The following is a 52222-nucleotide window of genomic DNA, read 5'->3' on the forward strand; positions in this document are numbered from 1 at the left end:
ATATCATGAAATATCGAAACGGTCCACATGGTGGGTGAATAGGACCACATATATCTCCTTGGATCCTTTCAAGAAATTTAGGAGATTCGATATGAACTTTTGTATGAGACGGTCTTACAATTAATTTTCCCAATGAGCAAGGTGTACAAGTAAAATCCTTGCTTATTAGAATCTTTTGATTCTGTAGTGGGTGTCCTTGAGAATTTTGAATTATTCTATTCATCATGGTAGATCCTGGGTGTCCCAAACGATCATGCCAAAGTGTCGTCACACTTGGATCATAAAACTTCTGGTTTATGACAACATAAGATTCAGCCGTTTTTATCCTTGTAATATATAATCCTGATGAGAGAGTTGCCAATCTCTCGAGATCATGCTTCTGGCCTGAAGCAGTTGAAGTAATATATAAATATTCTTCATTATTTTCATCTCTAGTCTCAAGGTGATAACCATTTCGACGTATGTCTTTAAAACTTAACAGATTCTTCAAAGATTTGTTTGAATACAATGCGTCATCAATGGTTAACTTCGTACCACTTGGTAATATTATGATTGCTCTGCCAGAGCCGTCAATGAGACTAGATGAACCAGCGATAGTAATCGCATTAGCCTTAAATAATTTCAGAATCAAGAAGTACTTTTTACTTCGAAAGATGGAATTTGTGGTTCCACTGTCTGCCAGACAAATATCTTCATCATCTCTCAAAATTGTACTTCTAGAATTCATACCTTAATGAACATAAAAGAAAAATAAACATAAGATATTGATAGAAAACATGTAAATTTTTTTTTTTTTTATATATTACATTGCTATATAATAGTCAAAAAGTAAAACATTACAAAATTTACAACAGCTGAAAATATTATAAAAACACTTCTAAGGTGAGTTACGAATTCGATTAATCATTTCGTCAAACTCATCATCGAGTAATTGATCGAACTCATTACTAGTAAGATTTTCATATCCATTACCATAGATATCCTTTTCTTCGATGGGGTACTGCAACAACGATGCAGCTCCATTCAGATTAATCCCATAATCTGTGACCTTTGACTCGGTCCTGACTTCAGTAAGATATATTTCAACATCGTCAGTTAAATAGTCAGATACATCCATTCTGGTGTTACATGAAGAATCATTGATTTCCATATGATTTGTTTCTATATTGGCAATACGTTTCTTTAAGGATGCCTGATAAAGATCTACTAGATGTTTAGCAGTCCTACACGTTCTTTGCCAGTGCCCTGTCATACCACATTTAAAACAGGGTTGGTTCTTCATTTCAGAAGGTTCATTTACCACCTTCTTTCCTTTATTTTTCCGATCATACGGCTTGTATCTGTTAGCCGAATTATTTGTCCATCGGCCTCGACCGTAGCCACGACCGCGACCTCTAGAACGGTAACCACCGCTTCTGTTATCATTATTTTGATCGTCATCACGATCATTTTTCTCCGAATTTTTATTGTGGTAGTTGCCACGACCACGACCACGACCCTTTTGGTTACATTCCCGTCTTTCAGTAGAGACGGATGTGGAATATGTTTCGGAAAAGTTAGTGTATCCGGTTGGACGGACTTCTGTATTTTTCATAATTACTTCCCTATTTTGTTCCGCAACCAAAAGACATGAAATTAAATCCGAATGACATTTAAAATTCATGTTTCTATATTGTTCTTGCAAATTCCAATTAGAAGCATGAAAAGTTGAAAATGTTTTCTCCAACATTTGTTCTTCACTAACAGGAAAACCACAATGTGCTAGTTTTGTCGTTATTTTAAACAGAATAGAACTATATTCAGAAACAGTTTTATAATCCTGTAGTCTTAGGTGTAGCCAGTCATTTAGGGCCTTAGGAAGGATAACTCTTTTTAAATGATCGAAACGTTTCTTTAAACCAATCCATAGTAATAGAGGGTCTCTCGTATTTAAATATTCCGACTGTAAGTCTTCACATAGATGATGTCGGATAAAATTCAGTGCAGCCGCACGATTCTGAGAAGTTTCATTATTTCCCTCCGCTATGGTTTTCTTTAGGTTTCTTTCCTCTAAATAAGATTCAACATCAAGAGCCCAATTGATATAGTTCCTTCCTGTTAGGTCAAGAACTGCAAAATTTATATTGGTTAGATTCGACATTTGAAATGTAATAACACAACTTACTTTTATCTTCAGATGGTTTTCAAGATAATCCCTCGTTTATAGCTGAAACTCTTTACCTCCTTGAAGAAGCAATCGTGCTGATAACGTCTTAGATTATAATAGAAAATTAGAGTGGAAGAGAGGGTATAAAACAAAGATGATAAAGATTTAACCAAAAGACATATGTATTTCCAAGGCTTTTTTAACTCTCTGTTAAATTTCTACATCCCAAATTACCAACTAGAAGGGTCTATTTATACTCACATTTAGAAGCTTTAGGAGCAACTAAGAGGATAAGACACATGGGAAGAGGTGGAGTCCTCAAAACATGTCATCTCTACTATCTTACACATCAAGCCTTAGTCTATAAGGAATGATACACCTCCTCCTTACTTTCCACCTCTTATTAGTCAAAGAAGATGACTAATTTGGTCAGCCATTTTATATAACAAGAGGCTATATATTGTAATACTTTTTGACTCGAAGGGAAATTTTGTTTACGGATACTTTATATATATTATATATATAATTCTTTTTCTTAGGAAAGAAAATTTATTTTAAACTAACACAAATCTTTAAACTCTCAGATAATTCTACTTTTCGCACATATTAAAGGCAATGTACATGAGGTTTTATTTACACTAAAAATGAGGTTTTTTTTTAAAAAATAACTTTATTTCTAAACAAGAATTATTTATTTCGATTTTTCTTACACCAAATTCAAAAAATTCTCTCGCTATAGATTTATTTCGTTGGAATTTATGACCGTACGTGTCAATTTTCAATTACTGTCAAAAAAACATTTCAATTTTCGTTTTTCTTAAAATAATAGATGATTTTTCTAGACAACGACTTTCAATCCGTTCTTACTCCAAATCCAGGCTCCGCCTCTGTCCATACCCATCAATTTGAACATCATGCATAAGCTTTCCGGCCATAATCAACGCAAAGAAAAATTTATGTAAGTGTTTGTTGATGTAAACTTTGCACATTCAGTTCTTCCATCATATATGATGGTTAAGGTTATTAATGGAATTAGACTTTTTTTTTTTTTGAGGAAGGCCTAATTACACTTAAGTTAGGAATGGGATTCCCCTAATTGGAGTAATCCGATTCTAATGGGAGTCGGCTAAACTAGTTTAAGTTAGGGTAAATCTTGCCTGATTATCTCTATCTAAATCTACATTCCATAAACTCTCAAAAAATTCCAATTTTTTAGTTTTGATTCTAATTAGGGTAAATCTTTCCGGATTCTGTGATCTTTCTGATTCCCTAATTAGGGTTGGGTGAACTAGTTTAAAAGGGGCTGGTTGGTTGGTTGGTCAGAAAACAAATTAGTACTACAATGAAGAAAAGTTGCCTAGATGGAGTCCACATTAATGATGAATTAATGTTAGAAATATTGAGCAGACTTCCAGCAAAGTCATTGATGCGATTTAAGCGTGTAAGTAAGAGTTGGTTGTATTTGATCGAAGAAGATAAATACTTACACAGTTCTCAATCATCAAAATCACAAAAAAAACTCCTCATAACTTCTTCACTTAAATCAGATCAAATATAGGAGAAGTTCGGAGGAAACTTTTTTATTCCAAAAGTCCTATTTGTGGATTTGGATTTGATCCAATTACTCAAAAACATAAAGTAGTATTCATGTGGGTTAGATCGGAGAAATATCGGGAGTTTGAGGAAGTGCCTGTTTGTGAGGTATTGACCGTTGGTGAAAATAGTTGGAGAACTATTGAAACTGACACACTGATAAAAAAGGTTAGAAAGAGAGACCGAGACCCAATTTATGCAAATGGTGTTTTATATTGGTTGGAAAAGCAATTTCGTGTAACGAAAAATTTTGTTAGCATACTGGCATTTGATGTTGGAAAGGAGAAGCTTAGAGTGATAAAGTACTCTAAGAACATTTTCAACAGTCGTTTTCCTCAAGCTTTTCGTATTGGAAATTTATTGGAAGTTGATGGACATTTAGCATTAATAGACAAAAGTAATCAAAATTGGACTCGGTCCAAAATAGAGATGAAGTTGTGGATTTTTATTGAGGATGGGAAGGAGAATAGGTGGATTGAAGAACCAATTGAATTGCCTAGTCATATGGAGGACGATTATGATCATGCTTATTCTTTTAAATCAATTGCAGGAGCAAACAAATTAATAATAACAAGAAGACCACAAGACTACCCAGATTCAGATTCAGATTCAGATTCAGAAGGAGACGGCGATAAAGTTTTCGAATTATATATTTATGACAGGAAAAAGAAGAAGTTGAAAGAATATGATAGTCTCACCAACCCAAGGTATAAAGCTCAAGAAAAGTTTTTCATGCATCCTTATTGGTGTGAGTCTTCAATTATCGTGGAGAGCATTTATCCAGTTCAGACACGAAACAAGCACTGACCACCATCCTTTAACATCCATTTTGGCGTATAAATTGTCAACCTGTCTAGAACACTTGATCTAAGGTAGAAGACTAATTCTAACTATAATATCTCTCCTTCTCCCTCTCTCAAAACAAAGCATAAAATGATTCAAAAAAGTTGCCCATAATCAGTTTATACAGTAGTAGGTTGAAAGCTTATAAGCCTAGTATATCATACTATTTTGTTGACAAAAATGGCTTAGTTGACATTCATAGCACAATTCTCTCTTTAAACATTATATTTTTTTTTTGTTGAAGACTTTAAACATTAGATTGATGACTCAAAGGTGGTGTTATATTTTGAGATTAAATATTTTCGTACAATCCTTTAATGCAAAGTTTACTTTATATATTTTATTATGTATAATGATAATTTGACCATATGGAATAAGATGACTGAAGCATGGACCTAATAGGGATTTCATAAAGATTGTTCCCATCCCAAACTCTCCCTCCCCTTTCTATAAAAATAATTCACCACTAACATTAGTCTCTTAATGTATCACTAATAATCAATGGAATACCAATCACCGGTTGGATTACACTTTCAAACACACATTAGCAATTTAATTAAGATTCAAGTTACATGTCAGGATATTCTGCGTCAGACTCTCATCAAATCATATAAACATACTGTGAAGCTCTATACATAAAGATTTATCTCTAATACCACGCCAACCTATAATTTAGTGGAAGTTCCTTGCACCTTCATATGGAATACTACAAAATAACAACGATCTTGATGCTAAAACTAACGATCACATGACATATATTTCCAGGAAGTTAAGAATATGGCGAAGAACTTTAGCAAAAAAAAAAAATTAAGATGGTTTTACGTTAATAGAAACCTGGACCAAGTTCATTTTTATGTACATATTTGAAGACATTTTCAATAGAAGAGACTTATCAGACATAAGCCTAAGACACAATTTCTTTTCCATTGTCTTTATCTTATATCAAATCTTTAGGCCCAGATTTACCTTATTGCTCGTGTAAAGATGACGGTAGATTTCAAGAGGACATATCAAATATTAACCCATAGATCATTGCATCTGAAGATCATTATGAACTCTTAACCCTAGAATTAGTCCTTAAAGCACAATCTTTAACCACTTTATTTTTTCCTTTAATTAGTTACTACAAATATTTGACATGATTAGAATTTGCACATCAAATAATCAAAACCATCATATATATTTATACATACGGTCGACAATCAAACTATAAACACTCGTAAAACAATAGTAGAATCAAATAAAAAAAAAGTTAAATTTACAAGCACACAAAGTTGTAGTGACAACATTCAAGGCTCCACGATAATCTTTCCGGTGGCATGACCATCCATAAGCTTCACCCAAGCATCCTCAACTTTGCTCATCGAATATTTCGAATCTATTACTGTTTTAAGTTTTCCTTCATTCACCAACCCAACCAAATATTCCAAGTTTTCAGTGTTTATACTCACAAGTAATGGCTCGAGTCTCTTCTTCGAAAACGTTAACTTCTTTAGGAGGAATGTGAAGAATGCACTGATACCTGGAGTTAGGTCTATCACTTTTCCTTTCTCACTTAAATTAGGTTCGAAAGTGGACCAAGGAATACCCGTTGCACAATGTACTACAACATCATATTTACGGCCCGATGGGCTTTTAAGAGCAGCCCCTTCCGGAGTTTTATAGTCAAGTACCTCATCTGCTCCGAGGCTCGTGACAAGATCAATATTACGGGCACCACACGTTGCCGTAATGTGTACATTTCCAAGTTTTGCTAGTTGGACTGCATAGACGCCACCTGAGGCAGCGGTGATAAGAATGTTCTTTTGATTTCCAGTGCCATCGAGCTTCACCTTGGCAGGAATTGTGAGGCTTTGAAGGGCGGTAACGCCTGCCATGGGTAAACTTGCTCCTTCAGCTGCAGATACTTCAGGTGGTCTCTTAGTTGTTGATCTCGTTGAAGCCACAACATATTCGGCTAACCCACCTCCAGTCTGATGACATTTGATTTCATAAATGAGCTCTTAAGTGAGAATTTATATTATCAGAAGCATAACATATAAACATAATATACAAACATTTCTACAGGGAAACACTCACACCGACGTCAAGAGAAGCAACAACTTTGTCACCAACTTTAAAATTATTGACTTTAGAACCAACTTCTACCACTTCTCCTGCAACATCAACACCTATTCCAAGATGTTCAAAATGTTAGAGAAGAATATAGATTAAACATCTTAACAAACTCAACAATTTCATATATAAGAGAATTGAAATGAAAGGGTGATGCAGGGGCACCCGGCGTGGAGACTATTTCCATGACCGGACCCGGCCATGGACCAACCGGCCAGAGAGAGTAGAATTAGGAAGTCCTTATTTTAGTATGATTATTAATTAATTTAGGTTTAGGAATTATGCTATTTTAATATTTCCAATAATTGGAAAGGTTCATATTTGAGTCCAAGTTATTTAGGCAGTTGCAGTATTTAAGTATTTAGAAAGTCTAATTCAAGTCTATCTAGGAAAGTCCAGAATCCTATAAAAGGATATCTAGTTTGTCTATTATTCTCAGATTGAGAGAAAAACCCCATTGAAGTTTTAATAAATTTGAGTATTTAGAGTTATTTGATCTTTATTTTCATTGTTCTTATTTAATTATTCGTATCTTTTAATTCCGCTGCGTTTCTACATCAAGTGGTATCTAGAGCCATAATTTTTTTTTCTTTTTCTTCATCACTTTTATCATCATGGTTAATACTACTATCTCTACTACACCAACTAAGGAGAAAACACCAACTTTCTCTTCTGAATGGACAACATTAAAGAAGGGCTATCTGCAGGAAGAAAATTGGAAGAAGGGTTCAATGAGTACAAGAAGGAAACAACAGAAAAATTCGACAAAATCGATAAAAGATTCGATCAACTCAATGACTCCATCACCATCATCTCCAAACAACTAGAAGGTATGTGTAAAAACCAAACTCCACCTCCCACCACTATCACACATCAACAACCCTCTCAACTACCGGGCACCACCAACACCACTCGATTTCCTCCTCTCGGTTTCTCCACCGAGCCCACGACACCACTCTTCGGCCACACCATTAGCCACCCTCCACCGGTTATCACACCACCCTTCATCACCTCCTATTCACCAAACACACCTATTCAAACACCTACCTATCCCCCCTATACCCACACGTCCACACCACCCTCATTCTCCTTCCCCGAGCCGACTACAACACCACACCAACCACCACCCGAGAGCCACTTCTCGGCCGACCACAACCTCCTCACCAACCCACAAACCAACAACCGAAACATCACCAACCAAACCCAACCAATTGGCCCTTTAGGAACCATTACAACCTATCAAGACCCACGTCCCCTTTACCCGTATACCCGGTATCCTTCATTCACTACCAACCCAATCGAAACCAACTCACCATACTATCAACATCACAACCAACCCAAACCCCATACCGAAATACGGTCCACCACCATAGCTATTGATCCGGTTACACCACCTCCACGACACCGTCGTCCACATGAAACCGAACCAAACATCAACCTCCAACCCGACAACACCACAAACCCACGTCACCAAACCCACCCGTTCAACCGAACCCGAGACCACATCTCCACCCATTCACAAAACCGTGACCTTACCACTCCTATCACCCGTCCCACCAACATACCACAACGACAACCATTGGGAGTCCAATGCACCCAAACCGAACGTGATCATTACACTCCACCCACCGACATCGAATCTCCGAATCCTAGTTCATCATACCGTATTCGAATGGAAGTACCTTCGTATGATGGTTCGATAAATATTGAAGATTTCTTGGATTACGTCTCTAGACTTGAGATTTTTTTTGATGTTATGCAAGTTGAAGGCCCTGAACAGGTACGTTGTATAACTGGTTATTTATCTAAAACTGCTCTTACTTGGTGAAAACAGGAATCTGAGAATCGTCGTTTATTACACCTTCCTCCTATTTCTTCATGGTTAGAATTGAAACCATTAATGTTCTCCCGTTTCCTCCCTCCGGATTATGAGAACCAATTATGTGTTGATTATTTACGTTGCCGCCAAGGAAGACGTTCCGTTGAGGAATATGCTTCGGAATTCCAAAGATTAATTACAAGACTTAATCTCCCAGATTCAGAGTCAATGAAAGTAGAAAAATTCAAGGACGGACTTCGTAATGATATTAAAGATTTGGTTAATTTGAGAGCTTTTAATTCAGTTTCTGAATGTATTAGTGTAGCTCGGTCTTTTGAATCAGATTCACGTTCTATTTTTCGGGGACATAGTACGAGAAGTCAAGCAGTCAGAACTTTACCAGATGAATTAGATCAATCAAAGCAGGCGGAGGACGGTACTAAATTACTAACAGAAAATCCTTATAAAAAACCTCCACCGGTTAAGTGTTATCGTTGTTTTGAAACAGGCCACTATTCTAATGCTTGCCCCTCTCGCGGTAAAGCTAATTTGGTAGAAAAGAAAGCTGATTCGGATACAGATGAAGATCAATTGGAACGAATTAATACTATTCCCGACAACGGTGATCGGGTTATGTTACTCACTCGACGAGTTCTTTTCACACCCTTCAAGAGGAATTTATCTCAACGAAAGAATTTATTCGTTACAAGGGGAACAGTACTGAATAAAGTTTGTACTATTGTGCTTGACAATGGTTGTGTAGAGAATTTAATTTCTACAAAACTGGTCAATTTTTTGGGTATTCCTACAATGATTAAATCAAACCCATATAAAACCGCTTGGATTCAGTCAGGAACTACTACACGGGTTGATCACATGTGTACTATTAATCTTTCTATTGGTTCTTCTTATGTGTCTACAGTTAATTGTGATGTCACCGATATGGATTTATGCCACATCATTTTAGGACGACCATGGCAATCTGATGTGGATGCCACTTACCGTGGTCGTTTGAATGTTTATGAATTTCCGTGGAAGAAGAAGATTGTGACGTTATTGCCAATTGAAGATGGATCGGAAGAACTACATTCTCTTCACAAACGGTTCGGGACGAACCTCTTGAGGGAAGGGGATGCTGATGCAGGGGCACCCGGCGTGGAGACTATTTCCATGACCGGACCCGGCCATGGACCAACCGGCCAGAGAGAGTAGAATTAGGAAGTCCTTATTTTAGTATGATTATTAATTAATTTAGGTTTAGGAATTAGGCTATTTTAATATTTCCAATAATTGGAAAGGTTCATATTTGAGTCCAAGTTATTTAGGCAGTTGCAGTATTTAAGTATTTAGAAAGTCTAATTCAAGTCTATCTAGGAAAGTCCAGAATCCTATAAAAGGATATCTAGTTTGTCTATTATTCTCAGATTGAGAGAAAAACCCCATTGAAGTTTTAATAAAGTTGAGTATTTAGAGTTATTTGATCTTTATTTTCATTGTTCTTATTTAATTATTCGTATCTTTTAATTCCGCTGCGTTTCTACATCAAAGGGTCAAAGAGAACTGACGCCGGAAATAAAAATAAAGAACTCTTTCTATAAAGACTAGCATCTGACCCAATCGGCTCGAAATCTTAGTACCCAGACCGACCTAATTTCCATCCCAAGTTGCTACCACATGTCTACATCAATAACACTAGCCCCATTCGAGTATTCGACCAATTACACAAACCCACTAAACTTTCACTACGATTGAATTCAGATTTCAGAATTGGACTATTAATAAGCAAACAACATTCTACCTGGTATATAAGGGAATCGACAAGGTAGAAAAGGTCGGGCAAGCCCTTTCTGAATTTTCCAGTCAAGTGGATTTAAACTTGCAGCTTCCACTTTTAGCAAAATCTCATCTTTCTTAGGAGAAGGAATTGGAATCTCCACGTGCTGAGAAACATGCGAAAAACACAAGTTATAAACAACAAAAAGGAGAATTGTTCTTAACCTTCCAAGATTTCAGAATTGAACTTTCAACTCTATTACCGAAAATTTAAGAAGACAACTAACAAAAGTAAACGAAATGAGACATTTAAAAAGAGTAGCAAAAAAGGTCAAAATGTTTTAAAAAATGAAAGTTTTAGTGGAAAATAAGGACTATGATATAAATATTAGGGAGATTTTATAGGGCCCCCTCATTTTTGTTAAAAGGCCTCCCCTCAGTGATAATTTAGCAAGTAAAATGGTTCATGGGGAGGCATTTTAACAAAATTGGGGAGGCCTTATAAAACTTCCCTAAATATTATTGCTAGATTTGTTATTCTTTTTGAAAATTTTATCCGAGTAATTTTTTTTGCCTTTATTGTGGGGTTTTCGACTTTTTTAAACTTTGTTTGGTCCATTTCGTCACAGCCTCCTACGAATAGACACGTGAAATTTTGTCAAGTACATGTTGGATAAGTATACACTCATTTGATCATTTGAATAACCATCACAAAGTGCATAAATTAGATGTTAAGTAGAAAATTGGTTGGTTAAGAATCTCTTATTTACTCACTCAAGAAAAATAAGAGAATAGTTTTACAATAGTATCAAATTTATCATCTATATCTTCGACAAAAATACAACAAAAAACTATAAGATTGAATCTAGATCTCCAGAAAAGAACAAAAGATCATGTTTTTGCAAATATTTATTTCTCATTTATCTTGTAATGATATGGAGGCGCCTCAGTCCGTTGACTAAAATCTTGAGCTCACTGAAACTGAACAAGTTACGATTTTGGGCAATTAGCCTCACTCTACTTCCATTTTGTCTCGCTCCGCCAGGTTTTCTAACATAAGATTAATTTCCCACTTGCCAAGCATAACTTAAAAGTCTCATACCCCAATTCAATATATGGAAATTAAAACTACATATACTCAAAAAGGTTATTGGCTTTCAACAAAAAAAAATAAGTTATTGGCAGAAATACACCTTCAAAGCCCCAACTCCACCTCCATACCCATCAATTTGAACAGCATGCATAAGCTTTCCGGCCATAATCAACAGTTCAACACAAAGAAGAAACCAAGTATTCAACACAAGGGTACACCTGTAATTATTATATATATTTTTATAATTGTTAGTTTGCCTCGAACCCTTGATCCGACTAATTGTAGCTATTATATCTCTCCTTCTCCCTCTCTAGAAAAAAGAGCATAAAATCATTCAGAGAAGCTGCTGATTGTCAGTTTATATAATAGTAGGTTGAAGCATCAATTTGGTTGTATTTTAGAAAGATCAAAATACCTAGCTAGGTTAAATATCATTCTATTTTGTTGACCAAAAATGGCTTAGTTCACATTTCATAGCAAACTTCTCTCTTTAACATTAGATTGATGAATCAAAGGTGGTGTCATATTTTTTAGATTAATAAATATTTTATATGTACAATCATTTAATGCAAAGTTTACTTTATATATTTTATTATTTAATTATAATAATTTGACCATATGAAATAATATGACTGAAACATGGACCTAATCTGGATAGTAGGAAATTTGGCAATAAAGATTGTTATGATCTATTTCATCAAAAACAATAAAAAGATTGTTATGATCTACTAAGGAAACTAAAACTAGTGCTTGCAAGATGAAAAATATATTTTTAAAATAGGAGTACAAATATATTATTTTATATGGTTAGACAATAACGATAATACTAAAATATTAAATGTCTGCCAATTGTCCTTCAATGATGAGATAACAATAATAATAATATTCAATACACATTTTGTCCATGGATTCAATATGTTGAAATATCCCCAAAATATTTTGTCCATGAACCAATGTCTTGAAATGTCTCCAAGACATTTTGTCTATGAATCAAATGTCTTGAAATGTCCATAAAGGCATTTTGTCTACACACAAATGTCCTAATGTCTATGAAATATTTTGTCTCTGAATGTCCCCCAATGTCTTGATCCCCCCCCCCCCTCCCCCCCCCCCCCCCTCCCCCCCCCAGTACTGTTAAGTTTTAGTAGTTTTCAGAAGAAAAAAAAATTGGGAGCGTGTAATGGCACCTCGTGAAACTGCTGTAGGGCCCTCCTGTCTGTAAATGCCTCCAAAAATTGGTAAGTGGCCTTCCGAGCTTCTTCTTAAAAAAATTCGTTTGTTCTTTTTTCTCTTTGTACTTTCTCTCTCTTCGAAGATCATGAAGATCCGAGCTTGCTGATGGATAAGACAAAGACTTGTAATGGTTTTTCGTTTAAGAGTTAAGCTTCAGACCCTCTTTCTCTCTTATTAATCTCCTTTTAGGGCTCACCAGGGTTGTCAATCCCCTTACGGTTTATCTTAATCCCCGACAAGTTAAGTTTCAGACCACCTCTCTCACTAATCTTGCTATTAACATGATTTGTCACACGTTTGACGATACCCACAATCATTTTTTTATAACACACTACCCATAATCACTTTTCATTGAAACAAGTTTAAGTTTCATACTCTCGGATTTGACCTATCAGACTAGACAATCAGACTTCTTTTGTGTTATTTTCTTTAATATGGGTAGTGTGTGATAAAAAGAATCTCACGCATGAAGAGGCGTAAGGGTGAGTGAGAGTAGTTCCACATGTTTTGTATTTTAAGGTGACGCGGAGAACGTTTGACTTTTTCTGCTTACCACTGTATACTTAGTTCTGATACCATATTAAGTTTGTAGTCATCTGCTTAGATAGTATATATGTATATACATATAATATATAAATCAAATACCACAATTATACGGTGGAAGTGTTACTTCACCACAAGATTTTCAATTTAAGATCCGATTTGATGATAAAGTAAGCTTGGTGTAAGTAGGTCAGTTTTTTTTTTAGTTAATTCCTATATGGCCCCATATTTTGTGACCAGCTTCCTTTATGGCCCACTTTTTTTCGTAAATCCAAATATGGCCCCCTTTTCTTAATACCGTCAGTCAACTTTTACAGTTAATCTTTTTGTTTCCTTATTTACCCTTCTTATAACAATGATTTCAAAATTCAAAATTGACCCCCTTCTAAATTTGGGTCAATTTCCAACAAATTATAACTACTTTAGAAGAAAGTAGGGGGCCAAAATAGAATACATGTAAAAAAAATTTAAAAAACAACTCATCTCTCCCTCCATCTCATAGCCTCTCTCCTCCACACCATGTATCTCGCCACCTCATCATCTTCTCCGATGAAGGTCGCCGGCCGGCCAAATTTTCCGGCGACCTTCAAATTTTTTTTATCTCTCTAATCTCTTTCTCTTTAATCTCTCTCTCTAATTTCTCTCTCTCTCTAATTTCTCCCCCTCTTATCTCACTATAATTTCGGCGAAGGGGAAGAGCCCCTTCGCCGGAATAACCAGACCTTGAAGGTCTGGTTTCAAGGTGAAACCAGACCTTTTAATAACCAGACCAAGATCTGGCTTCAACCAGATCTCGGTCTGGTTTGAAAGAGAGAAATGAGAGAGATGGGAGAGAGAGAAAGAGAGAAATGAGAGAGAGATGAGAGAGAGAGAGATTAGTTAGAGAAAGATAAAAAAAATATATATTGAAGGTCGCCGGAAAATTTGGTCGGCCGGCGACTTTCATCGGAGAAGATGACGAGGTAGCGAGATACATGATGTGGAGGAGAGAGGCGATGAGATGGAGGAGAGAGATGGAGAGATGAGGTGTTTTAAATTTTTTTTATATGTATTCTATTTTGGCCCCCTAGTTTTTTCTAAAGTAGTTATAAGTTTTTGGAAATTGACCCAAATTTAAAAGGGGGGTCAATTTTGACTTTTGAAATCATTCTTATAAGAAGGGTAAATATGGAAACAAAGAGATTAACCATAAAAGTTGACTGACGGTGTCAAGAAAAGAGGACCATATTTGAATTTACGAAAAAAAAGGGGCCATAAAGGAAGCTGGTCACAAAGTAGGGGGCCATATAGGAATTAACTCTTTTTTTTTGTTGAGAAAAGTAGGTCAGTTATAGTTCAGATCAAAAAACATCTGTAACTACTTTTATGTAAGCTCATGTGTGTTAAAAACGGCAAATGCTTATTTTCCTTAAGAATTTTTAACTCCCTAATCCACACATAACAACCAATCTAGGGCTTATTTTAATTTCTAAGGTAAGAGAGATTCCTAACTGAAATGGTAAAAACAAAAAACTGAATCATTTTTAAGTTAGGATTATTTCTCAAATGGCCCCCAACTTTGTGACCAGCTTCTTGCCTACCCTCTACTTTATCAATAATTTTCATATGGCCTCCTTTTTCAGTTACCGTTAACTTTCCGTTAGCTAGTCATATTCTCTCTCTCCTCCATCTTATCTCTTCTGTCTGCCACCTCATCATCTTTTCCGGTGAAGGTCGCCGGCCGGCCAATTTTCCGGTCGGCAACCTTCAAACATGAATTTTTTTTTTTTTTAATTTTTTCTCTCTTCAATTTTTTTTCTTTCCTCTCTCTCTCTCTAGATCTGTTCTAGAGAGAGAGGTAAGAAAAAAAAAATTGGAGAGAGAGAGGAGAGAGAAAATAAAAAAAGGTTTTTTTTATTTTTGAAGGTCGACGGCCGACGACCTTTGCCGGAGAAGATGATGAGGTGGCGAGAAGATGAGGTGGCAGAGAGAGGAGATGAGATGGAGGAGAGAGATTATGAATAGCAATCGGAAAGTTACCGGTAACTGAAAAGGGGGCCATATGAAAATTATTGATAAAGTAGAGGGCTAGGCAGGAAGTTGGTCACAAAGTTGGGGCCATTTGGGAAATAACCCTATACCACTGTTTGTTTCCTTTGTGGATTTAGTTTTCTGTTGTTATCTCTTAAGTTCTATGTTTGGTATGTTTCACATGGTTATCTTTTATTGAATTAAATTCCTGTTATATCCTTTTTCTTTTTGGAGTTTTTCCTCACAGTGTTCAAAAGAAGCTCAGATACACTATTAAGACCCGGTCGCTTTATTTTGGAGGTGTATATGATACTCGACTCCAAAGGGCGAAGGCTTGATCCTAAGCTAGAAAGTTATAACTTGTTATTTACTAAGATAGCCCTCCGCATCATCTATAGGTAAAGGTAAATAGTAAATGTTTCCTTTCTTAACTGCAGTTCGTAATAAAATATAATTCGCTACAATTGAAGAGGCTGTGTCAATAAATTTGTTCCTTTATATATTAAGTAAACATAGCAAAACAACAAAATAAAAATAAAACTAAAACTAAGGACTAGGTGTTATTACACGATCAAGATGAGATAGGCTCAATCAACTCCCCAATATAAAACATTACATATTTAAAGAATATACTAACAAGATTCAAACAAGTTTGGGTAAACAACTTGTCTTAACTAAGACCTAAATAATAAGATCATATTTGTAAGTTTGAAGAGTTCCACACTTCATTCTTCTTCTTCTTTCCTAAGTTTTCTCTTCCTCTACACAATCGTAGTACAAATGGCTTTCGTTATAATTAAAATTCTTTATTTTTCTATTACTTCGTCAATAGACCTCATATCTCTATTACTCTTTCGCAGTATAGCCCATCTAATAGTATTGGTGCTTAGTGGGCTTAAGGGATCGGGCGAAGGCTTAAACAATTTATTTCATCTTCTAGCAAATTTCATAAGGTCAATGTGTGAGTATATAGTTGGGTTCATATTTGAGCTTATATCTAGTATCGTCTCTCAAATTTTAGATCTTCTAACAAGTGTTTTGTTTGATTCAATCGGGTCAATTGGAGGATCAATTATTGGGCTAATTGAAAAATCTAAAGAAGCATTTGGTGGGTTATCGGAAAATTTCCCCAACATTTCCGATGGTTTATCTGATATGTTTTGGACGATTATTACAAGTTTATGGGAAAATTCAATTGGTGCTATAAGTTATGTTAAGGATAACATTTAAGTTCTTTTTCCTTCCTTGTTTTGCCTATTTTCTTTTTAGGTTTTACGGATGAACTTTGTATATTAAACAATAGTTTGTATCTCTTTGTATTAAGTACTAATTTTTCGATCTTAATTAGGATGGATTGACCTTTGAGTTCATGATAGTGGTTTATCTTGATGAAATTTTGATAGAAATTGGTGCATTAATGTTGATATGATCTCACTCTTACAACTAAACAATTTTTAATCTTGACTAGCTAGTCATATGGATGAGATTTATTAGGGAAGTAATCGACTTTCGCTAAACTAATCCATATTACAAAGTACTATAAAACAGAATTCTTAATAAAATATCAAACTACCAAACAAAAGACTTTATTTCAAATGAAATTAAATAACATAACAATGAATAATTTCAAAGTATTTTACAAACAACTTGCTGGTTCAACTAAACCGTAAGCAGATCCGTCGGCATTTGTACATGAAGAAAGGGCCGGTTGATTTTGATAAGTAAGTTTAATATTCTCCAAGTGAATACCTTCACACGGATTTGTATTGCTGCAGTCAAATTTTATTGCAACTTGCGTTGCTGACGTTCCCCGAATATCTTTATACATTATGTTGTTGACTTTTATTCCAGATACCTGCACATTTTAAAACGAAAAAATAAATTAAAATAATGCCCGTCGTTAAATTATTTTCCACAAAGATTTAGAGAAAATGATATAAATTTTATGTGGTGCTTTAAAGACAATACCTGATTAGGACAACCTTCATTGTTAGGGCAATAATTTTGATCAATAACAATAGGATTTTGGACATTTCTCATCAATGAATGCTCACAGAAAACACCATCAACAAAACCAGTACTTGGTCTTCCCCAAGCTTTTATCCTTAATCCATTTTGGGTACCAGTAAAAACAGTTGTTTTAACTGTCACATTTCTCACACCTAGTTCATCGTAGGCTTTTGCTAGACTCCCAATACTACAAAAAGAATAACAAATTAGTGTTATTTGTAGGTACGAATGATATGTCTAATAAAATTATCAGGCATCGGGTTGAGATTGAACATTTTTTACCTGATACCATGACCAGGTCCGCACGAAACACGTTCAATCCATAGGTTTTCAGTGCCTGGACCAATCGAGATACAATCATCTCCAGTTTTAATACTAGTGTTCGCAACTTTAACATTGGTGGATAGCTGTACGTGGATACCGTCTGTGTTAGGGCTATTTTCGGGTGCGAGAATTTTGACACCTTTTATATCAACATTCTTGCAACCATTAATAACTATGTGAAACATCTGACTGTTTATCGAAGTTAGTCCACGGATATTTATGTCGTTTGAGCCTGTAAATGACAATGACTGCATTCCATAAAGGAAAAAGGTTAAATTATTTGTTTTTGTACAATTGTACTTTATATGTGCTTTTTTGTATCATAATATAGCTAGAAAGTTCATTTGACCTACCGTTGCACCGCCCGGGCATATCTTATTTCCGGCAAGCTTACATTCCCAAAGAGCCGAACCTCGACCATCAAGGACCCCACCGCGAATAGTAACTCCGGTGACCCACTCAAACGAGAGCCAAATATGGGTGCTATCGAGAGCCCAATAATCCGATGGAGCTACAAGAGACCCATCAATCCAAATTGTAGTATTTGTATTTTTGCATTGTCCCCCTCCAAACACAATGCGGTTAACCAAATACCGCCCTCGTGGTACATAAATTAGAGCCGGTTTTACAGAAGCACAAGCACCGTCCCACGCACTAACAAAGGCCTTAGTTGAATCGGTTTGACCGTCGGGTTTAGCTCCCAAGTTTATTACATTAAATGCTGCATTAGCTAAAGATTGATTCATAATCCATAAAGTAATCACAAATGGGAGAAAAATAAACCTTATGAGTTCAGCCATTTTCACTAATTTAGAGATAGAAATATGTAAATGTGTAGAGAGAGAGAGAGAGAGAGGGAGTTGATAATGAAAGATAAGGGTGGTTTGGGTGGGGATAGTATTTATAGGGAGTTAATTTGGATATTTAGTGGGTTTGAGTGACTGAAAAAGTAAGGGAGAGGCGCCGGTATCTTCTATATGATTAGTTACTTAGAAAAATACCCTTTCTTTCTGGGTGTCTTAAAGTAAGGCCGCGGCTTTGGGGAATAAAGAAAATTCTCCGGGGAATAAATTCTCGAGGGAATCCAGATTTTTTTGAAAATTCTCCGGGGAATAAATTTTTTTGGGGAATACAGGATACACTTTTTTGAAAGTTCTCCTCCATCTCATTTGTTCTCTCTGCCACTTCATCTTCTCGACACCTCATCATCTCCTCCGGCGAAAGTCGCCGGCAGGCCAATTTTCCGGCGGCAACCTTCAAACATAAATTTTTTTTTATTTTCTCTCTCCTCTCTCTCTAATTTTTTTTTTTCTTTTCTCTCTCTCTCTCTAGATCTGATCTAGAGAGAGAGAACGAACAGATCTTCAACGGTAAAAGAGAAATCAGGCAAATCTTTTTTCTCTCATCGCACAAGAGACTGGTCTCACAAACGTTTACGTTGCCCAACTCTTCAAAAGACAAGCTCAATTGAAGCCTGATACTGTTCCTAAACTAAAAGCTTCTCTTCCTGGTTTGCCTGATGAAATTATTTAAGAAATGATGAAACCACCCAATGAGATCTTACGACCCTAATCTCATTCAAGAACCTACTGTTTACAGGTTTTGTTATCTTCTCTAATTGGTATTTGAATTTGGGGTTTGGATTGAATTTTGGGTTTTGGGTCTTATTTCTGTAATTGAATGTTTGAGATGAAATTGTAATCATGGGTGTGGTGTTTTGTAAATTGAATGAAGCAATTATGCATTTTGGAGAGAGTATTAAGGAAATTATCAATGAAGATTTTGGTGATGGCATGTAAGTTATCAAATTTACTTATGTTGTTAGTTTACTCTGAAATCATTAAGTATAGAGTTATGTTTATAGCTTGTTTGGTAGATACTTTGAAGGAGTTGTTTAGTGAAGTTAAATACAGATGGATATTCTAAAGACAGGGACAATTTCGAGTCACTTTTAAGTGGCAATAGAGAAGCTACTTTTTGACGTTTCTTATTAGAAAATCAAGAAGTAGTTTATTCAGAAGTTTTAGCAATACCGTGCTCGTCGCTAGAAATGAAAAAAATTGGTACAAGAAGATGAAGGTATGGAGGCTTAATGTGCTTCTTCTGTGGTTATGTAAACTCGTGTGTAACCAGGATTAATAGGATTGATTAAACTTCTAAGTAGAAATGAAGTAACCACTCCACGCTATCGTAGAGACTCGGCCAAGCCATGAACTCATAGGAGGGGACATTCCATTGTACTACCTTGAAGTTGAAGGTATGTTCCCCTCTCTCTCTCTAGATCTGTTCTAGAGAGAGAGAGAAAAGAAAAAAATAGTTAGAGAGAGAGAGAGGAGAGAGAAAAGAAAAAAATAGTTAGAGAGAGAGAGGAGAGAGAAAATAAATTTTTTTTTTTTTATGTTTGAAGGTCGCCGGCCGGCGACTTTCGCCGGAGAAGATGATGAGGTGTCGAGAAGATGAAGTGGTAGAGAGAGGTGATGAGATGGGGGAGCCTTTTTTATATGATCTTCTAAAATTAGAAGCCCCTTAACAATAAAAAGAAACATAAAAAGTCAATCTTATTTGACTAGTTTTAAGAAAAGTCTTTATTCCCCAGAGAATTTTCTTTATTCCCCAAAGTCGCGGCCTAAAGTAATTACAAAGAAATTAAGAATATATTCCATTCTGTTTGAATTAATTACAAGTAAATTACTTATCTAATATAGTATGATAAGTTATAAAGAACATATATATAAATAATAAATCTTTCAAAAAATGTCTGCACTAAAAAATGGGTAAGCAGCAACGGGACGTCTAACATGATAGACGTAGATTAGCGGAGCATTTCCGTTCAAAATCTTTTGCCAAATAGATGATGATATTTTAGGATATCCATTGTACTCTCCTATAGGAATTTGTTTATAACTCCGTCTGGTTTCGACATTCCACTCTAGGTTACAATCAAAACGAAAAAATATCTACTCCCACACTGTTTTAGTTTTTTCTGTCTTAATGCAAATATACTTGAAAAAGATAACATTTGATTGGCCTTTACATAAATCTTTGATATTTTATTCTCTAAATAAGATTATGTATATAATATATAGTTGTGAAATTTTGGGTGTATGAATCTAGGTTGTTGTTGCTTGAAATAAAGAACTCCAAAAACAATTACCATTGAATAAGGTGAGATCAACGTCATATCTTTTTTATGCTCGTATCACATATTAATATGTCCCTTTGCAACAAAAATACACGGAACATGACTATTCCATCCTACGATTCCCACCCGGCTATGGTTGGAAGTTGGAACCTGTACAACTCAGATAATGATAGATATTTGACTCACTAGTTATACAAATCACTGTTACAGATCGGTATTATTGGGCCGTTACGACCCATATAAATGGTATATATGCAACCCACTAGTTAATTGTTTACTTATTTTAATTTCTTTTCTCTTTGTTAACTCATATCGATTTCAATTGTAAAGAGAACCCAATTAGATCTAAACGTTCATCTCATTAGCCAATTTTTTTTTCTCATAATCGTAAATCGAAAATATGCAAATTTTATTGGAAAAAAAAGTCTTTCTTTCTCTCTTTTTTGCAATACATTTAACTGATGTCAAAAGATTTTTGTTTAAGTAGGTATAACGAATTAAATGGCTAGCGGGAACAACTAAAGGGTGCTCCTAAAGGCACCGGGCCAAAAGCTGTTAGCATCCATCTCTGTTAGCACCATGCCCAACCGCTCTTTTCTCTAATAGCACCAACCAACTATGTAGGCACCGGTCTTTTCTCTCTTAACCCTAACCCTATCTATTACCTTCTTGAGAACAAACCCAATGTTATCACCATTTTCTTCAAACCTCTCACCAAAATTATCCTTTACTACCTTTTTTCTAGGGTAAGGAGATTCAACTTGATGATCCACCACAATACTCAACCATTTTTTACCCCCAATAAAACTTTTCTTAGAACCAGCTTCCTTCTCTTCCTCTATAAAACTCCCATCGGTCTTATCTCCTTCTTTCTCTCATCAACTGCTTTTGCCCTCTCCCTCCCTCACACAAAGAGAAAAATCAATCTTGGAAAAAGAAAGAATGGCATCAAGTTAGATTAATGGGATGTTTCAGTTGGATGGTGGGGTTGCTGTATTAGACTTTTTTTTTTCATCAACTTCATCAGATGATACCTAAACAGAGAAACAACTCTAGAATGTCTGACTACTGTGAAGAAGTTGCCATTTTTTATGATGTCTCTACTAATTTTCAAGATCATCAATCCCAAATTCATCATAGGCCTAGAGAGAGAAACTTCAACTCTTACTCAAGAAGGTACTTTATAATGAAGATGTTGCTATTATTGAAGGATTTAGGAATTTCCAACATCATCAACCCCAAATCCATCATCAGCAAAATCTTCAGAGAATCAATGGAAGAAGATGGGTATAAACCATCAACATTAAGAAAATTATATGGCAGGGAATGTGTTTCAAGTTTCAGGTCATATCACTTCAATTATATTGGTTGGTGATGATATCAATGTATAGTGCAAGAACTAGTTCCTATTGGTCGGTGATGATATCGATTTCAGTAGTAAAATCGATTTTGGAAGGAGCGAGTAGGATATGAATCACTGAAGGAGAAGGATGTCTAGTTGTAGAAGTCAAATCTCAAGAATAGATGAGATGCGTTTTGATTTGGTACAATATCCAAATCAATATGTCTGATTTTGAAGTTGGACGAACTGGTAATGCCGGTGGTATATCCTTTGGTTTCTCATCTCTCTGTCTTAATGAATCCAACACCTCTTCCAGTGAACTAGGAGCAACAGTACTGGTAGTTATCGACGGAGCCATCGTCATAATCCAAAATCAAGCTGTTCTTTCTTTACAATCTTTCATTTTTCTCACTCTAAAACCTCAAAATCGTGAACTCAAACATCTTTTAGAGTTCTTCCTTGAATTCAGTTACTGGAACCTAAAAATCTTAATTTATGAAATCTTCAAACTAGCCGAAGGCATAAACTAGAGAGGGAAAGAGAGATGGAAGAAGGAAACGAAGGTGAACACCACCCACATTAAAACGAGGTGCTTATAGAGACCTCGGGTCAATGGCCATTGACCCAAGTCAATAAAATTTCCGGATGCTAACAGCCTTTTGGCCCGGTGCCTTTAGAAGCACCCACAACTAAATGATGACAATCAAAAAATGACATTGAAAAAAGTTAGCCATTATTTTATTTGACTACTTTGTTCTTACTTTTTACGATCCGCAAGTAACATCTGAAAGTTTAGCGTATAATCCATCGTAAACGATTTTAGAGATTTGAAGGAGCGGCGAGTTCCGGTTTGATGCGTTATAGAAAAAACACTATTCGGCGTAGTAGCTCCAACTTTTTTTTATTTGTGTTCTTTACTCTTATAACGTAATGATATGTTTAGGTGGCCATTTTTAGGAATTGCTTCTCAAACTAATCTATGACTAGAACAGTTCGGCCCCCCTCTAACAGAAATTCTGGTTCCGTCCCTGCCTATGGCGGTTGTGGTTTGAAAGTTTAACTAAATCTAAGCCGTTGAGAAACGAATGTCACAACCGCCACATCAGTTAGGTAACTTCTTTTGTCAAAATCTTTTGTGATTCTACCACTTCCCAATATATGGAAATTAAAACTACGTATACTCAAAAAGGTTATGGGCCTTCAACAAAAAAAAACAAATAAGTTATTGGCAGAAATACACCTTCCAAGTGCCAACTCCACCTCCATACCCATCAATTTGAACAGCATGCATAAGCTTTCCGGCCATAATCAACACAAAGAGAACCCAAGTATTCAACGCAAGGATACAACTGTAATTATTATATATATTATTATATAATTATTAGTTTGCCACTTTGCCTCGAGCCCTTGATCTAACTTGGATGACTAATTGTAACTATTATATCTCTCCTACACCGTCTCTCTCTCCCTCTCTAGAAAAAAGGAGCATAAAATGATTCAGAGAAGCTGTTGATTGTCAGTTTATATAGTAGTAGGTTGAAGGCTTGAAGCATCAATTTGGTTGTATTTTAGAAAGATCAAAATACCTAGGTTAAATATCATACTATTTTGTTGACCAAAAATGGCTTCTTTGTTCACACTTCATAGCAAAATTCTCTCTTTAACATTAGATTGATGAATCAAAGGTGGTGTCATATTTTTTGGATTAAATATTTTATATGTACAATCCTTTGATGCAAAGTTTACTTTTATATATTTTATTATTTAATAATAATAATTTGACCATATTAAATAATATGACTGAAACATGGACCTAATCTGGATTGTAGGAAATTTGGCAATAAAGATTGTTATGATCTGCTATGGAAACTAGTGCTTGCAAGATGAAATGGCAAAATAATTTTTGATCCCCTTCACAATTGGAATCATCTTACACATTTTTGTTTTTTTTATGGTTTACCAAAAAATGAGTACAAATATAAAATTTGGGATTGACTTTTAGTACTATTAAGTTTTAGGAGTTTTCAAAAAAAAAATAAATAAATTGGGAGCGTCTATTGGCACCTCCTGAAACTGTTGTAGGGCCCTCCTGTCTGTAGATGCCTCCCAAAATTGCTACAGTGGCCTTCCGGCGTCTTCTTATGTTTTTCGTTTGCTTTTTTTTTTTCTCTCTGTACTTTCTCTCTCTTCGAAGATCTTGAAGAACCGAGCTTGCTGATGGATAAGACAAAGACTTGTAATGGTTTTTCGTTTAAGAGTTAAGCTTTAGACCCTCTCTTTCTCACTGGGGTTGTCAATCCCCTCAAAGTTTATTTTAATCGCAGACAAGTTTAAGTTTCAGACCCCCTCTCTCTCACTCATTAATCTCCTTTTAGGGCTCACTGGGGTTGTCAATCCCCTCAAAGTTTATTTTAATCGCAGACAAGTTTAAGTTTCAGACCCCCTCTCTCTCACTAATCTTGATAATAACATGATTTGGTCACCCGCTTGACGCTACCCACATTCATTTTTTACCGCACACTACCCATAATCACTTTTCTTTGAAACAAGTTTAAGTTCCAGACTCTCGGATTTGACCTATCACACTAAACAATCTCACTCCTCTTGTGTTCAGGGGCGGAACCAGAATTTTTAACTAGCCGGGGCAAGCTTAAATATGATGTATTAAAGAAAAAATATCAAAAAAGTTATTTTTAGGGTCTATTGCAGAAGCTGGTAAAATTTGGAGGTCATTTTTGTGAATTATTCATATTACAAGGACAAAACGAGAATTAGTCTTAAAAAGACCCCAAAAAACTTTAAGGACAGCTCTTTCGTACACAAACTTTGACTTAATAGAGGTGCCTTTCATAGTTATTGGGAGTGTCTTTAACCCTTACCAAAAGAGGAGCCAAAAATACAAAAGTATTTGTAGATCATGGGAGTTAAACTCATGACCTCTGGGGCCTGGCTAGAGTACTAACCACCGAGCTACTTGCCCAACTCTGTTATGTCTTTAACAGGATACTATACATTCCAACCTAGGCCACACTGCCTAGACTGGTCTTCACATAGGTCCGCCTCTGCTTGTGTTATTTTCTTTAATATGGGTCGTGTGTGATAAAAAGAATCCCACACATGAGGAGGCGTCAGGGTGAGTGAGAGTAGTTGCACATGTTTTGTATTTTAAGGTGACGCGGAGAACGTTTGACTTTTTCTATTTACCACGTGTATACTTAGTTCTGATACCATATTAAGTTTGTGGTCATCTGCTTGGATAGTAATTATGTATATACATATAATATATACATCAAATACCACAATTATATGGTGGAAGTGTTACTTCACCACAAGATTTTCAATTTAAGATCCGATTTGATGATCAAGTAAGCTTGGTGTAAGTAGGTCAGTTTTTTTTTTTTTTTTTTTTGTTGAGAAAAGTAGGTCAGTTATAGTTGAGATCAAAAAACATCTATAACTACTTTTATAAGCTCATATTTGTTTAAAACCAAAAATGCTTATTTTCCTTAGGAATTTCTAACTCCCTACTCCACATATAAGTTATAATGCTTATTTTCCTTAGGAATTTCTAACTCCCTACTCCACATATAAGTTATAACAACCAATCTAGGGCTTATTTTAATTTTGAAGGTAAGAGAGATTCCTAACTGAAATGGTAAAAACAAAAAACTGAATCATTTTGAAGTTAGGATTATTTCTAAAATGGCCCCCAACTTTGTGACCAACTTCTTGCCTAGCTCTCTACTTTATCAATAATTTTCATATAGCCCCCTTTTTCAGTTACCGTTAACTTTCCGTTAGCTAGTCATATTCTCTCTCCTCCATCTTATCTCTTCTCTCTGCCACCTCATCTTCTCGCCACCTCATCATCTTCTTCGGCGAAGGTTGTCGGCCGGCCAATTTTTCGGCCGACAACCTTCAAACATAAAAAAAAACTTCTTTTATTTTCTCTCTCTTCAATTTTTTTTCTTTCCTCTCTCTCTAGATCTGTTCTAGAGAGAGAGGTAAGAAAAAAAAATTGGAGAGAGAGAGGAGAGAGAAAATATATATATTTTTTTTTTATGTTTGAAGGTCGATGGCCAACGACCTTCGCCGGAGAAGATGATGAGGTGGCGAGAAGATGAGGTGGCGATAAGATGAGGTGACAGAGAGAAAAGATGAGATGGAGGAGAGAGAGAATATGAATAGCTATCGGAAAGTTACCGATAATTGAAAAGGGGGTCATATGAGAATTATTGATAAAGTAGGGGGCTAGGCAGGAAGCTAGTCACAAAGTTGGGGGCCATTTGGGAAATAACCCTATACCACTGTTTGTTTCCTTTGTGGATTTAGTTTTCTGTGGTTATCTCTTAAGTTCTATGTTTGGTATGTTTCCCATGGCTATCTTTTATTGAATTAAATTCGTGTTGTATCCTTTTTTTTGGAGTGTTTCCTCACAGTGTTCTAAAGAAGCTCAGATACACTATTAAAGACCCGGTCGCTTTATTTTGGAGGTGTATATGATACTCGGCTCCAAAGGGCGAAGGCTTGATCCTAGTTAAGCTAGAAAGTTATAACTTGTTATTTGCGAAGATAGCCCTCCGCATCATCTATAGGTAAAGGTAAATAGTAAATGTTTCCTTTCTTAACTGCAGTTCGTAATAAAATATAATTCGCTACAATTGAAGAGGCTGTATCAATAAATTTGTTCCTTTATATATTAAGTAAACATAGAAAAACAACAAAATAAAAATAAAACCAAGGACTAGGTGTTATTATACTATCAAAATGGGATAGGCTCATCAACTCCCCAATATAAAACAATACATATTTAAAGAATATACTAACAAGATTCAAACAAGTTTGGGTAAACAACTGATCTTAATTAAGACCTAAATAATAAGATCATATTTGAAGTTTGAAGAGTTCCACACTTCATTCTTCTTCTTCTTTCCTAAGTTTTCTCTTCCTCTACACAATCGTAGTACAAATGGCTTTCGTTCTAATTAAAATTCTTTATTTTTCTATTACTTCGTCAATAGACCTTATATCTCTATTACTCTTTCGCAGTATAGCCCATCTAATAGTATTGGTGCTTAGTGGGCTTAAAGAATCGGGCGAAGGCTTAAACAATTTATTTCATCTTCTAGCAAACTTCATAAGGTCAATATGTGAGTATACAGTTGGGTTCATATTTGAGCTTATATCTAATATCGTCTCTCTGACATTAGATCTTCTAACAAGTGTTTTGTTTGATTCGGTCGGGTCAATTGGAGGATCAATTATTGGGCTAATTGAAAAATCTAAAGAAGCATTTGGTGGGTTATCGGAAAATTTCCCCAACATTTCCGATGGTTTATCAGATATGTTTTGGACGATTATCACAAGTTTATGGGAAAATTCAATTGGTGCTATAAGTTATGTTAAGGATAACATTTAAGTTCTCTTTTCTCTCTTATTTTGTCTATTTTCTTTTTTAGGTTTTATGGAAGAACTTTGTATATTAAACAATAGTTTGTATCTCTTTGTATTAAGAACTAATTTTTCGATCTTAATTAGGATGGATTGACCTTTGAGTTCATGATAGTGGTTTATCTTGATGAAATTTTGATAGAAATTGGTGCATTAATGTTGATATGATCTCACTCTTACAACTAAACAATTTTAATCTTGACTAGCTAGTCATATGGATGAGATTTATTAGGGAAGTAATCGACTTTTGCTAAACTAATCCATATTACAAAGTACTATAAAACAGAATTCTTAATAAAATATCAAACGACCAAACAAAAGACTTTATTTCAAATGAAATTAAATAACATAACAATGAATAATTTCAAAGTATTTTACAAACAACTTGCTGGTTCAACTAAACCGTAAGCAGATCCGTCGGCATTTGTACATGAAGAAAGGGCCGGTTGATTTTGATAAGTAAGTTTAATATTCTCCAAGTGAATCCCTTCACACGGATTTGTATTGCTGCAGTCAAATTTTATTGCAACTTGCGTTGCTGACGTTCCTCGAATATCTTTATACATTATGTTGTTGACTTTTATTCCAGATACCTGCACATTTTAAAATGAAAAAATAAATTAAAATAATGCCCGTCGCTAATTTATTTTCCACAAAGAAGTAGAGAAAATGATATACATTTTATTTTTAATGTGGTGCCTTTAAACACAATACCTGATTAGGACAACCTTCATTGTTAGGGCAATAATTTTGATCAATAACAATAGGATTTTGGACATTTCTCATCAATGAATGTTCACAGAAAACACCATCAACAAAACCAGTACTTGGTCTTCCCCAAGCTTTTATCCTTAATCCATTTTGGGTACCAGTAAAAACAGTTGTTTTAACTGTCACATTTCTCACACCTAGTTCATCATAAGCTTTTGCTAGACTCCCAATGCTACAAATAGAATAGTAAATTAGTGTTATTTGTATGTACGAATGATATGTCTAATAAAATTATCAGGGTTAAGATTGAACATTTTTTACCTGATACCATGACCAGGTCCGCACGAAACACGTTCAATCCATAAGTTTTCAGTGCCTGGACCAATCGAGATACAATCATCTCCAGTTTTAATACTAGTGTTCGCAACTTTAACGTTGGTGGATAGTTGTATGTGGATACCGTCTGTGTTAGGGCTATTTTCGGGTGCGAGAATTTTGACACCTTTTATATCAACATTCTTGCAACCATTGATAACTATGTGAAACATCTGACTGTTTATCGAAGTTAGTCCACGGATATTTATGTCGTTTGAGCCTGTAAATGACAATGACTGCATTCCATAAAGGAAAAAGGTTAAATTATTTGTTTTTGTACAATTGTACTTTATATGTGCTTTTTTGTATCATAATATAGCTAAAAAGTTCATTTGACCTACCGTTGCACCGCCCGGGCATATCTTATTTCCAGCAAGCTTACATGCCCAAAGAGCCGAACCTCGACCATCAAGGACCCCACCGCGGATAGTAACTCCGGTGACCCACTCAAACGAGAGCCAAATATGGGTGCTATCGAGAGCCCAATAATCCGATGGAGCTACAAGAGACCCATCAATCCAAATTGTAGTATTTGTATTTTTGCATTGTCCCCCTCCAAACACAATGCGGTTAACCAAATACCGCCCTCGTGGTACATAAATTAGAGCCGGTTTTACAGAAGCACAAGCACCGTCCCACGCACTAACAAAGGCCTTAGTTGAATCGGTTTGACCGTCGGGCTTAGCTCCCAAGTTTATTACATTAAATGCTGCATTAGCTAAAGATTGGTTCATAATCCATAAAGTAATCACAAATGGGAGAAAAATAAACCTTATGAGTTCAGCCATTTTCACTAATTTAGAGATAGAAATATGTAAATGTGTAGAGAGACATAGAGAGAGAGAGAGAGATGGAGTTGATAATGAAAGATAAGGGTGGTTTGGGTGGGGATAGTATTTATAGGGAGTTAATTTGGATATTTAGTGGGTTTGAGTGACTGAAAAAGTAAGGGAGAGGCGCCGGTATCTTCCATATGATTAGTTACTTAGAAAAATACCCTTTCTTTCTGGGTGTCTTAAAGTAATTACAAAGAAATTAAGAATATTCCATTCTGTTTGAATTAATTACAAGTAAATTGCTTATCTAATTTAGTATGATAAGTTATAAAGAACATATATATAAATAATAAATCTTTCAAAAAATGTCTGCACTGAAAAATGGGTAAGCAGCAACGGGACGTCTAACATGATAGACGTAGATTAGCGGAGCATTTCCGTTCAAAATCTTTTGCCAAATAGACGATGATATTTTAGGATATCCATTGTACTCTCCTAGAGGAATTTGTTTATAACTCCGTCTGGCTTCGACATTCCACTCTAGGTTACAATCAAAACGAAAAAAAAATCCACTCCCACATTGTTTTCGTTTTCTTTCTTAATGCAAATATATTTTAAAAAGATAACATTTGATTGGCCTTTACAGAAACCTTTGATATTTTATTCTCTAAATAAGATTATGTAAATAATATATAGTTGTGAAATTTTGGGTGTATGAATCTAGGTTGTTGTTGCTTGAAATAAAGAACTCAAAAAACAATTACCATTGAATAAGGTGAAATCAACGTCATATCTTTTTTATGCTCATATCACATATTAATATGTCCCTTTGCAACAAAAATACACGGAACGTGATGATTCTATCCTACGATTCCTACCCGGCTACGGTTGGAAGTTGGAACCTGTACAACTCACGTAATGAGAGATATTTGACCCACTAGTTATACCAATCAGTGTTACAGATCGGTATTATTGGGCCGTTACGACCCATATAAATGGTACATATGCGACCCACTAGTTATTACAAATCACTATTACTGAACCATTAGAGCAACTCTAGCGTGGGGCGGATTGAGGGCAAAATTTCTAAATTTTGGCCTTAGTCCATTGTTCCAAGCACAGTCGGTTCCGCCCCAACTGACTACTTCAGTCGCCCCTAACATTAAGGGCGACTGAACAGTCCCCAAAATGACTGTTGAGGACTCCCAACGGTCATGTTGGGATGATCTTGGCCGTTGGATTATCCAACTGCCAGATCTTCCTTCATTTTTTTTCTGTAAATTAAAAATAACTTAAAAATTAAATAAAAAACATTAATAATAAAAATTAATAATTAAAAAAAACTTAAATATTAATAATTAAAATACATCCCACCAAAATGTCGGTTCCCGAATAATTTTTCAACCTTAGAAAAAAATATTATTTCCAAAATAGTTCAAACACGTGTTTTGTATATACACAAAACCGCACGCGTTTTTCGCACACCAACAAAAAGACCGCACACGCATTTCCCACATGACCAAATTTTCGGCGTCAAAAGAGGCTGGGGTTGGAACTGAATTTTGAGGATGAACTGAGGCTGAAAATTTTGGGTGAAAAAGCGGTTTTTTCGGCCTATATAGACTGAGACTGGATTTGCTCTTACAACCCAAATAATGGCAGATATTGCACCCACCATTTATACAAATCACTCTTTAAGAATCCAATTATCTCTGAAAAGAATATCACAGAGTAAGGTGCTGTTTGTTTTTTTATTTGTGTCTGAATCTGAATTAGCTGAATCTGAATTGGCTGAACTGAATAGGCTGAATCTGAATTCGCCGAATTAGATGTTTGTTTTTTAAATCTGAATTGCTAAATCTGAATTAAAACATTGACACTTATACCCCTAATTATATTTTTGGAAAAAAAGGAAAGGAAAAGCAACCTAATTTCACTTCTCATGGGTGAAGAATAAAAGCCAAAAAACCCTAACCCATTCAGATTAGGGTTTTGTTTATTTCTCTCTCTTCCCTCTCTCTCACTCTCTTCTCTCCCTCTCTCTCTCTCTTTAAGAACCGAAAGTCAGCAAAGGTGAGGATCCATCCAACCCACAGTTTGAGTCGGCGAGACAGAAGCAAGCCATGAACTGACCTAACCCTCGCCAGATCCGTCTTATGTAGGTGGTGGTGCTTGTTTATCTGATAGAATGAACCAAGTTTTAATGTGGCAGGTAAAAGTGGTGGTGCACGTTTTATGTGGTGGTGGTGCTCGTTTTATGTGGTGGCGGTGGTGCTCGTTTTATGTGGTGGTGGTGCTCGTGGTGTGTGATGATGGTCTGATTTGTTTAGGTTGTGGTCTGATTTATTTAGGTCATGGTTGTGGTGGTGATTTGATTTACGGTGGTGGTGTTGGGTTGGTGGTGGTGGTGGTCTGACTTTGTGATGGTGGAATGGTCTAACTTTTTTTTGATGGTGTGGTTTGTGATAGTGGCGGTGGTTGTGTCTCTGGTGGTGGTTTGTGGTGGTGGTTTGTGGCTGCCTGAACTTTGTGATGGTGGTGTGGTCTGTGATAGTGGTGGTGGTGGCGATGGCTGCCTGAATATGAGACTTAGAGATTTTTCCAAATCACGAGGGGTATAAGTGTCATTTGACGCATTTCAGAAACTGGTTGAACATTTCAAACTTGTTTTGAAGTCTGAAAATATGTTAGATCTTTTCAGCCAATTCAGACAAGATTTTCAGATTTATGTAAATTAAAAAACAAACATCTGAAATCTAAATTGGGTGCCAATTCAGATTTCAGATCTGAAAAAATAAAAAAACAAACAGCACCTAAGTAAGAAATATATTTCAAACCTCACTGTTTTATATGCAATGATTAAACAAAGAACTAACAATTGAATTCAAACTGAAACCTTTTAAATTATTCAGAATTCATACAACACAATAACTCTTAATTTCCTTCACTTAGAGGAACAAAAAACATAACAAGAAAAGAGTAACAAAAGCAAAAGTAACACAGAATAGTAAAATAGTTCTTTTTTTTCATTCATCTAGTTTTTGAATTTCATCTCTGACATAAGGAATCCGGGCATCTCGAAAGAGGATGAGAACTTCTCGACTTCTACTTTCAGAGCTTCAATGTCCTTGTTGTTGACAAGTCCCTTGTTGAAATCCTTCAATAGTTTACCGTTCTCTTTCTGGATTTTCAGAGTAATGACAACAGCTTGGTGGAGGAACTCGGCGATTTGTTCGAAGTCTTTCTCGACCAAACCTCTGGAAGTCATGGCCGGAGTACCTGCAAACCAAAATGATTTTCGTTCAAGAAAAGGATAACAAAGCCTACTCACAAGATGATAAGTGGATGAGTTATGTCAAAAAGTAAACCAAGATCTTGCTAAAATTGTTCCTACCGATTCGAACACCTCCGGGAGCTAATGCGCTGCTATCACCAAAGACTGCATTCTTGTTCACGGTAATGTTGCACAAATCGCAAAGCTTTTCAACTTTGTTGCCTGCAATATCATGCCCAAAGAACAAATATGTAAATATGAAAGGCTCGTAATTGACATGTAAACCATCTAGAGCTCTTTTAAGATGTCAAAGTGGGGGAGATGGGATAAAATTATCAGTGACTCAGTTATGAGAAGGAAAGGGCAATGCTCCAGCATGTAGAGTTTTACACAGAATCTTACTCAACTGAAAGTATATGGTCAGGACGATGTCACATCAGTTTTTGAGTGAAACTTGAGTAAATTTGCTTAGCTTGAGTATTACCACAAACATCAATTCAAGAACAATGTACCATCAAATCCAAAATTACCTGTCAACCCGAGAGGACGAAGGTCCCATAGAACAAGGTGGTTCTCAGTCCCGTTGGTAACAAGCTTGTAGCCCAGGTTCATCAAGTAATTTCCAAGTGCCACAGCATTAGCCTTTACTTGCTTGGCATAAGCTTTAAATCCTGGGCTCGAAGCTTGTTTCAAGGCAACAGCCAAAGCGCCGATCTGGTGATTGTGTGGACCACCTTGAAGAGCAGGGAAAACGGAGAAGTTGATCTTGTCTTCAAAATCGTAAACAGCACCCTCAGGCTGACCCTTCTTGGCTGGCTTAGGTCCCCTCCTAAAGAAAATCATACCAGCCCTAGGTCCTCTCAAGCTCTTGTGGGTTGTGGTTGTGACTACGTCACAATATTCAAATGGGTTGGCAGCTTCCTACAAAACAAAGCACGAAAACAAAGACTTATAAGCAAACGGTATCAAAACCAAAGTACGACTAATTTAGCGATGAAGCTAGATTTTGATATGCGAAGAACGTTAGGACATGTTAAGAACACTAGAATTGAACTCGAAACAAACTAAAATTGATGGGTTTTACCACCCGTAACAAATAACTACAAAGCTACAACTTTTAGTTAAAATTCAAGACAATTCAAAACACAAGCAACCTGAATATTAATATGTTTATATATGCAGGACTAGATGCAGATTACAAAATGCAGACTCAGATTCAGATTTTGAGTTAACTTGTACGATAAATTAAAACACTATAATACTATATGCTGTTTCGTATAGATAAGAAACCCAAACCAAGGTAGTGTTTATTTTCTCCTAGGTCCGACATGAAATCTGTCTCGAGGTCTGAATTGACTTAAATCAGATTTTAGAATGTTAGGTTTTGTCTGACTCATGATGTCTGACCCAGCTGGATGGCTGATTTGGGTCAATTTCAGATCTATTTAATACAAATACACCACCCTAACTCATAAATCCTACAAAACCCAAATCTAGATCTAACAAAAACAACAAAACATCTATTATATAAAACAGAAGGGAAAACGATGACTGGGACAAACATCCTTTTTTAATAAAGGATATTGTTCAGAAGCCCTTCTCAAAATTTAAAATATAGTCCTTCGTAGAAATAAAGTTACCTATTTAAAAAACAATAATCATTTCCTTCTTAAAAATAAAAATTCTAATTTAAGAAAAAAAGAAACAAAATAAATTTCAAGGATTAAAAGAAGAAATTAAAATCTCTCTCAATAAAATAATAACTAATTTAAGAGAAAATAAACAAAAAAATAATAACTAATAAAAATCTTTCTCTCATAAAATAATAACTAATTAAAATCTCTCTCTCAAGTGTCCGTGCCTTATGGCACGGGATATAACCTAGTAATCATATAAAAGAAAAAAACCCAGATCCAGATCTGCATAAAACATTTGAACCAGATCTAATATGATACAAGGATAGAGAGAGATTACCTGAGCAGCAACAAGTCCACTGATGTGAGCCATATCACAAAGCAAAAGAGCACCACACTTATCAGCAACAGCCCTAAATCTAGCATAATCCCAATCTCTTGGGTAAGCACTTCCACCACAAATAATCAATTTAGGTCTAAAATCCAAAGCTTTCTCTTCCAACTTATCATAATCAATAAACCCAGTAGTTGAATTAACCTTATAAGGTAAACTCTCAAAGTAAATTGAAGTTGCTGAAATCTTTTTACCACCAGATGTATAATACCCATGAGTTAAATGGCCACCAGAAGGAAGATCAAGACCCATAATTCTATCATGAGGGTTTAAAAGTGCTGTATACGCAGCAAAATTAGCAGGACTACCAGAATAAGGTTGAACATTAACACCCCATTTTGCTGAATCAAGATGAAATACTTCTAAAGCTCTTGATCTACATAAATTTTCAATTTCATCAATAAATTCATTACCTCCATAGTATCTATTACCAGGGATTCCTTCTGAGTATTTGTTTGTTAAAGCACTTCCAAGAGCTTCAATAACTGCAAATGAAGTGAAATTTTCAGATGCAATTAGTTCAATACCTGTACATTGTCTTCTCTTTTCTTTTTCAATTAGATCGAAGATTTCTTCATCTACTGTTTGTAGATTTGAGTTACCCCAAACATTGACTGGATCCATTGATGAAAAGAGAAGTGGGTATTAACCAAATCTAAGAACAGTGGAAGATCAATGTTTGGCTTTCCTTTAGGAGAGGGAGATGCAGGGCTTTAGGGAGAGAGGAATAAGAGGTTTTAAAGGGATCTTGTGAAGTTTTAATGACGAAAATACCCCTGACTGTGTACACTACCTATTGTTATTTGATTGGTTAAATATGTAATTTTGAATGGGTTTGGTGGTAGGTGAGATTGTAAAAGGGTTCATTCTAATTTCGCCCCAAATTTGTGATCAACTTGAAAATTTAGCCCTAGTATTTGTCTAGCGTGACAATTTCGACCCAAAGGTGGAAAGGCCATCATTATGTTAGTCCTACTTGCGAGTGAAAAAATGTCTTTCGTTTTACGATATATTTCATTCTCTCTCCTTTTGCTTTCTTATTGCCAATAATGTCATCGGTGACTACCAAACTGTCGTTGTTAGCGTGCAATTCTTTAAATTATAACGTGAAAGAAGTTGTAAAGGTTAAAATCTATGTCATCTTCTGATACTTTTTTACTAACAGAATTTGTCCTTTCTTGAATGCTTACCCATCAAATTTTCAAACAGCCTTTGTATCATACTAGCACAAGAAGTTTTTCATTTAATGGAGTAATCTATTGGTGGTACTAGATCTTTTGTGCTTAAGTTGGATAGGACTTAGGTATATGTTAGTGTTGATTAAAATTTCCTTAAATTAACCCTCGAGGTTGTCGATTTTCATGGAGCTTCTACAAATTTGATCACAGAATGTGTCTTTATGGTTTTCTTTTAGGTTTTGCTAAATGGATCTCCTTAACCTTTGTTCATTCTTTCTCGTGATATTCGTCAAGGATGTTCTCTATCCTCTTATCTATTTATTATCGCGTCGCAATAGTTATTTATCGTCATGTCAAATGATGGACAATCGAGATTGTATGAAAGAATCATATTGAAGCGACATGTCTCAATCATCTCTCATATGTTATATACAGGTCGCTATTTTAATTATATTCAAAATATTTTTTTTTTTTTTTTTTTGGAAGTCGACTACGATCTACGTATGTCGTTACATTTGGCACTTGATACATCATAGATGTGATAAGCTCGATAACTGCCCACTCAAACACTAACAGAACCGGGCCTATAGCCCAACAAGACATGGCCTAAAGCCCAACAACATTATTTACACCCTAATAACCCCAACTCAAATAACCAAAGATTCCACCTTCTCTGGGATTCGAACTTGGGACCTCCAAGGATTTCTGGAGTTTATGTCAACACCTAGGAACCACTTGGGCTACCAACTGTTGACAATTGTATTCAAAATATTAGTTGAGGAGAATATCTCTCATTTGCAGACGAGGAATTTTTGTGGTTTCTCTCGACAATCTATGAATTACCAAAAGTCATTTGTTAATTGAAGCAAAGATGTTGTACCAAATAGACAATTCTCTGTGGCAACGTTGTTGAGCTTCTAACCCATAGAATTTTTCTTTTTTTGAGTTAAACCAGAATTTTCATTCATATGTAGGAATCAAATCCATCTTCTGACTCCTTTGAATACAACATGAAACATACAAAAATATGTTACAACCTGAGACTTACAAAAGTAAATAACAACAGGAAGCTAAAGGAGCACAACATTACAATAACAAAATGAAAAGACCTTAAAGGTCACAAAACGAATGAAAATCATAAATGAGAAGACCCTAAAGGTCATAAACTTTATCGTACCTGGTTACATCTAAGGGTCTACCTAAGCAATTGTTTGGAATAAAGAGTGAAGATAATTTTTCAAGACTGAAATTATTTTGGCGAATAGACTAATTGCATTTGTTTTGTACTTGAACCTTCATGATGGCAGTCTTCTGTTCTGGTCACAACCTTGTCTTCAACGTTGTTCTGGCTAAAATCCAATTGCTCGAATTTTCTTAGGGGTGAGACTTATGTGTTTATGTAACGGGTTATGGAGAGAAACAATCCCTCTTCAATTTCAAATTCTCCTCTGAAACAATGACGACTAAGAGAAGTAATTTCACTATATACCCTTTACCATCTTTACAATCAATTAGAGAGAAAATATTTTTTTATGCATGGTAATGATGATTTCGTACTATTACACCTGACCATCAGAAGAATTTTGTTTTTAGATTCATTAATTTGGGATTTTGGGTACTCCAATTTAGAGATTTAATACATAAATATAGGATTTGGTAGATTAATTTAGGGTTTAAGTATTTTATGAATTTGGTACTCAAATGACTATTACTTTTTACAAATGATTATTGGGAAAATTTCTCCAAATCCTTTGATGTATTAGAAATTTTAATTGGGGACACATTACAAATCAAATCTAAGAGTTCATGGAGAAAGAAGATAGATGATTGAGAAGAATTTGGTGTATGCGAGTCCAGCGGAGAGGAAAGAGCGCGCTCATGGGGGGGGGGGGGGGGGGGGTGGATGGGAAAAGGGTTTTACCACATTTTTTTTGGTAAAATAAATCATCATTTTTTTCACATTTATTTCAATGGGTAATCAATTTTACACTTCTATGGTTGAACCAAACAGTGGAAAATTCGACTTTCCTAGCACATTTTTTCTGTGTAACAAACGGACGCCAAGGAAAAGATAGATCAACCAAGAAAAAAGTAGATAGTTGTTTTAGGGAAACAAACAAATTTTCTTATGTACAAATTTTTGAGTGGAAACAAAAAAGAATTTTTATTCTTTTTCTCGTCCAAACACCACCCACCCTTAATGTGTTTTTTTTTTTTTTCAGTTTCTTCTTCCTCCATCTAAGTCCACCACCTCCGCCCATCAAAACCATTGTGTTTCCCTATCTCTAATCTGTCCTTTGATTTCTCTCTTGTACTCTCTGATCTCTCTCTCACTCTCTCCTGAATGAACTTTTTCTCATTTACCATTTGAAGGTGTTTCTAATCGAAAATATAAACTTGTGTTGAAATTTTTGGGAAATTATGACATAATAAATAGTTTTAAATTTTTTATTCAGAAAATTGAGATTGAGTTATAGGATTTCGATAGAGTTAACTTTCAGAGTTAAGTTTGAGATTAGGCATAATCAACTTGATGTCCGATTTCATAAGATATTTTGTTGTGGAATATCATGGCTTTTTATGGTTCCACAACTATCGATGAAATCACAGGTCAAAACCAAGTCTAGCAGCAGTTGTATGATGGCGTTCTTCCTCAGAGTATGCTTCCTTTGTCTTTCAATGGGTTGTCTCTGGATAAATATCACTACTGCTCACACTACAATGAAAAGATAAACATTAATCTGTCTCTTTGTTTAGGGTTGCAATCGAGAAAGGAGAGAGAAAAAAATAAAGATCGAGGAGAAAGATTCGAGGGGGAACAAGAGAGATCGGAGAAAATGTTTGTTTGGAAGAAAATTTTAGTTTTTTCACTCTATGAAATTTTGTACTTCGAAAACTTTTCTTACTTTCCCAAAACATCAATGGCGAAAAAGTAATTACAATTTCCTATAACATGTTCAAAATTGTTGTTGGCATTCAAAATAATCATAGGCTATACTTGGGACAACCCAACAAACCTAGACACATCTTCATCAGAAAAAAAAAAAACAAACCTAGACACATTGTTGCATGTTGGGACGGTTGGGTATCCAAGTAGACACCCATCAATTGGGTTAGATCTCAAAAGTGACAAGAGATCATACATTTTAGAATCATGTCAATGCTGGTAGGTGGACTCCTTGGTACACCGTGCACTCCATGGTGTACTCCCTCTGATAAGACAATGGGTAATTTGTTCTTTTAACATCTTTGTAAGATTGTAAAAAGATTAAAATACCACTTTTCTTGTTAGCCAACTCAGCTATGGAGTATCCCCGGAGTACACTAGGGGGTCCCCAATCATATTTGTTTTGGAATACCAAAAGATGTGGTTATCCATGATATAAAACGAATGAGAAAATGTTTTTTTTTCACATGACATGTACTTGAGAGTTGTGTGTACCAACTCTAAACTTCTTTGTGCATTACTTACCACTTGTGGTTAGGTGGAGTTTGAAGTTGAAATTACTGACTCGAAGTACCTAAAAATAAACTTCTTTACAAAAATGGTAAGATTCAAATTCTAGTATCTTAGTATCATGACATATATGTTACCAACTATTAAAGTGGAGAAAAGAATAAAAAGAAATATCTTCATAAAACATATATATAGTTGGAAAGATTACATGATTAGTTCAGCATGAGACGTCTTGCTAAAAATTGTCCAACATCTTCTAGTAGTTAGAAAAAACATATTATAGGCTATGGCTTCGCCATTTCTAAACACACTAGGAAAAGTTTTGATTAGTGGTCCCATGAGATTACAATCATCTTCCACATGAAAAAAAGGATCTCCCTAGCTAGGTGGCAGCATTAACTCTATCTCAAAATCACCATAAATAATTCATTAGCCCCAAAATATGTTTTTCGAGATGGTTTTGTAGAGGATTATAAACTTTAGTAGCTGAGAGTTGATCGATCAAGAGGATTATAAATTTCAGCGACCGAGAGTCGATCCATCTATACTCTCTTTATCCATGTAAATGTGTAACCACCCAAGCAAAATGAAGTAAAAAAAAAAAAGAAGTTGATGAGGTTGGTAGCTTGATACGAAATTAGATATCTACATCTTCACCAATAAAGAGTTGAGAGTTGGGATATTCTCAAAGTCAGTAGTTGGTAAACCTACCAACTCCTCAATGCCATCCCACCATAATATTACATGACTTCCCTCCTACCAACCAACCAACCCAAAAACACACTCACCAACTCCTCCATTTGGATCTCAATTTCTTATATCAAATCTTCAATTATTTCTCTTAACCATTTTTAATCTTGAAAAATTAATTTTGTCCTCAAAAGTGGGGCGACCATACCCCAAAGTCCATGGGGTTAGTTTAAATTGACCAAACATTTTTTCTATCGAAGAAGTGTAGATCCTCTTATTGCATTAGTTTTGGGATTGTAGTTGACTGCATCAGTTATCGATGTATCGAAGAAACACAATGTTGTTGAAGGTTGGTTGATGTGACCTAGTAATTTTATTCCCCAAACACTACTAGAGAGAGAGGGGAAAATAGGGGAGATTTGCTGTTTGGACCCCCTTTCCTATAATTGACTTGCTGTTTGGACTCCCTTTTTCCAGAGTTGCACTTTGGACTCCCTTTTGACGGAATCATCCAGGAATATTCCGTCTCTAAAGTTATACTTACAAAAATTCCTACTTTACCCTTGAGTAACCAATATTGCATTTTGGACCCCAAGCTTCATCTTCCCCATTCTTAAAGTAGAATTCACATATGCTGAGAAAGTTCCATCAGATAGGGTTCATGAACTTACCGGAGCTTCAGATTTCGCAACAAAATGACTATGTTTAGCATAACAAATCAATATGTTTCTTTTAATTTTATAAGAAACACAAGATGAAATCACACTGCCCATAACAGTAAATTGAGGAAGCTGTACAAAGAAACTAAATAACAAGCTCAAGATAAGAGACATTTGATAAGATTTGTCCGCATGATTTGTCGGATCTTCTCGATATCGATTTACTAATCCATGACCAATTTCTGGCTTCATGTTTCTCTATTAATCTTTGTAGTGAATTATCTTCTTCTAGACATGGTCCTTTAATTCTATCTTGATCTTTTCTAGATAGAGATGAAAGTAAAGCCATTTTAGAGGGAGAAAGTAACCTAAACAGTAACTCTGGAAGTGAAGATGGAATTAAAAAATTAAAAAATTATCTTCTTCTAGACTCATGGTCCTTTAATTCTATCTTTATCTTTTCAATATTCTTTTCCTCTGAAACGACCACTACCTTCTTTTCATCTTCTACCAACTTCTACCTTCATCTTCCCCACAAAATCCAGATTCACTTTAAGAGCAATTGATTCTTCATCACAATACCCAAAACCCACAAATGGAGATACTTCTTCTACAGTTCTAACCCCACCACAGAACACCACCAACAAAACAGCTGTTGGGTTTGGTCCATCTTCATCATCATCTTCAGTTAAAACAAAAGATAAAAAGAAGAAACAGAAAGGTAGAGAAAGGGCAGCAGTAATTCGTAAATCACCTCTACAGAAACTTAGTCTCAGTGCAAATAAAAAAGAAACCCCAACACAAGAACAAGGTAGTGTTGAAAGTGCTTTCCTTCTCACCTGGTTTGGACTTGGGTCTGTCATTATTATTGAAGGTCTTGCTCTCTCTGCATCAGGTATTTTTTTATAATGAAACCCCTTTTCTTCTATTTTGCTAAGTTATGATTATTTGAGTGAGAAATCATCAATGGGGTTCAGAATGTTAATCTGAATTTCTTTGAAAAATTGGAGTTTTTATATTATAAGTAGACAGAGTAGTTTAGGGTATTAAAGGCAAATGAAGGAAGAGAAAACTTGATCATAACCATAGGGATTAATAGATTCAAATTGCCTTCACCTTGTTGAAGTATATGATGGAGTTTGGTGATGACACCGTGATGATGCAGAAGAAGGGTAAAATTGTCCAAAATATTCTAGAAATGTTATATTTAACTTTTTTTTCAAAAAAGGGAGTCCAAAGTGCAACTCTGAAAAAAGGGAGTCCAAACAGCAAGTCAATTATATGAAAGGGGGTCCAAACAGCAAATCTCCCAAAATAGTTGGGGTTGAAGTCTCAAGACATAAAAGACAAGGAAGATGGTGCTCCCCGTGCATCACGGCTACGAACTTCGGTACTACCATAATCTCCCTTCTCCTTCTTCCAGTGTCCCACGTGGGTGTCTTGCATTCCTCACGTGTACCTTGGACAAACCCACGTGGAAAATGAGTATTTTTCTTTTTAATTTCTATTTTTGTTTTTCTCTTTGTACTATTATATGTGGTCATGGACGATAGCAATCACTTTTGTGCTTTTCTCCTTCTTGTTAGTTTTCTTCATTCACCTTTCATGTCTCACAATTTATTAGTTGCCAATCTATGGACTTATTCGATATGTTTTAAAATAGTATGGTTGGGTTTCTTTCTTGATTGATTGAACTGGAGTAGTCTATAACTGAATCATGTAACTCTAGTGAATTGTAAATCAACTAAATTACTAATTCAGACGAAACAGATCTAATGACTCAGATAAATTTTGATTTAAAACCAATTCAAACCATGAAATTCAAATGTAATTTTAAATGTGGTTATTTTTCAAATAGCACCCAACTTTGTGATCAGCTTCCTGTCTAGCCTCTTATTTTATCAAAAATATCCAGATGGTCTCCTTTTTGAGTTACCGTTATAACTTCGTTAACCAATCATCATTTCTCTCTCCTCCATCTCATCACCTCTCTCTGTCACCTCATTGTCTTCACCGGCGAAGGTCGCCAGCCTATCAATTTTTCGGCCGACAATCTTCAAACATTAAAAAAAATAAAAAAAGTTTATCTCTCCTCTCTCTCTAAATACTCCGGCGAAGGGACACCCTTCGTCGGAGTAGGTCTGTTCGTGGAACAGACTTTCAATAGATCTGTTTCGGTCTATTCCACGAACATACCTACTCCGGCGAAGGGTTTTCCTTCGCGGGTATTGAGAGAGAGAGAGAGCAAAAAAAAAATTAAGAGAGAGAGGAGAAAGAATTATTTTATTTTTTTTAATGTTTGAAGGTCGCTGACCGGAAAATTGGTCGGGCGGCGACCTTCGCCGGTGAAGACGATGAGGTGGTAGAGAGAGGTGATGAGATGGAGGAGAGAGAAACGATGACTGGTTAACGGAGTTATAACGATAACTCGAAAAAGGGGTCATCTGGGTATTTTTATAAAGTAGGAGGCTAGACAGAAAGTTGGTCATAAAGTTGGGGGCTATTTAAGAAACAACCTTTTAAAATAATAAATACTCCCTAACCTTGTTATGAGCAAAAAGACCTACCAAGTTGTATAAACCGTTGTAATGGTAAACAATTACCTAAAAATAAGTTAATTGTGTTAAGTTTGACATTCAGTCGAATCAGAACTTCTCAGAGCTGTATAAAATAATATAGAGAAAGTGAAACTACTTCTAGAGCAACTCTAATTATTGGGGTCTGGAACCCCTGAACTTTTTCAATTCTGATGTCGGACTCTCGTCATAGGTTTCCAAATCTAAATTATGTACGTGTGTGGGATTTTATTTTCAATATTCAACTGTGAATTATTAGTTTCAAATGTAAAATTTAATATTATTCTAGAGGCAGAGAATTAGAAAAAAAAATTGAGAATTAGAGAAACTGTTTAAGAAAAGGAAACTTTAATACAATTTTTTGGTAAACCAGATTAACAAAAAAGAGATAAAATTAGGTGGATCCCCTCCTAGCACCTGGGCTCTCCCGTTGGAGCTCCAAGAGTTGGGGTTCACAAGTTTGAATTAGCCAATGGCCAACGCTTTGGGGAAAGCTAAATAGTTTCCGGGGGTGTGAAGACTTGATCAAAATTTGGTCAATTTAGTTTGACAAATTTATTTTGTAAGATGTTATAGGGAAATAAAAGCCCTCCACCTCACCTCACTGTCTCTCCACCTCATCTCTCTCTCTCCCCACCATTCTCTCTATCTTCTTCGACTAGGTCGCCGATCGGAAAAATTTTCGACCGGCGACCTAGAAAGATAAAAAAAAAAATCCACTCTCTCTCTAGAAACTCCGGCGAAGGGAAACCCTTTAGCCGGAGTTTCTAGAGACAGAGAGAGAGTGAATTTTTTTTCTTTTTTTTATCTTTCTAGTCGGAGAAGACAGAGAGATGGTGGGGAGAGAGAGGTGCGGTGGAGAGAGAGTGAGGTGAGGTGGAGGGTTTTTTATTTTCAACCAAATTCCCCATAGAATATGTTTTCCCATAAATTTTTTAAAATCTTGCATATTCTCTTTAAAATTTTACACCCCGAAAACTATTTAGCTTTCCCCAAAGCGTTGGCCTTAGCCAATTAGGGAGTCCTGGTCCAAACACATTTGACTTGCTATGGAAATAGAGAATGGGTGTCACTTAGTTAAATTTCCAATAAATATTAGTCAAAATGTCAATTTTATAAGGGACTACATTTCACTTCTACTGAACCTCACTACTAATATAAAGTGTGCCTTTAGAAATTCATCAATGTGATTTGTTTTAGAAGCACATTATTCTAAGGAGGATAACCCAAGTACATTTGATAGTGGGGGCATCTGAGTGGAGTGCACCCATTGTTAAGGGTGCCTATATGAAATGGGTTAGCGGTGCCTATATGAATTGGGTTACTATATTGTGATTATATAATGACAACCTATTTAAGCAATCCTATAGGAGTTGTGATTGATGACCCATACGCACTTGAAGGGAAATACGAGACAGTCTTAAATAAACCTATCTAACAAGATGTATGCGGTCCATTTCCAATATTAATTAGATTCACCCATTGGGTTCAGATCTTACCAACCCTAACAGGTTGGTTCAATACAATCCGACCCAATGCATATGGGTGGGACCTTGGACCAATGCAATGGACCAGGTGAACAACCAATCAGGTCACCTGATCCAACTCAGACCGGATCCCAAACCTGGAGAAGTTGAGGGCTTGCCTACCGACGCGAGACGTGGCACTATGGAAGTGCCCCGGTGTAAAACGCCCTCACTGCCTAGTGCTTATGAAGGGTCGGGTGGTCCTGCCCAACATTTCAATTAAGGTCTGAATATTTATATAGAGCCCTACGGGTAGGCGATGTGAACGTGGACCCTCTTATAGTTTCAGTGGTGCAGACCCCTAGTATAAATTGCCAATCTAAGAGCATCTCCAATGGGACACTTAATCTCTAAAACTTAGAGTGTCATATATGAGTTTTTAGAGTTTTTGTTAAAAAGCATCTCCAATGGGACACTTTGTTAGACACTTTATTATGAGGTGGACACATTTATTATAGTGTCTAGAGAGAGAAACTCTAAAATTAGAGTGTCTCCTTGAGACTCTTTAAGTGTCACTTTAAAATTTAAACTAATAGAAACCTTTTCTTTTCAACTATTTTTTCCATATTCAATTTAAGAGTGACATGTATATTAAGTAGAAACACTTAGATCTCAATTGGAGACCAAAAAAAATTAGAGTGTCTCTATATTGACACTTAAGAAAGAGGATCTTTATTTGGCACTTGACAACTAGACTTTAGACTTTGAGTTAATTCCTATTTAGCCCCCTACTTTGTGACCAACTTCTTTTATGACCCCCTATTTTTTGTAAATTCAAATATGACCCCTTTTTTCATGTAAATGTCCTAACTACCCTTCCTATAAATATTTTTTCAAAATGAAATAAAAAATAAAACTTCAATTCCACCTTATTTCCCTCACCCCCACACATATCTCTCCACGTCACCTCTCTCTCTCTCCGTCTCACCTCTCTTTTTCCAGCCGGCGACCTTCATAAAAAAAAACACTCATCTCTCTCTCTCTAGAAACTCTGGCGAAGGGGTCATCCTTCCCGGAGATCTGGTATGTTGAAGAACAGACCAGACTGTTCTTCAACAGACCAGATCTCCGGCGAAGAATGACCACTTCACCGGAGTTTTTAGAGAGAGATGAGTGTTTTTTTTATGAAGGTCGCAGGCCGGAAATTTCCGGCCTGCGACCTTCGTCGGAGAAGAGAGGTGAGTTGGAGAGAGAGGTGAGATGGAGAGAGAGAGGTGACGGGGAGAGACATGTGTGGGGGAGAGGGAAATGAGGTGGAATTGAAGTTTTCTTTTTGATTTTATTTTGAAAAAATAAATATAGATAGGGCAGTGAGGACATTTACTTCAAAGAAGGGGGTTATATTTGAATTTACAGAAAATAGGGGGCCATAAAGGAAGCTGGTCACAAAGAAGGGGGCAAATAAGAATTAACTCTTAGAGTTTTTGTTAGAGTGTCCCATTGGAGATGCTCTAATATGGGTGCTTGGCTTACGGCCAACAATGGGACCAAATTATAATCTCTCGGATATGATCCAGAAACGGATCCGAAACTCATTCAGAGTCTAATTGGAATCCAAAGAGAACTTTTTGGATCCAGATCGACTCTTCAGTTTTAAAAGTTACTCCCACTTAAAGGGTATTTTGGGAAATAAATCACTAATATTTAGATGTAAGATTCCAAAGTAAAATTCCTACCGACAATGAAATTTGGTAGGAATCAAGATTCCTTAGTTTGTTTGGCAAGCAAAATCTGTAAGAACCAAGATAAAAAGAATCTTCATCTTACTGATAACATTGTAAACTTTAGATGAGTTTAAAAAACTTTAAAAACATTCACTTAAAACAAGATTGAAACCTTAAAACAATTAAAGATTCTTTCATAAATATTAATAATTACATATAAAAGAAAGATTTAAACAAAATTCATGGATTTTACCAGGGCGGGAGACGAAATTTTATTTCGGTGAAAATTTGACGCTAGAGAAGACGGAGAAGTTCTGGAAAACTTTTTAAGAGAGAGATAGTGAAGAAAATATTTAGAGAAGAAAAAAATATAGAAGGTAAAATAAGGAAGCAAAATCTATGAAGGAAATTTTCTTTCGCGGATGAGATAGAGAGTTAATGCAATCTTTCATTTCAGTCAAAAAAAAAGTGAGGTAATGTGTGCTATGTACAGTTTAAGGAGAGTCCCGAAAAAAAAAAATTGACATTTTTCTGACGAATGGATCTACACCCTATTTTTATGCTGTAAAGGGGTCAGTTATTATTAGATCCAGTTTTTTTGGACCGGAAGCAAATTTCCGGTATTTTACGAAGGAAGGTCATTTTATTTATTTATTTATTTTGTTGAAAAAGAAGGTCATTTTATTAGGTATCTATAATACTAGTAGACAAGTACAAAGTAGTTATTTAAGCTTAAAACTTTTGTGCTTTTTGCAAATTGATCAAAATAGATCTAGTGATGTACTTACCAGCTTACCTCCATTGTTTGGGTCCATTTCGTATTGATGGAAATAGCTCTAAAGAAAAATGTACTTGTATTGTCGGCTCATCTTATATTACTTTGAAGTTTGGAAGAGGGATGAAGGGAAACTCTCTTCTCCCGATTTCTTGTTTTTTTTTTTTGGTGTTTTGATTTTCATTAACAAAATTTCTTGTAGCTCTAAACATGAGCTTATAATTAGTGATTGAATTACTTTAATTTCAACCTTATTAAGGTGGTTATAAATTAGATTCAAATAAAAAATAGAGAGGGAGAATGGATAGGAAAATAGAATGATAAAGAGCAAAAACCTAAACAAAAAGGCAATTTTGGGAAGAAAAAGAAGCAGGATATGTATGAGTTTAAGAGTCAAAAGGTTTATTGGACCAAGTAAGAGGACCAAAAGAACCACTGAACATAAAATAGGGGCCATTTAAGAAATTTTCTGTTTTGAACTCTTATTTTTTTTTGAGAAAGCGACTATGATCTACGTTAGTCGTTACAAGACATTGATACATCGAGACGATGTGATAAACACGATAAAATGACCTAAAGCCTACATAAACTTCTTTATTTATGCTCAAATCCAATATTCCTGGATTTGCACTTCCATGAGATGGAACCTGGAACATCTGCATTACAGAGTATATGCACTAACCAAGTGGGCTACGGGTGGGTTGTTTTCAACTCTTATTGTTTAACCTCATCAAAGTCTTCTTTAATCTAGGGAAGTTTATTTAATTGAAGTCTATATAAAAGTCTTTTTAATTCATAATCATTAAGAAATATGGGCCCACCAGACTAACTGTAAAATCAATCTCAACCGTTGATCTATTCATCATGAAAATCTATTTAAATCTCCTTCAAACTTCCCTTTCATTCTTGTGCCTCTGTTTCTTGAGAGAAAGAAAATCAAACTCTGTAATTCTTCTTCTTCTTCTTGATCAATAATGGAGTTAGTCGTCGAGAAAACCTCTTCGGGTAGTGAATACAAAGTGAAAGACATGTCACAAGCTGATTTCGGTCGTCTGGAAATCGAATTAGCACAAGTAGAAATGCCAGGATTAATGTCTTGTAGAACTGAATTTGGTCCATCACAACCATTAAAAGGAGCAAGAATTACTGGTTCTCTTCACATGACAATTCAAACAGCAGTTTTAATCGAAACCCTAACTTCACTTGGAGCTGAAGTACGTTGGTGTTCATGTAATATATTCTCAACTCAAGATCATGCAGCAGCTGCAATAGCTCGTGACTCTGCTTCTGTATTTGCATGAAAAGGTGAAACCCTAGAAGAATATTGGTGGTGTACTGAAAGAGCTCTTGATTGGGGTAGTAATGGTGGTCCTGATTTGATTGTTGATGATGGTGGTGATGCTACTCTTTTAATACATGAAGGTGTTAGAGCTGAAGAAGAATTTGAAAAAACTGGTATATTTCCTGATCCAAATTCAACTGATAATCTTGAATTTCAGATTGTTCTTGGTATAATTAAAGAAAGTTTGAGTAATGATCCAAAAAGGTATCATAAGATGATGGAGAGATTGGTTGGTGTTTCTGAAGAAACAACTACTGGTGTTAAGAGACTTTATCAGATGGAATTTACTGGAACTTTGCTCTTTCCTGCCATTAATGTTAATGACTCTGTCACTAAGAGCAAGGTTTGTTTGTTTTCTCTCTATTTCTCATCGAGCCTCCACAGGCGGCCCTCGTTTTTTACTAAGGCTCGCGACCAGCGGACCAGGCGAGTCCGTGTGGATACTCAAATTGGGCCTAATCCGTGTTGGGCTTGAACAACATGGCCTGAGGCCAGTCTGAATACCCTCGGACTGCCTTGTCTGTGGGTCTCGAACTGCTCACTTCGGGACCCGCGAGAAGAGTCAAGAGTCAAGGTCGCTTGGGTAAAAAGAGAAGTTTACCCAGAATTTATTTTCTTGTCTAGAACCTTTTTTCTTGTCTAATTCGTGATGTTTGACTCGCTTGAATAACTGGTCGAGTTGATTTTGGGTTTGTTTAACAGAATTCAGGTTCAGATGAGTCGGATGAAGAGAAGAAAAAAAAAAAAAAATCATCATATGTCACATATAAAATCTGACTTGAGATCTGAATTAACTTGAGTCAGATTCCATATTCTTTTTGTCTAATACGTGATGTATGACTTGTCTGAATAGCTTACTCAACTTGAATTTGGGTCCATTTGAGAGTACTTTTTATTAAGTAATTAGTGTCATTGACTTAGACAAGTCAGACTCAGATCTAAGGTTTCTGCTTCCTTCCATACTTGAAATTCTGACTTAGATCAAATTCGTTTTCCTTGTTTACAGTTTGATAATCTTTATGGATGTCGCCACTCACTCCCTGATGGTTTAATGAGAGCTACCGACGTCATGATTGCTGGCAAAATCGCAGTTGTCTGTGGTTACGGAGACGTCGGTAAAGGTTGTGCTGCAGCCCTTAAACAAGCAGGAGCTCGAGTGATCGTAACTGAAATCGATCCAATCTGTGCTCTTCAAGCTTTAATGGAAGGAATTCAAGTCTTAACCTTAGAAGATGTTATTTCAATAGGTGATATCTTTGTAACCACAACAGGTAACAAAGACATCATAATGGTATCAGACATGAAAAAAATGAAAAACAATGCAATTGTCTGCAACATTGGACATTTCGATAACGAAATCGATATGCATGGATTAGAAACTTACCCAAATATAAAGAGAATCACCATTAAACCTCAAACAGATAGATGGGTATTCCCTGAAACTAAAAGTGGAATTATAGTTTTAGCTGAAGGAAGATTGATGAATTTAGGTTGTGCAACTGGTCATCCAAGTTTTGTTATGTCATGTTCATTTACTAATCAAGTTATAGCTCAACTTGAATTATGGAATGAAAAGGGTTCTGGTAAGTATGGGAAAAGGGTTTATGTTTTACCTAAACATCTTGATGAAAAAGTTGCAGCACTTCATCTTGGAAAGCTTGGAGGTAAGCTCACTAAGCTTTCTCAAGATCAAGCTGATTATATTAATGTTCCTGTTCAAGGTCCATACAAGCTTGATCGTTACAGGTATTAAAGAGACAAAGTGATGAAAGTATGGATCTATGTTTAAATTTGATTGTTGTTATTTGTTGTTTGTGTGAGTTGGGACTTGGGTGGGTCAGAAGGGAGTTGGTTTTAGGAGTCTTTTTTTTTTCTATTAAGAAAGACTTCTAGGATTTGAATAAGGGTTTGGTTGGGGGTTGAGTAATTGTATTTAAAATGGTTGGAAATTTGAAGCATGAAAGCAATGTTGTATGAATTTATTCATCAAAATATATAAAACCAAAAAGATTTGTCTTTTCCTTTCATACTTTTTGGTAAATGAACGAGTTATCTGAATTATATAAATTGAGTAGTACTAGAAGAGGCTACAAGTCAAAGTGTACTAAAGACCTACACGGTTCAATGGCCTTCATTTTCTGTTAATTATTATTATTTTTTTTTAATGGACTCTTCACTTTCGAGACGCATGATTCCTGTTTAGGTCTGGGGCAGGTTTCTTTTTGTAGCATCTTTTATCATCCGAAATAAATTCTTATGCGAGACAATGCTTGAGTAGTTGAGTCTCTAGCTCGATCTATTTGCTTGGGTTCAACACAACCCACGACTCCCAAAGCCCAATCTAGGTAATAACTGTTCCGGTCCTCAATTTTAAATTGTGGGCTCGACAACAAGAGTTCAATCAAGTTTAACTTGTTAAGCCGACCTGCAACCTGCCTCCTAAGTTTTTAGGGTTCTAAATACAATATTTAGGTTCCCTCATACCTACATTAAACCTAAAACATTTGAAAAGGAGAGCAATGCTCTCTTCACATTGACCTTCATCATCATCGCCCCTACTGGCGCCTAACGGTTTCTGATCACTATGTTTCGTTACATTCTAATGGATTTCTTTGTGTTAAAAGGATTGTGAGAAGTCAAAAATGTGGTTCTCAACTCGATTTGTTATTTTGTTATGGTTGGTTTGGTGATGATTAAGAGCGGTTGTTTAGAGAAGAAATGTAGTTTTATTCTTTACTTAAAAGATGAAGAGGTCAAAGGTTTGGTGAATGTGGGACCATAAGAGGGCATATTGTTAGGTACTTTGGTAAACATTGCAAGAGGGTGTTTTTTCAACTTTTTATTTTTCTTTAGTTTTCTGTAAAGAATTGATATTTGGACTCTACGTTAAACAAATATTAAGTTTACTTCAAAAAAAAGAAAGTCATTTCATATTTTGAAGTTTACAATTTGAAACTATTGATCAATCAGACCTAAAATATCCATGTGGTTTAGTATCTTCATCATATAATTTTTTAAGTTTTAAAACCGAAAAGAGTTCCCAATTAGTTTAACATCCACTCAAAACTGATAATTAGTTTAACGTCCAAAATAATGTGTCAAGTGTGAAAAATGGATCTCTAAATGGTCTTTCCATTTGGCTATTTAGAGATACTCTATAGGAAAACCTTCTCCAATGCAAGTATGCAACACTCAGAGAGAAACTCTACAAACTTATATTTTGGTGTAAAATTAATTGATTGGCTTATATGACACTTAGAGATCCTCAAAAGGACACTCTAAACTTAGAGTGTCCTCGTAAGGATCTCTAAAATAACAACCTCCACCTCATTTTAGAGATCCAAGTTAAGTGTTGCATTGGAGATGGATTTTGAAGGGAAACTCTAAAAAATCCTATGTGGCACTCTAAGATTTAGAGTTTGAGTCTTGCATTGGAGATGCTCGCTATTTAAGTAGGTTCACTTCAAATCTAAGTAGGCTTGAGAAGGGTAGGCTCAGTGCTTCAATCAACAGAAGAGTACGCGCGCTAGCTAGCTCAGTGCCCTATTAGTAAAGCCGAAGGGGAACTCGTAGCATCCACCCTGATTTGTGTATGGCGTGAGAAGGGAAGGTTCTTTTAGAAGAAGGAGATTAGGTATGTTACAGGCTTCTCATTCATAGGTTGTTGGATATCTGAAGTGTCTCTGAAGTCGGTCTGGGTTTCGCTGGAATGTATAAGACTGTGGGCGCCTACAACAGTTTAAAATTGGAAACA

The 52222-nt window shown here is 35.7% G+C and overlaps 5 protein-coding genes and 2 pseudogenes across 5 annotated transcripts; 3 read left to right on the forward strand and 4 right to left on the reverse strand.

The window, feature by feature from the left end:
- Positions 1–5743: 5743 nt before the first annotated feature.
- LOC147539420 (chloroplast envelope quinone oxidoreductase homolog) lies at positions 5744–11548 on the reverse strand. The gene is made up of 4 exons (XM_086643123.1): positions 11483–11548; positions 10315–10456; positions 6662–6753; positions 5744–6555 (listed from the first exon to the last, which is right to left on the reverse strand). Exons 1-4 carry the CDS (start codon positions 11546–11548, stop codon positions 5872–5874), a joined length of 984 nt encoding a protein of 327 aa, XP_086499249.1. The 3' UTR covers positions 5744–5871.
- Positions 11549–16804: 5256 nt separating this feature from the next.
- On the reverse strand, positions 16805–18302 carry LOC147539421 (polygalacturonase-like). Its single transcript, XM_086642077.1, has 4 exons — positions 17856–18302; positions 17461–17750; positions 17137–17365; positions 16805–17023 (listed from the first exon to the last, which is right to left on the reverse strand). The coding sequence occupies exons 1-4, from the start codon at positions 18300–18302 to the stop codon at positions 16805–16807; spliced, it is 1185 nt and encodes a 394-aa protein (XP_086498203.1).
- A 574-nt stretch (positions 18303–18876) lies between these two features.
- On the forward strand, positions 18877–19360 carry LOC147539422 (cyanate hydratase pseudogene; annotated as a pseudogene).
- An 8386-nt stretch (positions 19361–27746) lies between these two features.
- Positions 27747–29312, reverse strand: LOC147539423 (polygalacturonase-like). The gene is made up of 4 exons (XM_086641991.1): positions 28865–29312; positions 28470–28759; positions 28152–28380; positions 27747–28030 (listed from the first exon to the last, which is right to left on the reverse strand). Exons 1-4 carry the CDS (start codon positions 29309–29311, stop codon positions 27812–27814), a joined length of 1185 nt encoding a protein of 394 aa, XP_086498117.1. The 5' UTR covers position 29312; the 3' UTR covers positions 27747–27811.
- Positions 29313–32177: 2865 nt separating this feature from the next.
- On the reverse strand, positions 32178–35513 carry LOC147539424 (serine hydroxymethyltransferase 4-like). The gene is made up of 4 exons (XM_086639312.1): positions 34548–35513; positions 33104–33494; positions 32694–32795; positions 32178–32578 (listed from the first exon to the last, which is right to left on the reverse strand). Exons 1-4 carry the CDS (start codon positions 35223–35225, stop codon positions 32334–32336), a joined length of 1416 nt encoding a protein of 471 aa, XP_086495438.1. The 5' UTR covers positions 35226–35513; the 3' UTR covers positions 32178–32333.
- A 12518-nt stretch (positions 35514–48031) lies between these two features.
- On the forward strand, positions 48032–50495 carry LOC147539425 (adenosylhomocysteinase-like). Its single transcript, XM_086644237.1, has 2 exons — positions 48032–48811; positions 49475–50495. The coding sequence occupies exons 1-2, from the start codon at positions 48683–48685 to the stop codon at positions 50219–50221; spliced, it is 876 nt and encodes a 291-aa protein (XP_086500363.1). The 5' UTR covers positions 48032–48682; the 3' UTR covers positions 50222–50495.
- On the forward strand, positions 48101–48427 carry LOC147539426 (adenosylhomocysteinase 1 pseudogene; annotated as a pseudogene).
- Positions 50496–52222: the final 1727 nt, after the last annotated feature.

Source organism: Eschscholzia californica, unplaced genomic scaffold (genome assembly GCF_041429995.1).
Source record: "Eschscholzia californica isolate CP2 unplaced genomic scaffold, dmEscCali1.0.p SCAF_5, whole genome shotgun sequence".
Lineage (NCBI taxonomy): Eukaryota > Viridiplantae > Streptophyta > Magnoliopsida > Ranunculales > Papaveraceae > Eschscholzia > Eschscholzia californica.

Excerpts from the sequence above, each read along its gene's own strand:
- LOC147539420 (XM_086643123.1), bottom strand. The coding sequence starts at position 11,548 with ATGGCCGGAAAGCTTATGCATGCTGTTCAAATTGATGGGTATGGAGGT. Across the intron at positions 10,457-11,482 it reads GTGGAGTTGGGGCTTTGAAG|CACGTGGAGATTCCAATTCC; the intron begins GTGTATTTCTGC and ends CATGTTTCTCAG. Across the intron at positions 6,754-10,314 it reads TCGATTCCCTTATATACCAG|GTGTTGATGTTGCAGGAGAA; the intron begins GTAGAATGTTGT and ends ATCTTGGAATAG.
- LOC147539423 (XM_086641991.1), bottom strand. The coding sequence starts at position 29,311 with ATGGCTGAACTCATAAGGTTTATTTTTCTCCCATTTGTGATTACTTTA. Across the intron at positions 28,760-28,864 it reads TATGCCCGGGCGGTGCAACG|TCATTGTCATTTACAGGCTC; the intron begins GTAGGTCAAATG and ends TATGGAATGCAG. Across the intron at positions 28,381-28,469 it reads GGACCTGGTCATGGTATCAG|CATTGGGAGTCTAGCAAAAG; the intron begins GTAAAAAATGTT and ends TTCTATTTGTAG.
- LOC147539425 (XM_086644237.1), top strand. The coding sequence starts at position 48,683 with ATGATGGAGAGATTGGTTGGTGTTTCTGAAGAAACAACTACTGGTGTT. Across the intron at positions 48,812-49,474 it reads ACTCTGTCACTAAGAGCAAG|TTTGATAATCTTTATGGATG; the intron begins GTTTGTTTGTTT and ends CCTTGTTTACAG.
- LOC147539421 (XM_086642077.1), bottom strand. The coding sequence starts at position 18,302 with ATGGCTGAACTCATAAGGTTTATTTTTCTCCCATTTGTGATTACTTTA. Across the intron at positions 17,366-17,460 it reads GGACCTGGTCATGGTATCAG|TATTGGGAGTCTAGCAAAAG; the intron begins GTAAAAAATGTT and ends TTCTTTTTGTAG. Across the intron at positions 17,024-17,136 it reads ATGAAGGTTGTCCTAATCAG|GTATCTGGAATAAAAGTCAA; the intron begins GTATTGTCTTTA and ends TAAAATGTGCAG.
- LOC147539424 (XM_086639312.1), bottom strand. The coding sequence starts at position 35,225 with ATGGATCCAGTCAATGTTTGGGGTAACTCAAATCTACAAACAGTAGAT. Across the intron at positions 33,495-34,547 it reads GTGGACTTGTTGCTGCTCAG|GAAGCTGCCAACCCATTTGA; the intron begins GTAATCTCTCTC and ends TTTGTTTTGTAG. Across the intron at positions 32,796-33,103 it reads TCGTCCTCTCGGGTTGACAG|GCAACAAAGTTGAAAAGCTT; the intron begins GTAATTTTGGAT and ends ATGATATTGCAG.